This window comes from Lolium rigidum, chromosome 6, assembly GCF_022539505.1.
Source record: "Lolium rigidum isolate FL_2022 chromosome 6, APGP_CSIRO_Lrig_0.1, whole genome shotgun sequence".
Taxonomy (NCBI): Eukaryota; Viridiplantae; Streptophyta; class Magnoliopsida; order Poales; family Poaceae; genus Lolium; species Lolium rigidum.
Window position 1 is genome coordinate 138,010,544 of NC_061513.1, and position 72,089 is coordinate 138,082,632.

Below are 72,089 nucleotides of genomic sequence, written 5' to 3' on the forward strand. Positions count from 1 at the left end.
GTGCAACACTTTACAGCGATTTGTTTGTCATTACCCATATAAAATATATATATATATCCTTGGTTCTTCTAAAGCACTCGGGGATATTCTTACCGTTGTCCAATGATCATTACATGAATCATTCTGGTATATGCTCGTAACACTTTAGAGCACAGGACATCTGAGTTTGTACATATTATTCGTGATCTAAAATCACTCATGTGTTTTTACTCATCGAGTGTCAAATACACTCAAGTCTTGTTAAACCTTCACATGGAAAAGAACACCTTCTTAATATTTTTATATTGAACTACTTCAATATTCATTCTATGTACTTCGACTTAAACTTATTATGTGTTTCAATCTATCTTCATAGATCTTGACACTAAATATGTTTCAGTCCATATCCTTTCATTGAAATTAATTCTCAATGAAACCTTTTAATCAAGTATATAATTACATCATTTATAACCAACTATATGTCATCTACATAAAGTATTATAAATATGTCTCAGCGCTCCCACTTAATTTCTTGCAAATGCAAGCATCTTCATCGTTTCTGATGAAATCAAAAACTCTTTGACTATTTCATCCGGTGAAGATTCCAACTCCGTGATACTCACTTCATCCAATTGAAGTTTGTATACCTATCTAGTATTTCACGGACCAGCAAAACTCTTGGTTGTATCTAGTATACATCCTTCATACACACTTACGGTAAGGAATGTATTTCTGCCATCCTACTATCATATCTCATAAAAGAAATATGTAGCGATTACTAGAATAATCCACATAGACTATAAGCATTGCCACGGAAGATCTAATCTTATCGTAGTCAACTCTTTGAACTTTGTCGTAAACAACTTTTCGATAAGTCAAGTTTCTTTAAGGATATTCCATCCAAGTCCATGTATTTTATAGATCCATTTACTTTCAAAAAGTATTCATCTATCTTGGATTTCATGGCGCATAGCCATTTTAACGGAGTCAGGGCCCATCATAACTTCTTTGTTTGCAGTTGGTTTATCATTGTTCAAAATCAATCCTTTGTCCACAAATCATTTATTTGATCACAAAGTAAACCATACCTACAAGGTTCAATAAGTACTTCGATCTCCATGACTATAACTCTTTGTAGACATGGGAGCTATGATCTTCGTGGCCGCTCCGGAACCATTTCCGATGCTTGCGCTACTCTAATCATCATGCTCAGGTTCATAAACCTTATCAAGTTCCATTGTCCTCCCACTCAAATACTTCGCTAGAAAACAATTTCTTGGAAATAAGCAAGTAACATTAACAAACACTTTTGTCTTTTACTTCATAGTGGGAAGAATTCCCAATCCATTCTCTTGGGATAACCAACAAAGACATTCATCCGGTTTTTGTTGTAAACTTATTTACTTATACCAAAATTTTAAGAAAGGACTATTAGGGTTTATACCCTTGCCATAACTTGTATGGTGTCATTTCAACGGATCATGATGATGCTCTATTCGAGTGTAAAAGCGGAAGTCTCTAAAGCATAATCCACAAAAATATAATGGCATCAATATTTTATCTCATCTTTGATCCAACAAGGTTTGGATACGTATCTCGGATACTTCATCATCACTATGATACTCCAAGAAACGTGAGTTGTAGAACAACTTCATAACTCTCTTAGATGTTTGCTAAAACTCGTAATACAAATATTTTCACTATGATCCAATCATAGATATTTGACTTTTCTATTACGATGATTTCCACTTCATGCTGAAATTTATTTGAATCCATTCAAATGTTTCAAACTTCTTCCTTATCGAATATATCCACATATATATACTCAAGTCATTGTTGGAAGTTTTCATGAAGTAGAAGAATCTCCCGCACACAACTATTCCCGAGTGAACCACATATATCATCATGTATGTTTCCACTAAGTTAGTTGCCCGTTCAACTCTTGGCCTATGAACGGTATTTAGTCATTCTCTTTAGAAAAGATTTGCAAGCGCCAAATGATTCAAAAATCAAATGACTCCAAAAATCCATTTGCATGGAGTTCCTTCATGCGTTCCTTTCTAACATGACCTAAATGGCGGTTCCACTAATGAGTGGAATTCAAATCATTTGCCTTATGGCATTTTAGCGTCAGTGTTATGTATGTGTGTTTCACCATTAAGATTTATAATAACTTATCCATCGTACATGGAGCAATGTCATAATTTGAACAACTCATTGTTTTCATTTGACCAGAGCAAAATAACAATTTATTAAGTTCTTTATTATAAATTCTAAGGGCTAGGTAGAATGCCAACGACAAACATAATAACACTTTATTATGTTCCGGACGTGCATTATTACCATATTCCTTATCGATCACTTAGGCCATCGTATTCTTGTATTGCGTTGTATTGTATGACATCTCATACCAACCAATCTGGTACAAATACCCAAGAATTTTATTATGTGACCAAACAAGGAATACATCCATAACATGTATATCATCTATATACACCCGAGCTAGACTTTCTAGTCTTTTTTCTTTCTTTCTGCCAAAATATCTTTTGTGGTTTCTCTTTTAGCTTTCCCCATTCTCAGAAAACACTTCACCTTCAATAACTTTTAGGTCCATTGGTCAAATACCAATAACCTCGAGGTTCTTACTTTGAAGTTGGTCATCACGTGACAAGTGTTCTAGATTTCACTATTAGTAACCTTTTAATGTGATGAACAATTTCACTCATAATTTTATCCATCAAATCATGACGACTTTCCGAGACCATGTCTGTACATGCTAGGCTCGTAAAGTTTAACCTTAGTATTCGCATGTGCAAATCGGCTTGCACCCGTTGTATGCACACGTAGAATCTATAACACCCGATCATCACGTGATGCTTCGAAACGACGAGTCTTAGCAACGGTGCATACTAAGGACGATCACTTCATGGATATGCGAATATCGTTAGTGCCCAACTAGTTGGAGGATCGGGACGCCTAGCGTCTTCAACCTTCGTACATTCCCATAAAACTTATGATTTTATGTAGTCTCACTAGATTATACTCTATCATCTTGCAATAGGGTCTTAGATATCACACATATCTCATACCTTGCTTGTTTCGAAAACAAAATTTCCAGCTCCTTACTTTTCAAACGGATTTGAACTTCAAGTTTCACGGAGACAAGATGATTTGGTACTAATTGAAACCATTGCTCTTTGAATCCTCAATGTGAGGTTTACTAAAAGTTTGCATTAGGACTTAATCATATCTTGATTCTTTAACAATACGGTACCGATCCGTAAAGTTACTTGTCGGACTTAACATTATTTCTATCTCAATTACAAGACTAGCGCATGGTAGAAAACGGATGCCAATTCTACAAACTTTTAATTCAAAATACTATTCGGACTATGTTCATGATAATTAGTTCATGTTTTAATCTAATTACTAATGAACTCCCACTTAATACAACATCCCTCATGGTTGTTAAGTGGTACACGATCCAAATCCACTACACCAAAACCGATCATCACGTGAGATGATGTAGCTTCAATGGTGAACATCAACATGTTGATCATATCATCCATATGACTCATGTTCAACCTTTCGGTTTCCTGTGTCCCAAGGCCATGTCTGTACATGCTAGGCTCGTCAAGCAAACCCAAGTATTCCACGTGTGCAAACATGGCTTACACCCGTTGTATGTGAACGTAGAATCTATCACATCCGATCATCACGAGATGCTTCAAAACGACGAACTGTAGCAACGGTGCATACGAGGGTAGAACACTTTATTATCTTGATATTAATGTGAGGGATCATCTTATAATGCTACCGTCGCGATCTAAGCAAGATAAGATGCATAAAGGATTAACATCACATGCAATTCTCAATATGTGATATGATATGGCCTTTCTTCTTGTGCTTTTGATCTCCATCTCCAAAGCACACGAACATGATCTCCATCATCACCAGCATTGCACCAAGGTCCATGGCGCCGCTTCATGGTTGTCCATCACTTATAGCTACTATAACAACTACTTGAAATAAAGCTATTACATGATGAATAGACACGCAGGTCTTAACAAATTTAAAGACAACCATTAGGCTCCTGCCGATTGCCATAATACAATAATGAACATCTCATACATCAAATATAATCATCATCACATCATGGCCATATCACATCACCAAACCCTGCAAAAACAAGTTAGACGCCTCTAATTGGTTTGCATATTTTACGTGGTTTAGGGTTTTCGAGTAAGATCCAATCTACCTACGAACATGAACCACAACGGTGATACTAGTGTTGTCAATAGAAAGAGTAAATTGGATCTTCACTATGGTGGGAGAGACAGACACCCGCAAAGCCACTTATGCAATACAAGTTGCATGTCAAGCGTGGAGCAAGTCTCATGAGACGCGGTCATGTAAAGTTAGCCCGGGCCGCTTCATCCCACCATCCCGCAAGATGCAAAATACACAAACTAAAGCAACAAAAGCATCAACGCCCACAAAACCATTGTGTTCTACTCGTGCAACAGATCTATGCATAGACACGGCTCTGATACCACTGATGGGGTTCGTAGCATAGAAAACAAAAAAAAATCCTACCGCAAGACAAATAAATCCAAGATCTAATCTATGGAACACCCAAGATCTAATCTACAAGATCGAAGCAACGAGATTGATATGAGACTAACCCTCGAAGATTTCCAAAGCCTACGAGATTAGATCTCGTTGTTGGTGTAGACGATCGTCCCCGGTGCTGCAATCCGGCAGCACTTCCGTACTCGGTCGCGCGTACAGTGTCGATGAAGCTCATCATCTCCCCGTTCCAGCGGGCAGCGGAGGTGTGGTAGATCCCCTCGTAATCCCAGCAGCACGACGGCGTGGTGGTGGAGGTGGAGGAGAAATTCCTGCAGGGCTTCGCCAAGCCTGCGCAGGAAGAAGGAGGAGGGAGAGAGGGGTGGCTAGGGCTTGGGGAATGATGTGTTGTGCCCCAGCCCTCCCCTCCCTCTTATATAGGCGTGGGGGGCTGCCTTGGCCCCTCCTCCAAGCCTTTGGGTCGGCCAAAACAAGGGGGGGAACTTCCCCCCCAAGTTAAGTCCCTATTTTCATGGGATTTGATCTTATCCACTTGGTACAGCCACATGGGCCTTGGGGGCTGGTGTGCATGGCCCATGTGGGCCTATGCGACCCCTCCGGTCCATGTTGGTCGTCCGGGATAGGTGGGCCCCACTATGGTACCCTCTGGAACCTTCTAGAACCTCCGGTACAATACCGAAAAATCCTGAACTTTTCCGGTAACCCTGAAAATGACTTCCCATATATGAATCTTATTCTCCGGACCATTCCGGACCTCCTCGTGATGCCCCGGATCCCATCCGAGACTCCGAACAAACTTCGGTCTCCATCTCACATTCCGAATCTACTTATGCGACATCGAACCTTAAGCGCGTCACCTACGGTTCGCGAACTATGCAGACATGGTCGAGACTCCTCTCCGAGCCAATAACCAATAGCGGGATCTGGAGATCCATAATGGCTCCCACATATTCAACGATGACTTAGTGATCGATTGAACCATTTACATACGATGCTGATTCCCTTTGTCACGCGATATTTTACTTGTCCGAGGTTCGATCATCGGTATCTCCATACCTTTTTCAACCTCGTTACCGACAAGTACTCTTTACTCGTACCGTGGTATGTCATCTCTTATGATCCAATCATATGCTTGCAAGCTAATCAGACGACATTCCACCGAGAGGGCCCGGAGTATATCTATCCGTCATCAGGATGGACAAATCCCACTATTGATCCATATGCCTCAACTCATACTTTCCGAATACTTAATCCCATCTTTATAACCACCCATTTACGCAATGGCGTTTGATGTAATCAAAGTACCCTTCCGGTGTTAGTGATTTACATGATCTCATGGTCGAAGGACTAGGTAACTATGTATCGAAAGCTTATAGCAAGTTGAACTTAATGACTTGATCACATGCTACGCTTATTTGGGTGTATGTCCATTATATCATTCACCCAATGACATAACCTTGTTATTAACAACATCCAATGTTCATGATCACGAAACTATGATCATCTGTTAATCAACAAGCTAGTTATACAAGAGGCTTACTAGGGACTCCTTGTTGTTTACATAACACACATGTATCAATGTTTCGGTTAATACAATTATAGCATGGGATTTAAACATTTATCATGAACACCAAGATATAATAATAACTAATTTATTATTGCCTCTTGGGCATATCTCCAACAACTTCGTCTTCTCCTCTCGCGCATGCCTCCCGCTCCTCCCTCGCGCGTCCATGAGATATCTTCATGTCCAGCTCCTTGTCCAGCTCCACGTCCATCTTCTCGTCCAGCTGCTCCTCTCCTCCTCGTGCGATGCTTGTCTCCTCTTCATACCTGATGATACATAAGTAATAGGATTTAGGTAGTATAAAGTTATGATCAATCAAAGTATCGTTTAGAAACAAGTTCACCTGTTGTTTAAGTAACTTCGCACGAGCTCTTGTAATCGGTCCAATCCGAACTTCATTGGACTTAAGCTTCACAGCAGGTTCATCTTCAGTTGGTAATGACGGAGGTGGTAGTGAGGTAGGGATGTCCTCATCATCTCCCCCCCCCCGCTTCATAAGGCGTCGACCTCGACGCTCCAAGGTATTCTCCATCATATGGTGTTAAATAAGCAACATTGAAAGAATTAGTGACACCAAACTCATCAAGTGGAAGATCTATCGAGTATGCATTATCATTGATCTTGGCAAGCACTTTGTAAGGACCAGCACCACGAGGAAGCAACTTGGACTTCCGTAGCTTCGGGAACCTATCCTTGCGAAAATGTACCCAGACCATATCACCAGGCTTGAACAACATATCTTTGCGCTTATTGTTCATCCTTGCAGCATTGCTCTTGCCTTTCTTCTCTATCAACTCTTTAGTCTTCATATGGATCTTGCGCACAAAATCTGCCCTCTTGGATGCCTCCATATTAACTCTCTCATGTATGGGCAAAGGCAACAAGTCAAGTGGAGTAATAGGTTTGAAACCATACACCACCTCAAAAGGACACAGCTCCGTGGTAGAATGTACCGTCCTGTTGTAAGCAAACTCCACATGCGGCAAACACTCTTCCCACTCCTTCAGGTTCTTCTTGATCATGGATCTCAACAGTTGTGACAATGTTCTATTCACCACTTCAGTTTGTCCATCAGTTTGGGGATGACAAGTAGTACTGAACAGTAGCTTCATCCCCAGATTTCTCCACAGCGTCTTCTAGAAGTAGCTCATAAACTTCACGTCACGATCAGAAACAATAGTCTTCGGGACTCCATGTAGTCGTACAACCTCCCTGAAAAACAGGTTAGCAATATGCAACGCATCGTCGCTTTTGTGGCAGGCAATAAAGTAAATTAGTGTTGCTTACCACTTGTAGTAACAACTAGTACACGGATGTAGCAAAGCGAATATCAAGGGTATAAGAACAAATCACACGGCAAAGCAGGATATATGTGGGGCTGTAGGTAGGCTACCTATTTGCACCAATAACAAGCTCTAGCGCTGACCGTAGTCAACCAATGATACTCACACAAGGCGGTAAATGGAGCAATGCAACTATATGGATGAATGGTTGCAATGCACTAGAGAGACGCTAGCAAAGCTCAACGAGACAGGCACAAGATTGCTCAACTACGGGTGCAGTAAAGTAAACTTAGGCCTTCACTTGATTCTTCTAGCACTTCACTTTTCTTTTTGGATTTTTCTATTTTGTATAACACGCAGCTATGTAGCTCTTTTTGCTTCTTTTCAATTTTTCTGTTTTTTTTATGACTCAACTCCTTGATAACACGGCCAACAAGATATGCAAAGCACCAAACCCTAATGAGCAGCCTGTCGAGCGGTAAAACTAGTCTCTTCTGGGAAAGTTCCTAGTCACTTTATATCGAAAGGCTGTGGCTATGGTTGGGACAACACGTTGTATGCTATGTGGACTCGGAGTAACAATAATTGAAACTAGATGATTATAGAGACTCAAACCCTAACAATACTAGATGCAAGAAAAAGATACGCAAAAACACTACGAAAAGCAACTAAAACTTGAAATTAGTGCAATCTAAGGCTATGGCAAACCCTAACCCTAATTTTTTTGGCTTTTTCTGGATAGGAAACACTCACAACTCAACTATGGGGTGGATTGTGGATGGCTTACCGAGGAAAACTGGAAATCTGATACCAAGATGATAAGGGGTGGCCCGATCTTCTCAGTAAGCAACGGTGGTGATGATGATCACGGGTTGATGCAGCGGAGGTAACTTGATGAAGTGGATGATAACTTGTATGACGCAACGAGATCTCTCGATTGGTTCTTGTCGCCAGTGCAACAGCTCTCAACCCTGCAAGATATTCGCAACTCCACACACTTGCTCACGTAGCCGCCGACCACGAAGCGGTAAGTTGCAACCGTCTAATTCCCAATGGAACAGCAGATCACACAAGACTTTTCAGATCTACACAATATCAAGCAATATGGTGTAGGGGATTCAATAGTTTTGCAGAGCAAACAACTAAGAACTAGGGTTTATCTTAAACATGGTCTAAAGCAGCTAGGGGGCGTCCTGGGCACTTATATAGGCGTCCGGGACGACTTCTGGTCGAAAAGATACAAGAATAACCGACCCACAATAGATCTGGTCGAGACGGACTCGGACACGGCCGGTCTGGGGGCCGGTCGACCGGGCATGGGACCGGGCTGGCCGATTCAAACCGGGCCAGGGACCGGGTTGCAACCGGGTGGGCGAAGTGTCGCGCAGTAACCCTCCCGGTTGGCATCAGCGTGGCGCCCGGTCGGAGCCGAGGTGGATCCGGCCTGCCGCCCGGTCGAACCGGGCCAGGGACCGGGCGCGCCGGCGTGGCGGCCGGTCTGACCGGGTGCTGGGCCGGCCTGGACTTCATCTTATCCTCTCGCGCATGCCTCCCGCTCCTCCCTCGCGCGTCCATGAGATATCTTCATGTCCAGCTCCTTGTCCAGCTCCACGTCCATCTTCACGTCCAGCTTCTCCTCTCCTCCTCGTGCGATGCTTGTCTCCTCTTCATACCTGATAAATACATAAGTAATAGGATTTAGGTAGTATAAAGTTCTGATCAATCAAAGTATCGTTTAGGAACAAGTTCACCTGTTGTTTAAGTAGCTTCGCACGAGCTCTTGTAATCGGTCCAATCCGAACTTCATTGGACGTGAGCTTCACATCAGGTTCATCTTCAGTTGGTAATGACGGAGGTGGTAGTGAGGTAGGGATGTCCTCATCATATCTTTACTCAATCTCGCTTATTACATGCATATTTTGCTCTATCCCTACGATTTATTTTCATGTAGCCATTGTTATGGTTGACGGTAGCTATTTCATCTCTTGTTTCAGTACTTTCTATGTAGATGTGGATGAAATCAACCTCATGTGTGTCAAATTAGTAAGCCTTTGTGCTATATCTACTCGTAATATTGGTAATGTACATGCTTGTGTGCTACATTAACATAAAATCTTGCAACTTTGTACTGCAATAACGTCCTACGTCGATCGATTCATGTTGGCTTTGTAACTGATCCCTACCTAGGTGTACACCCTCAATGACTTTGGTTAGTGTGGTGACCCAGCATACCACTGCATGGTGTAGTACACAAGTCGTTGACATAACGCAAGTGAAACACCGTTCCACTAGTATTACATCTCTCAGAGTGGTACAACAGAAACATATGCGAGTCCAGGGCATATCTATAGAAGGATACAGGAACTGTTTACAGAAGAATAACATAGCCTTCTACTTTAAAGTGAGGTAAAACTACAAATAAAGCTTCAAAAGAACAAGTGTAGTCCAACTTATTGTTACCTCTAGCTCTTAGAGCTACTTGGATTGCTATAGAAATCTAGCTACTTAGGTACTAGGATTCGGGAAATGGTTCCCTTCTATTACTAGTCTAAGTTTTCACTCTAGCTGATGCAGAAGTTGACTCCATTGACTTCATTGATTGGGTTCCTCATCTTGTTGTACTTGACTCCTTTGTCTTCGAGTTCCACAGTAGTTTCTCCTTCGGTGACTTTAAATCTAAGAAGGAGGTTCAAGAGGGAGGAAATGAGTACGAGCGTACTCAGCAAGTTAATTATAGGAAATAGGTGTATCATGCACTAGCTACAGCCACCGACCAGAAAGTCATAGGCGAATGCAAGTTTTTGTAATCATTTCTTCAAAAGGTTGATTTTATTCTGAAAACTATGTCTGTCAGTCTTCACAGGTTAACCAGAACTTCATGAAGTTCCTTTCCTGCCGTGTTCGTAGTTCCCTTTCCAGAACAGGGAGTGATAAGCCACAATTTGATACACTCTGCAGAAAGCAAGGCGATTGTGAGTGGAGCAAGGGGATGGGCCTATGAGGAGTTATATGACAGACTAGGTACAAAGGAAGGCGAGAAGGATATCTACAAGATGGCGAAAATTCAGGAGAGGAAGACAAGGGACCTCAACCAAGTTAAATGTATCAAGGACTAGGCTAATCGACTTCTAGTGAAAGATGAAGAGATCAAAAACAGATGGAGGGACTACTTTGATGGGTTATTCAATGATGGGAACGAGGGCACTATGCCTAAGCTAGATGACTCCTTTGATGACACCAGTAGGCGTTTTGTACGGAGGATCTAAGATCTTGAGGTTAAAGAGGCCCTCAAAAGGATGAAAGGAGGAAAGATCCTCGGCCCTGATGGTATCCCAATTGTGGTGTGGAGAAGCCTCGGAGACGTGACAATAGTATGGCTAACTAAACTTTTCAACCACATTTTTCGATCAAACAAGATACCCGAGGAGTGGATGAAAAGCATATTAGTACCTATCTTCAAGAGTAAAGGAATATCCGAAGTTTAACTAACTATCGAGGGATTAAGCTTATGAGCCATACTATGAAATTTTGGGAGAGAATCATTGAGCATTGCTTGAGGAGAGTGACGAAAGTCACTAAAAACCAATTCGGTTTTATGCCCGGGAGATCGACTACTGAGGCGATTTTCTTACTTCGCCAACTTATGGACAGGTATAGGGAGCAGAAGAAGGACCTACATATGGTCTTCATCGACTTGAAGAAGACGTATGACAAGATACCAAGGATGGTCATGTGGTGGGCGTTGGAGAATCACAAAGTTCCAACAAAGTACATTACCCTCATCAGAGATATGTACGATCATGTTGTGACAAGTGTTCGCGCAGGTGATAGTGAGACCGATACCTTCCCAATCACGATAGGACTACATCAAAGATCGGCCTTGAGCCCGTACATGTTTTTCTTGGTGATGGATGAGGTGACCGAGGATATACAAGGAGACATTCCTTGGTGTATGCTCTTTGCTGATGATGTGGTGCAAGTAGATAAAACTAGGACCGATGTAAATAGGAAGTTAGAGCTATGGAGGCAAATTTCGGAGTCAAAGGGGTTTAGACTTAGCAGGACCAAAACTGAGTACATGGGATGCGAGACTTTAGTGGTGTTGGTGACGAAGACGAAGATGTCAGTTTAGAAGGAAAGATAGTTCCCAAGAGGGACACCTTCAACCTCCTTATCAACACTATCAAGTACATTTTGAATTAAAATACAGCATTCCTCCCAACCAGATGCTTTACTAGCCTGTTCAGATTTTAACGATCTGTTCAGATTTCCCTGTGATTGTTGGGTGTATCTATATATTAAGACACGCAATGAAATAAACTTGTCATTGTTTCTCAGAAAACCTACTCTGCTATAGACGAGGACCAAACAAGGGCGCCTAGTAATTTCTCCATGGATCATCGCTTTCATACACCAATCATCCTCTCGATGCTTCTTCTCGCGAGCTTTGCTTCCCATCTGCAGTGTAAGTTAACTCCCGATCTACCTATTTTGATACTTCAGTTGACTTGTACTAATCTTACATGTGGTAGCAGTTAACGTGCATGCCTTGCATTCATAGTTGATACACCGATTCTAATTTGAATATTGGTTGTTTTTATGTTCCATAGGCAGAGCAATGGAAGACATAGAAGACGTTAAGATCAATCTACAGGGAATGTGTGTCCGTGATGCAGCGTGTTCGGCCGCTTCTTGCCTCTTCTGCTGCAAACTAACGGCAGAATGCTATAGGACATCCGAATTGTGCATGAAGGAATGTCCCAAAACTTCTCCCTTAGACCACGCGGCGACGATAGCACCATTGCCTGCGATCTAATATGATCATGTAGATTTACAAGGATTGTGCGCCGATGAATAATCTATACCTAATAATAAAGGAGCTAACATTTCCTTGGTTCGGTCCGTCCAATAAGTTTTCGTCCGTCGTGTAGGTCATCTTCGTCTGTTAAATTTGGTTCGTCCTCGCAGCACACATTGATAGCCAACAATGAGAGTCCCTTCCGAACGAGCCTAGCTAACTATCCTCGCAGCACACGTTGGTAGCCAACAAGCAGAGTCCTATCTAAACGAGGCTAGCTAGCAGCGCACGTTGGCAGCCAACGAGCAGAGTCTCATCCGAACGAACCTAGCTAACTGGCCAATATATATGTGCTCGGTTGACCTTGATTAGCTCGTGGCAGCGTATTGAGAAAAAGATCGATTAATTAGGTCTTCGGTCGACACACACGATGAGACACAGCGGAGAAACAGTTGACGGAGGCGCCGATGGCTGCCTCCTGCAGGGCAGCGCCCAAGACGGGCGTCCGTCTCGAGCTCGCGTAAGTGCCAGAACATGGCAGAGCACGACGGCCGCGGCAGCGCGATTGCTTTGTCTCCACGAAGCGACAGAGAAAACAAATGAGAACACTCCATCCACATGAAAAAAGACGAGATGAAGAAATTTCATGTCTGCGCCATGGTCGTCGTCCCGGGCGTGGTCTATGGATGCCTTCGTGCCGCCCTAACACGCCGGGGACATGGCCTCGGTGTGGTGGCCGCAGCCGCCATAGCACACCGCACGCCGGATCACGGAGACATGCGCCTGACGCCGGTGCACGGTCGCAGCCTCGCTCCTCCTTAGCCGGCAACCTCCGTCCCGATCCGTCCCTCATTGGCCTGCTCCGGCCCGCCCCGCCCCGTCCCTTGGCGTTTTGTACGGAGGAGCGACAGCAATAGGGTAACGTCGCCCTGCTTGCCGAATGACGATATGGGACTACGTCCTCAGGACGAGCGGAGCGGCTGACGCAGCATGTAAGATCGACGAGGACTAACGCTCCCGTTTGTAGACGTCTGGGTTGCCACGGGGCTGAGCGGCAGACGCACAAGGCGAGCTTGACGAGGCTGCCGCACAAGCACGTGCACGAGCATGGTTCACCCTTGGAGGAGAACGTACTGGAGTTCTGGTCTTGCACGTAGAGATGACCCAGGTTGCAGTAATGTGCTCTCTGCAGAGGGGCTGTCAAGTTGCTACGGGCGTTCAGGGTTACAGCACATCCGCATGTCGCACGGAGACTGATATCTCGACCGTCGGCCTAGCAGGAGGGATCCGCAGACCATGTCGTCGCGTCGGACAGCCGGGCACCGATGTGGAAAGTCATGTAACGATGCATCTACTTGAGTCCTGGGCGGCAACCTGGGACGAGGATGACCGGATCAAATTCACGGGCAAGTACGATCACATCTTTCCCTATGTGGTTTTAGCATTGTTATATTGTTTGTTGCAAATCTTTCAGTTAGCTTTGTTTATTTTTGCTATGTTTTTGCTAAATGAATTCAGATATAAGCGTGAAGATTGTTCAATGAATTATGATAGAATTGTGATGGCGTCCGTAGTTCCTCTTGTGCCGCACCAATTTTCTGAACTCTCGATTTCTTCTTGTATTTATTTTTTGTTGGTTTGAGATAGCTTATCTACCACGTGATTCTTCCTGTATTTATTAATCGGTGCAACACAACGGCTGCAATGCAAATATCAGCATATTTTTTTACTTCCCCCGCCTTTAAATACTTGTCATAGATTTAATGAATCTAGACAAAATTTAATATATATTTGCTGAAAGTTGCGGCAATTATTTAGGGCCGGAGGAAGTACACTTTTGTTACTAATTCCGTACATAATTTATTTGGTTGCAAAGAAATAGCTAGCCTTTCGACCAACCACTAGGTGGGGTTGTGCTTGGCATGTGCTTTGTATAAATTGTCTTTGTATATCTTATTTGTATCCCGTTTCAGAACAACTTGTGCCTCGTAAATCAAAATTTCATTTCCGTTGCAACGCACGGGCATCTTTCCTAGTATAGATAATAGTAATAAAAATAAGTGTCATAATTCTTGTGTTTCATGATTTTAGAATCTTTTATAATCCCTTGTCTGAGATTTATCAAAATTTTGATGTGTCTAAGACAACGGAGAGAGTACTATACTATCATAACATACACTAGGTGAGTGCCGGTTTGTTGCTACGGCCTCTTCAAAAATTTCTAGCACACCAGCGCCCTGCCACTTCTCTCCAACGTGGTGTTCCCCTCGGATTTCGTAACTAACATCTCCATCGATTTGTGCCGCAGCACCTTGCCAACACACCACGGAGCACGACTACAGGATGTGTCGCCCTTAACAAGGTGCAGGTTGAATATCCTCTTGTTAGCCATCCCCAACACGAACTTGAGGATTGCATTCACTGTCCGTTGTGTGGCATGATCTTCTTGGAAAGGATGCTAGAGGGCCGACCGAGTGAACGGTCATGGCGGTTGTGAGCATGTCGAGCATGCAGTCCAAAGCCACCTCCTTGCAAAAGACTTTGCTGCATCGTAAATGACTCAAAACTTATATATCAAAACAGTGATCACCGGGCAATAGAAGACGGTTGAAGACACCAGCGATTTCTTTCTCAGTTAGTAGGCTTTTCCTTATCAATTTTCATAGTTACGGGATATGATTTTTTTTCCAATCGCTAGCCGTCGCATCTATGTGAATGTACGCGCGTGCGACGTAAAGACTTTCATGCATCCGTCGGTTGCCTCATGGACATTGAAATACATCAATTTTGCACTGATCTATTCTCCTTGGTAGTTAGCTTTGCATCGAGCCCTTTGCCAGGAGCATATAAACGATATAGTGGCTGATACGTGGGAGTGGTGTTTTGGAACATGGGTGCATATGCTCTCTCTATTTTGAAATGCATCCTACACATATTTTGAATTTTAGAAAAATTGAAATGAAAAATTCGCATGTACATCTTCATGTGCTAGGCGCCCACAAGGTCATTTCATAAAAAATCGACTTATCATGTGACGTGTGTAAAAAAGACAATTCAGGGCAAAAAATAATGCTTTTTCACAAGACAAATTATCTCTTTTTTACATAGACCACTAAAAAATGTTGGTTTTTTGTGAAACTTGACGAACACACCTATATTATGTTGATGTACATGTAGATATTTTTTATCAAAAATTTTCAACATTTCGAAATAAGATTTTTTGGTAGAGGGAGCATACGCACCCGGGAGCCGAATTGAATTTCCGCTGATATGCTTGTTGTTTTGATTGAACGTGCAAAGTCAGAGGGCCAGATTGAAGGAGTCATTTCTCATCTTGTTGATGGAGGATTTTCCATTCTTCAATATGCCGACGATAAAAAAATTTAAGGATCATGACATCATAAAGGCTCGAAATCTAAAGTTAATTTTTTCAGCATTTGAGCACATATCGGGTCTAAAAATTAATTTTCATAAAAACGAGTTGTTTTGTTTTGGTGAGGCACAAGACCATGTTGCAAGGCCAATTTCCGATTAGGTACTTGGTATTCTGATTGATTATCGGAGACTAACCAATACCAAATGGAAAATGTTTGAGGAAAGACTACAGATTAGATTAAGCAGTTAGAAAGGCAAATTATTATCCTTGAGAGGAAGGTTAGTTCTCATAAATGTGGTACTAAGTAACATGGTACTATATATGATATCTTTCTTCGAACTTTCTAGAGGAGTCTTAAAAAGATTGGATTATTTCCGATCAAGATTCATTTTTCAAGGAGATAGTGAGAAGCGTAAATATCGACTGGCTAAGTGGAGTGTGCTTTGTCGACCCAAAGACCATAGAGGACTTGGCATCCAAGACCTCTAGGTCAAGAATAGGGCCCTACTCGGTAAATGGCTATCCAAGCTACTTACCGAGGAGGGAGCATGGCAAACACTCCTCAAGAGAAAGTATATTGGCTCAAAGGCTCTATCTCAGGTTCTTTAGAAACCAGGAGATTTGCATTTTTTTGCAGGTCTTATGGATACAAAGAAGTATTTATTTCCCTATTCTCTATTAAGGATGGGGCGGAAATTCGTTTCTGGGAGGATAAATGGCTAGGTAATACCACGTTCCGAGAATAATATCCGTCATTATACAGTATAGTGCGCCACAAAAGCGATAATATCGCTAAGGTCGCTAAGGTGTTGAAAACTTCCCCACCGAATGTAGCAGAAGAAGTCTCATCGAACCTAGACAAACCTCTTGGCATGAATTGTTACAACGTCTTGAGTTAGTTCAATTGACGCATGGGTTTGATGTGTTTCGTTGAAATCTCACCGGACATGGATCATTCTTAGGGGCTTCCGTGTACAATGCTCTAATTCAGCCTGATATTCCAGTCGATAATAATTCAAAATTTTGGAAGATGAAGATACCGTTTAAACGAAAGTGTTTGCATGGTATCTTCGTCGTGGGATTATTTTTACTAAAGATAACCTTGCCAAACGCAACTGGCATGGAATTAAAAAGTGTGTCTTCTGTCATCATGATGAGACCATTGAACACTTATTCTTTGAGTGTAAGTTTGCTAGGTCTATATGGTCGGCCGTCCAAATAAGGTCTACTTTATACCCACCACGTAGTATTGTTAATATATTTGACAACTGGCTCAATGGTGTGGATGTTAGATTCAAGTGTCTTATTAGGATGGGAGCGATTGCAGTTATTTAGTCGTTGTGGCTATGTAAAAAGGACAAAAAAATTAATAATATTTCTTCCTCTTTTATGCAGGTCATATACCGGTACACAGCTAAGCTCTGCTTATGGGTGCCACTGCAGCGAGTGGAGCATCGAGACCTCTTTACAGAGGTGTCTTCACGGTTGGAGGATAAAATGAGGGATATTTTTTCCAACACGGATGTCAGCGTGATCTATGACTGAATCTACCTAGTTAGTCCATTTTATCTTTCAAGAACTTTGTTTTTTTTTCCTTCCAATATCAGTGATGTTTTATAAAAGATGTTTGTGTGGCTGTTTATATCCTAAGTATACAGATGTCGAGCATATTGCTTAAAGTAATAAAGAACCTATTATCGAAAAAAAATAAACGATCAAATTAACTAGCTAGTCAGTTTAATTATTATGTTTCCGTATCACCCTGCTGATCGATCGGGAAAAAGAACTCCGTTTCGAAACATCTTAACAGATTCTCGTACATTATCTGAACGAAGTAACCATCAGCTTTTGCATGCATCTTACTTATATTTTCCTTGTATATTCAACAACGGGCTGAGTTGCGGCTCCTGCTACGAACTCCGGTGCTCTGGCGAACGCCCGGTGGTGCCTCCTATGCAACTTGGACTTGTATTTGCACGCCACGATTGGACGGTGCTGATGTGATACCATTATTGAAAGAGCATCTCTAACAGAGCTTGTAAATGCTGCTGAAACTAAATTTTTCTAATGGATTTATAGGCTCGAGCCGAAAACGTAGTAGATCAGCTCTTGAATCGGAGGCCGGCTTCTAAAACTTTCTCGGGGGCTCGAGAAAGTTTGCACGCGGCCTCTATTTATACAGATCGTGGAGTGGAGTAGGGTTCCAAAACCATACTCCTAGCCGCTGCGTCCGTTTCCTCCGCCGCGCGCACTTCCACTTCCAGCGAGAAATCGCGTCGTTGACGTCGCCGCATCTCCGATTCCGCGACCTCCACCGCGATGAGGCCGAACGGCGGAAATGGAACCGCTCGGAGGGCGCGCGGAAGTGGAGCGCACACCGGTGGACAAACTGGGGGCTGACGCCGTCGGGGAAGCTCGCTCGCTACGCCAATAGCAGCGAGGGTCTTCCTCCAGCGTGTCGGGCAGTGCCCTTGCGGCGTCCGTCGCCGATAGCAGCGACGAGGAGGAGGAGGCGGTGCCGGCACGCACCGTCCTCAACTCGGCGGACTACGTCCTCAACGACGAGTAGGAGGCGATGGCGACCCAACAAGTCGTCGTCATCTCGGAGGCCGAGGCGCGCGCACGCTTCCGCCGCGAGGAGGCGGAAGCCGTCCTTCAGACGCGCGTATGAGGCGGCGTAGAAGGAAGCCACCGTCTGCCGCGTGAAGCAGGAGGTCATCGACCTCGACTCTGAGTAGATCGCCGACGGCGACGTCCTCCGCCGCGCGTAGAGTAGGTCGCCGACTACCGAAAATTAGCTAAGTTTAGGTCGCGCGGCAGAGGCCAATCTATATGTAATGTATTTTGCGATCGCAACTATGCAATTCGAAATTCACTTTTCTGAACTTGTTTGCGATGATCAGTTACCGCCATGTTTGAATTTCTTTTCTCCGGTTCCAAATACGGATGTTGTTCTGCACCATCTCCGAATCCGCTCAAAAATGATTTTCAAGAGACTAAACTTCAGTTTTTCAGTTCGTCCGTTTAAGGGAGCTGTTAGAGATGCTTAAGGCTGTGATGTCGAACACATATTAGCCACACGTTTTCCATTTTCTCACAGATATTTCTGGAACTTACAAAGAATTATATACTTTTTTCCTTTCCTACGCAGGCGCATCTATCAACGTGTTCTTGTGGTGGAAAATCCTCTGTGCAGACGGTACAAGATCCATAAACACGTCGGCGACATATCTTGTGCACATGCCCTATTGTTACAACCATGTGCCCGGCCAACACGTATCCACTACAATAACTACAACGATCACCCACACTGGACAGAAATATAGCGGTTAAACTTCGCAACGGTGTTGATCTGTCAATCATACAGACCCAAAGACGGTTCAATGCCAATAAACACCTATACAAGCTAAACAGTTTACAGTACTGAAACGGAAGGTAGTGTAAACCTCCTTTGCTAAAGTATCGAAGGAATGAAAATATGACAGGGAATCGGAACAGCGCTGGGCGACTGTCGTCGACCAACAATAGGAACTAAGCTAGTCTCTGACATGTAACTGCTGTCAACTCTCACCTACTCACAGAGCCGACACCTTGACATGCCCCAACGCCTAGGCAATCTCTCTGGACAGATAGAGGGCGAGACGCCTCTCCTCGAAGGAATACTCGATCTCTTCCGGCAATGTTGGCTCTGGTTTCTCGTAAACAAGGGACACTGGAGCAGCTGTAACCTGGTTAGCCACAGCGGGGGTCATCGCCAGCTGCATCGGAGCCGCAACGGTCATTGGCGTCTTAGGGTTCAGTGCTCCGAACGTCTTGGGGTTGGGGGTCCGGTTCTCAGTGTCTGTAACATTGGTGTCCGGCCGTACAGGTGTTGACGAGACGCTGCTCGGTGGTGGCATGATCTGAGCAAAAGGCTTGCGGGGTGTCTCCATTTCACGCAGAGTACTGGCATTGAAAGATAACTTCTTGATGGGAAGATCGCCAATGTCTAAGCCTCTACTGCCTGAAATTGTTCGCATGCATCAGGGGTTTAAAAAGAAGAAAAACTGGGGAGATCTGTAGCATATGAGACCTGACAAGTGCTTACCAGGGGACAAATGGGCAATGTCTTCAGTTCTCTTGGCAGCACGAACATTCTTCGAAGGCAATATGTCTGTTTTGGGCACTTGCATCGTGGCTCCTCCACCCATCGACATCCTACGGTTAGTGGCTCCTCCACCCATCGACATCCTACGGTTCCCGCCGCCCATCTTTGTGCTCTGAGGCTTCGATGGACTTGGTTTTGAACCGTAGAGAGCTTCCTGCTCAGCTTTCAGTTGATCCTGGAGCTTCTTTTGATCCTACAGTTATGTACAGTTAGGTTATTTGAACAATAATACAGACTAAAATGCAAAAAGGAGGGCACAGGAGTTTAGATAATTATGCAATTGCATTGTACCCTTTGTCTCTTCTTCTCATGTTCTTTTTCCTGGCGAACGATCATGTATTCATCAAGCATTGAGAGAAGGCGTACCTGCAAATATTTCATGTAACAAACTCTGTCAAGGAAAAAAACACACAAAGTTTAGAAACAAAGTGGGAGAATAAATAGACGTACACCATCATATGTGAACTCTTTTCCTCTTTCATTCTCCCAAGCAATGATTTTTGTGGTCAAAAGATCAACCATTCCTGCCCAAGGTGAAGCATCGGTAAATCAGATGCAGTGATCAGAGAAACAACACTTAGAATACATGATCTGAATATAGTTGGTCAAGAAGTTATAACATCTCATTTGGTAACAGTACCTGGTATCTTGTTAACCAAAATGCGAGCTTTCTCAGCCCTCTTGAGCGTAAGATGTGCCCCCCTCCCGGCATTGTAACGATTGTCATCCTAAACATTCCATTGTAAAGGAACAATCATTATCCGGAAAACAAATATGTGAAGGGTAATTGCACATAAAATTGACCAGCATTTGTACTTTGTTGTAATCTTCCAGCCAGGCTTCCTCCTCGCAAGCATTCAGAAACCTTTCGACCTTCTCAAGAATGTCCTTTCGGCTGAAAGCTTCATCTTTCACTGTTGCAATGTGAGCCTCAATTTGTTCCAGCACCAATGCAGGATCAATAGCTCCTGTAGAGGAAAAGGCAAAGACGGATGAGCTAGTTTGACAGAAGATTTGCACTTTTGAAGGGCTGGAGCACATCATACTAACGCAAGGTGCCAGGAAGGCGGGAGATGATATTACCTGACTCAATGGCCTCAATGTTAAATTCATCTGAATATCCTTCCTCGCCAACTAAATGTGCACGTCTTCGGTGCTCCTCCAATTCTGATTTCTTTTTCAAAACCAGGTCCTTCATTTTGGTTCCTTTCAGCTGTTCAAGCCTTAAAACCTCGGCTTCCACCTACATGTATGAGTACAAGTTATGAATATTCCTGGCTCAGTACAAAAAGATAACGATAGCAACTGTAAAATGAAAGCAATGTCTGCTGCAATAGGACTCACGTAGCTGAGGAAGTCAATCGACAGGGTGTTGGGTTCTGTTATTTCGTGCTCCGAAGCTGCAATATTGCATGTTACATTCTGGAACACCTGCTGTTCTTCAATGGGTGTATCCATAAGATTCCATAGTTCTAGCATTGTGGAAGCAAAATCTTGAAGCTGCAAGGATCATGTAACCAGGGTTACAGGTTGAATTAAAGGATGCAGCACATATTACACATTTCTAAGATGATGCACAAAATACTGACCTTTTGCATCCTCTGAATTTTCATTTCACGCAGTCTATTTACAGCCGACGCTAGTCTGTCGATTGTAGTGTTGCTCAGGTTCTTTGATCCTTCAGCCTCATCCAGGCTAGGGTGCACCTCATGTACTGTTTGCTTGAAGTCTATACCAAGAACCTCACATAAGGAATGCAATGTATTCAAATGGTCCATTACTTGCTTAATCCTATCAGCCTGTCAGGAACACAAAGACACGAGACAGTAAGATTTATTGAACAAAAAAATGTACTGCTGTAGATGGTGAGATTATGAGTGGTGAAAGAATTAGATTTGCAGGAATGATGGTGACCTTCTCTTTCTGAAGGGATTCTAGCTCCTTTGTTAACTCCTCAAGCTTTCTTAATGACAGATCGGACTGATCCACAGGAGTTTTAAATGGCACAAAGTCTGAAGGCCTGATTTCAGATGAAACCTTCTTAATCTCCTCCAGGACATGAACAAACTGGTTCCATCTTTCAACCTTTCTAGTCCGCATATCCTCCAAGTATGGGATAATAGCATTCAGCTCCTCTCTTAAACCATGCAACTTCTGGTTTGGCTGCCAAAATTAACAGAATGAAAAACACTAGTTACAGCCGGAAAGGCAGCACAAAGTTGGAAGTCTCCTATTAAGTAGATCTCGAGTATGTTGCGTGTACAATGAATTGAACAGTTATAAAATATCCACCCAGCAGAGTACTCATTCCGTCCCGAAATATAAGGCGCCCTTAAATTTAGCTTGTCAACAACTTACAACTTTGACTATGATTTGTACTCATACTAATATGCTCACAAAAATTGTATAAATATATATGAAATGAAAGAGATTTGCAAGACAAATGCAATGATACCATTCATACATACTGAATCTATATAATTTGGTATCTATTAGTGGTCAAACTTGTGCATTAGAGAGTGTGTGAAAAAATCCGTGCCTTGTATTTTGGGATGGAGGGAGTAGTAGTTTATCAACCTTTCAATACAGCAGATTATGAGTGTCTTGCATACACGGTGAATTCAACAGTGGATACATTACACAAGCAGCAGTAGCGTAGTAACATTGGTTATAAAATAGAACAGTTGTATGGTGGTTGGCTCAACGAAAAGTGAAGGAAACAAATGAAGTTGTATCTACAGATCTCCTGATATAATGTATACTGATACATTAGTAAAAAAGTAGTGAAGAGATTAGTTGGTAATGGTCTGTTACCGTCGAGTTTTCTACATCAAATTGAGTAATGGGCAGGCAGTGTCGCAAAAGTACTTTTGAGATTCATTTCATCTTAGTAGCTAATACAAGACACAACACAATGTGCAGTTTCTAGTTTACACTAGTAGTACATTTTCTCCCGGATCAATAATTAGCACTACTGTCCTTTCCATTGTGAGGAATTATTCGAGACGGCTATAGTTGTGGAGCGGTGAGGAACGAACCTGCCTGACATGAACGGGTGGCTCGCCTATGGCGGAGCAGATGCCAGCGAGCTCGGCCTCGGCCTCGGCGATGGACTGGCGCAGCTGGGCCCTGCAGCGGTTGGCCTGGTCGACCTTCCTCCGGTAGACGTCGAGGCACTCCTGCTCGAGCTCCAGCAGCGTCTTGTCCCGCACCGTGTCGGGCTCGCCCACCTCGTCCCAGATCACCTGAAACCCGGAAACACGCATCTCTTCAGTTCAGCCCCTCCTCGAGGAGGCAAACAGCAGAAAAAAAACGGGGGGATCGGGACGTACGTTGAGCTCGAGGAGCAGCGAGTCGCACGGGTGGAGCTGCTGCGGGTCCTTGGCCACGCTGCCCATCGCGTGCGAGGAGCGGCAATCTGCAAAGGGGCACGAAGGTCAAATCCAGCGCCCGTGGCCGCGCGGCGGAAGGGGGCGACGAAATCGGCGGTGAACCTAGGGTTCTCGCCTCACGGCGGCGCGCGCGAGCAGCCAGATCCGGCCCGAGGAAACCGCGCGCGGGCGAGCGAGACTCTAAAAACGGCCCGGGTGGGGAATCGGGGGTTACCTCTTGGCCGCTCGGTGCGGTGTCGGCGAACCGGCGAGACGTCGCGGCGGGCGGTGGTGGCCGCCGGTAGGGTTGCGGTCGCGGGTGGTGCGGGCGAGAGGACGGATGGGGAGGAGGAGAGCGTGGGAGGGAGAGTGGTTCGAAATGTTTTGAAATAGGGAAGGGGGCTAGAAGAGTGGAGACGGATGCGGAGGTGATAGGAAAATGGGAAGGAATCAAAGGAAGGAAGGGGACAGCGGAAGAGAGACGTTAGCGGAGTAGTAATCTTTATTGCGCATCCGTGGACCTTTTGAATTCGACGATCTGGATGGGAGGTTCATCCGGCCGTTAGGTTACGAGCTGACTGGTAGAGCCCACTGTTCCGTAACCATGTGTGGAAGAGCCACCTGAGTTTGATGAGCTCGTGACAGGAGTTCTCCCTCCAATTCATATTAATTTTATCTACACATAGATATGTCTAGTTATTTGTTGATACAACTGGCCAAATCAGCTACTCCTTCCCATTCATATTAATTGACTAATTTTATCTAGATATAGATATATCTAATCAATAAATATGTATAGATGCATTCGTATCTAAATAAATTAAATTTATTAATTTGGATCGAAGAGAGTAATACTAGAGTTGTACTACCTCCACCTCAAGGCTTAAGGCTTTTTTTTAAAGTCAAACGAAGTAAAGTTTGACCAAACTTTTAGAAGAATCTATGAATGAATTTGATATTTGTAGATACCATATGAAAATATATTTCATTATCTATCTAATGATATTGATTTTGTACTTTTCATGTTAACATTTTTTTATAAAAACTTGGTCAAACTTGACATAGTTTAACTTTCTGAAGAAGAAAAAAATAGGTCTTAAGATTTGGGATGGAGGTACTACTAGATATAGATATATATATATATATAATCAATAATTTTTATTTAGATAGTAGATTTGTTTGATTTGCTACCAAACTACCGAGGCGGAATTTGGTAACGCACAAACGTGGAAAACTACCAATAGTTGGAGGGAAATGAACCGAATTTAAAAATAGCTAACCGCAATAAAAAGTTACTACTCAAAGTATCGTAGCCCAAAATTATCGACATGATGAATTTTAGCAGCAAACGAGACGAAAAATAGATTTCAACGGCCCAAAATTGCCATAAATGTATGGAAGGTTCTCGCATCCATCTGGTCTGGGCAGCCGCCCAAATTTGTCAAGCCCGTGGCGTATACCATTTGAAATTCTCTACTCCATCCGGTTTAAAATACTTGCCACAAATAGATGTACTTAGACATGATGAAATAGATACATCCATTTTTGGATACTTATTTTGAAACAAAGGGACTAGAACAATTTGTCTAGCAAAATAGCATCTAGGTGTGTTTTATTCGGGTTTCAAACAAATTCTAGGTCTTCCCTATAATAAATTGCTCACTCTTCCATATGATAGTACAACGGGTGCCACGACTTGATCATGCATGTTTGTTGTACATTTGTTTAGGAAAGATGTGGCGACCTTGTTTAAATTTAGATGTATCTAGTGTGTCTAGATACATTTAAATTTAGACAATTTGGCATCCTTTTACGGGTGGCGGGGGAAAAAGACGTGAAAACATATTTTATGATGAATCTATTGATTAATTTGGTATTATAGTTGGTGTAGATAGTTAGCTCCAGCTCTAGTTGGTGCTATGTCGGGAAGTGGATGCTAGGACTCTTCACCGAGATCTGGAGCTGGTTGGTGGTTCTCTTCCTCAATGTGGCGCTCCGATGGCCGAAGCGGGATGCATTGAGGAGGCATGCAACTATATCATCTACAAATAAAGGACCTATGTCTCCTGCTGAGCGAAATTTTCTGAGGTAACTTCTTGAAAGTGCATGGAGCCCTGATTGATGACAATTTCTATGGACTAATATTTGTATTGAGTTATATTTGTAGGAATTGTCCATAGGCAATGTTTCAACCATTTGTTGGCTTCAAGGTTGCAATAAGAAGAAATTAATGAAGAATATCAAGTGACAAATATGTCTTGAAGAAGAAGACTAAGTGACCTCTCAGGTGTATCTTCAAGACATCAACATAATGAACAAAGAAGAAATAAGGTGCAACTTCAAAATGAGCCAACTCGAAGAGATCATATGCTTGAAGCTTGCCATTCATTCGGTGATCATGGATATTGTGGTGACCCGGCATACCACTGCATGGTGTAGTATGCAAGTCTGATATAACACCAATGAAACACCGTTCCACTAGTATTATATCAAGTGACAAATATGTCTTGAAGAAGAAGACTAAGTGACCTCTCATGTGTATCTTCAAGACATCAACATAATGAACAAAGAAGAAATAAGGTGCAACTTCAAAATGAGCCAACTCGAAGAGATCGTATGCTTGAAGCTTGCCATTCATTTGGTGATCATGGATATGTGAAGATGCGCCGAAGAATCTCTCCCATAGTGGATTATGGGGGAGCAATCCGCAAAATTTCATCATGCAAGAACAGTCAAGAAAGACATTCCATCTTGTTGCGGTAAAGATCGTCATCATCAAGCTCAAATGGAATGCGCAAGGTTAAGGTTTGCTCTTGATAGTGTTTCTTTCTTACCGGTCTTGTGGTTTAGTTGGGAGACCATTTTATAGGTTAGTTGTCATTCTATCAAGAGGGCTGTCGAGTGAGTAACTCGACCGTACCGTTCGGAGAGAGCTCAAGCATTTGCATCCTTGCATCATCGCTATTGGGCTTTATTTGGATCTTATCCATGTAGTGTTTTAGAGCTTGTAGTTATTTCCATTACAGTCTCTAGTTCATCGGGAACGGATTTTGCACGGAAGACTTGTTGCATTTTGAAGGTTGGAGGTATTACCGATTTGTCTTTTGTAGGTAGGTCAAACCTCTTATCGTTTGTTTCTATCCTCCCTTGCTAGACTATGATGGTTCGTTGCCTGATCTTGTAAAGCTTGTTACTAGCTTCGAAACGGCTCCAAGATCATCAAAATAGGAGTCCAGATGCTCTACTTATGGTCATTCCCGTTTTGTTGTCTCTGCCAGTTTTCAGAGGGGCTAGATTATCCGGCCCAGATAATCCGGCCTGCGGAAAACGGCCAAGGACTTTTGGGCGCGAGCCCCTGTATAGCCCCCGGATTTTTGGCCAGATATTTCATGTCTGGGAGCTACAAATAAGCTCCTTCTTCCCCAACGGCCATATTTCGTGGGAGCTATAAATAGGATCCTTCTCCAAAATCTGGTTGTTTCTCTTACTCTCTCTCTCCTCCATTGTTGACCTTGAGAAGCTTGCTCTATCTCTCAATCCATCCATGATTCTTGCCCCCATTTGAGGGAAAAGAGAGAGGAGATCTAGATCTATATTTTCGCCAATCAATATCCTCTCTAAGTGAGGGGAACATACTAGATCTAGATCTTGCAGTTCTTTATGTTCTCTTCTTTGTTCTTCCTCTATTATTCCCCCAATATTTTGTAGCTTTGTTGGAATTTGAGAGTGAAGGATTTGAGCATCTTTGTGGTCTTCTTGCCATTGCATTTGATGCATCGGTTTGAGTTTTCCACGGTGATACGTGAAAGTGAAAGTTCGTGAGATATTCACTTCGGGAGCTTGTTCCCGGAGCTTGTTCCTCTTGGGTCTTTGGACCCTAGACGGTTTAGTGGTCTTTGTGGTGTTCTTGGGGCTTCCAATTAAGTTGTGGAGATTCCTCAAGTGGAAGGACTTTGTGGCGGTATATTGGGAGTCTCCAATTAAGTTGTGGAGATTGCCCCAAGCTTTGTGCGGGTTCGGTGACCACCCTTAAGGTTCCATATTGGATCGAGGACTTCCCTTTTTGTGGGAAGGCTCGAGGAGAATACGGTGAGACCTTCGTGACGTTTGGGGAGTCTTGTACCTTCTCACCGCTCCAACTGAGAGTATCACTCGCAAGAGTGTGAATTTCAGAATAAATCATCGTCTCCGTGTCACCTCGGTTATTCCTATACCCGAGCTCTTTATTTATGCACTTTACTTTGTGATAGTCTTCATGCTTGAAGTTATATATATCTTGCTATCACTTAGTTGTTTGTCTTGCCTAGCATAAGTTGTTGGTGCACATAGGTGAACCCTAGTTAAATAGGTTTTGTACTTGCAAATTAAACGCTAGTTTTATTTCGCATTTGTTAAGCCATATTCATAAAAGTTTTAAACCACATATTCACACACCCCTAGGCGGCATCCGTGTCCTTTCACTTCTTTCACCTTCTCCAGCCGACCGTGATGGTGGTGAAAAAGTGGAGGTTCGGCTGAAGCTTGGCGGCAACAGAGAAGTGTTTGCGCCTGAGAGTTATGCTATTCTCTTTCTTAGAGTTCAACGGCATAGGATAGGTGACGAAGGCACGATTCGTCTTGCCTCTTCTTCTAATGGTCGAAAGGCGACCCTCGACCTCTCTTCGATGGTCATTTCTCCTCCAGGCTACATGCCAATGCGGACGATCTCTAGCTCGTGCTGCTGGACACCAAACAGTGGTGCTGACCCAAGTGGTGCATCCCCGGTGCCGACGTCTCTAGACTGGTGAAGGAGCTCATTAGCTAGGTGTGGTGGAGAAAGCTCTCGAGGATCTGATTGATTTTCTAATTTTCTTCCAGGGATGCTAGGTGTAATAGCTGAGGTCTTGTTTGTAATGTTTTTCTTTTTCTTTGGACCACTTTGTAATTTGTAAAGCCACCGCTGACCAATTAAGCAAACTCCGGGTCCTTCTAGATCCGTACCGTTCATAAAAAAGTTGTAAAGTTTGATTTAGGAGAAAAAATCATTTGACGTGGAGGCCAAAAGAGGCATAAAATGCCGTATCAGTGGCCATCATAATTTCCTTTAGTACCATCGTGACCTGTGGCTAATTCTTCTCACTTTCTTTTTTGCCGAGGAGGGTATGGCTTTTTATTAAGTACACGAGTGACCGTGCTGATTCATCCGCAATCCTTCACTTCTTTCAAAATAATTTTCCAACAATAGATGTATCCTAGAAACAGCTTAACAGAACTATGGCTCTTCCAGATCTGTGAAGGCATCTTAGATCCTGCAAAAAACTTGCCTAAAAAATAGTGCTGCAAAAAGGGAATATATAGAATTGGGGAATGACTGATTGGTTGCATTTTTCATGCTTACAGGTCGTATCGTTGACAAAGCCCAGATAGAAACTTATAAATTTAATTTTAATTTCGCTGGGGCTCTTGTGCCGAAAGAACTTTTCATGTTATCTCCGAAATAACTTTGGGCCATTAACTTTTCGTAATCCATGAGCATGGAGTGTAAATAGGAGTCAGAACAGTTAACATAGCTAGATGGCATGTTTGCGATAGGAACCCTCCAAACATATAGGACGCATAGAGAAGAGATCCAGTATGATAGACAAACATTTCAGTTTCTTTTTCAGCGACAAGCAACAAGACGCCGTTCATGGGTCACACAAAAAGAGAACTAAATTCTTCCTTGAAGGGCAGACAGCCAAACAAATAGGCCACTGCAAATCCTTATTCGGAAAAGTGTGTAGACGAAAAAAGATATCCATCAGCAGGGCCTCCTGCCTGTAAATACATATCCTGGCTAACGGATAATTAAAGGCACAACAGGTTGACCACAAAAAAGGTTAAAACTGTGAGTTGCTCATTATGAAGCATTCTCCTTCGCAATCTTCTCTGCTTTGGCAATGACCTCCTCTATTCCTCCAACCATATAGAAGGCCTGCTCTGAAAGGTCATCGTATTTCCCATCCAGCACACCCTGTGACATGTCAAGAAGATTCATATTGGGTCAACGATAGTAATAGGCATACATGGATGTTGCAAGATGCAGACCAAAAAAGAGGGAATTGACAAAATATTGCTGCATATTGCAAGATGCGCCACAAGAAGCGAACAGAGCAAAGCATACACTGTTTCAAAACGATGTATTGGATACTGCTAAACATCCACCAGCAAACAGAGCAAAGCATACATTGTTCAAACCAATGTATTGGATACTGCTAAACATCCACCAGTGCGGTAGTAGTAGGTGCATAATCAAATTGATGAAAATATTTTTAAGTAGAAGGTGGTCAAAAGAGGGAAACAAAAACCACTTCTATAAACATAGCACTTCTGAAGTTTAATAAACATACAAACATAGTTATTTCTGATGGCTATCTTAAACTAGAACCAGTAAATGAACCGGACAGAAAACCTATCAACTACATTTGCAGCCACATTTCCAACAAAAAATCCACAAATCAAACTTTCCACAAAGCAACATTCTTAGCTATAAATGCACTTTGGGGTATAAGAAAATAATGAAACACAGATATGAGGCATCATGTGCAGTGTGTGTGTGCCCGTTTTGTCACAAGCGAACAATCATGACAACAAACACAAATAGCATAAGCACATATCTAGAGAAACTAGAATATCTTAAGAATTCATGTCACTGCTACCTAACCCCAAGTCCACAACAGTGGAAAAACTACTTAAACTGATGTGGAACTTGACCGTATATAAGTACTTGGAGCAAACAACTACTCAACCATAAAAAGATGCCAGAGTTTTGTCTAAATTCGGATGTATCTATGCACTAAAGTGTCTAGATACATCTAAATTTAGACAAACTTGCGACATCCTTTTATGGACAGAGGTACTATAATTTTGGAAGAAACACAAATGCAGTAAACCAACTGGAAAAGAGGGGGAAAGAAGGGAGGGGGGGGGGGGTAATTACCTGGAAACTTTGAACACCCTCCTTCAGCTCAACATACTTTCCAGGTGCACCTGTGAAAACTTCAGCAACATGGAAAGGCTGGCTAAGGAACCGCTGAATTTTCCTAGCGCGAGCGACTGTTAACTTGTCATCCTCACTGAGCTCATCCATTCCCAAAATGGCAATAATATCTTGAAGATTCTTGTAATTCTGAAGAACCTTCTGAACACCACGGGCAGTGTTGTAGTGCTCCACACCAAGAACATGGGGAGACAACATTCTGGATGTGGAGTCCAAAGGATCAACAGCAGGATAAATACCGAGCTCAGAGATCTGCCCATACAGCACAAACCAAGTCAAATCCATAACAACCAAATTTCAATCGATTCAAATTATACCTAGATATTAGGTGTGCATACCTGTCGTGAGAGCACAGTAGTTGCATCAAGATGGGCAAAAGTAGTTGCAGGGGCAGGATCTGTCAAGTCATCAGCGGGTACATAAATAGCTTGCACGGATGTAATAGAACCCTTCTTTGTGGTGGTAATCCGCTCCTGTAGTCCTCCCAGATCAGTAGCAAGGGTTGGTTGGTATCCCACAGCAGATGGAATACGCCCAAGCAGAGCAGACACCTCAGAGTTTGCCTGAAATAGAAGAATCAGACGTACAGGTTTTTAGGCATATATTATACAATATCAAATGTTTCTGCTGATTAGAATACAATTAGAGCAGAAAGCTCAACATATATTTGGCCAGTGTCAATTGTGCAACAGCTACCAAAGCTATCATTGCTGGTAAATGCCAGACATGAAATCGCATAAGGGTGTGAACTTTTGAGCTTACCTGAGTGAAACGGAAAATGTTATCAATGAAGAGAAGCACATCCTGTCCTTCGGCATCACGGAAATGCTCAGCAACAGTCAAACCAGTGAGTCCAACACGAGCACGGGCACCAGGGGGCTCATTCATTTGCCCGTAGACAAGAGCACACTTGCTCTCACTCTGCAGCAAAAACTGCCATGTAAGGGAAATTCACCAAAACATAGGAATTGCAATTAAATATTGGAAATGCATGTATCACTTACCTGCTTGTCATCAAGCTTAATAACACCACTCTCAATCATTTCCCTGTACAAGTCATTACCCTCACGAGTACGTTCTCCGACACCAGCAAAGACGGAGAAACCACCTTGAATAAACAATAGAAAAAAAATAAGCCAAATAAAGCACACCAAACACCTTTGCATGACCATCAAGCTCTGTAACGATACTAACCATGAGCCTTGGCAACGTTGTTGATCAATTCCATAATAAGGACAGTTTTGCCCACACCTGCACCACCGAAGAGACCAATTTTACCACCTCTTTGATAGGGTGCAAGTAGATCGACAACCTAGTGAGAGTAAAATAATTGCATCATTAGACAAAATATTTGCAAAGATAGGAAGGACACTAGCCAAATTTAAAGATTCCTAACTAATCAAATGTCTTGAGTGTTAGGAAAAACACTTAAGAAGGGCACCTTAATTCCAGTAACAAGGATTTGTTGCTCAGTAGCTTGCTCGACGAAAGCGGGGGCTTCACGATGGATAGGTAGGTAATGGTTTGTCTCTGCAGTAGAGTAATGAGTAAGTTAAATCCATAAACGAGTATCGATTCGAGTTTTGTAATATTTATGTTCAACAGCCTTACTTATATCTCCCTTATGATCGATCGGCTCACCAATAACATTGATAATACGCCCAAGAGTCGCCCTACCAACAGGGACCTACAAAAGTGCACATGAAAAATGCATCAGTAAAAGCGAAAAATTATTCTCAGGGATAGTGATACTCCTTCCAGTTTACAATATAAGTATAGTTAGGAGATTGACATGGTCCTTAATGTAACACTTTGAACAAGAAAAATTCTGGCAAAATGTGATTTGAAACTAAAATAATAAAATATTATGAAAATCCATTTCCATGTTTTACTGATGTCATTTTCATAAGGTCTCTCTGCAGCACAATATTATAATTTTGGGAAATGTTTGGTTCTCTGGACCTGCCGATTTGTACTTAGTGGGAACCAGTAACATAACTATCTAATAATAAATATTTTCCTCTTCAGGTGATAAGAATAGACTAAAATACGAGTTTACAAAAAATAATGTCAAAGATGGCAATATCATGACAGGCATGATGTGCAGAGTCAACATTTTGCATTTGTCTCCTTACTAATGATGATCAGCGACGAATCAGTATGTTGTGGCCATCCTTAAACTACAACCATGGATTTACTTAGCATTTGTCCCCTTACCGATGATCAGCACTAAATTGGTATGGTGTCAATTTATTCACAAACTACAGCAATGGATTTACCAAGTAAAGATTCCCCTGTCAATACACAGATCCCAACATACAAACGAAATCCAACACCCAGCGATTGGCCATTTCATCAGATAAGAATTAGATCCAAATGAAACATCCTAAACACACGATCGAGGTAAAGGAACAGGAGTGGCGGCATTACAGTGATGGGAGAGCCGGTGTTGAGAACGCGCTGGCCGCGGACAAGGCCTTCGGTTCCGTCCATGGCGATGGTGCGAACCACGTTCTCCCCGAGATGCTGCGCCACCTCGAGCACGAGGCGGATGCTGTTGTCGAGCACCTCGAGCGCCGTGAGGATCGGGGGCAGGCCCTCGTCGAACCGCACGTCCACCACGGCGCCAATCACCTGGCAGACCTGGCCCACCGCGCCGGCGCCGGTGAACTCGTCGGTGATCTTGCTGCCGGTGGTCTTACCGGAGGTGGGGGGCGGCGTGGCGGGAGCGGCTTGCGCCGCGGCGGAGGACGCGTAGGCGGCGGCGCGGTTGAGGAGGAAGCCGGCGGGGGACGGGCGATGGAGCGGGAGCGGCGCGCGGGGGCACGGCGACGGGGAGGCGGCGCGGATGCGGTGGGCGGTGCGGAGGGCGGACGAGATGGCCCGGCGAGACGCCATGGCCATGACGGGCAGGCCGCCGGCGGCGGGGATTTGGATCTAGGTTTTGCGAAATGGAGCGCGGGCGGGGTGGGGGGGAGTGGCGGCTCCGCAGTACGGGAAAGGGTGGTAGGGGTTTGGGGATCGGGGGGGTGCAGAATTAGGAGAGGCGGGGGAGGGTGGAGCAGGAGGGATTCGCGGATGGACTTGGTCCTGTGTAGACCCAGATTAGTGGAGCCTGCTTGCTCATGTGTCCCACTTTTAGTACTACCCTCCGTCCCACTAAAAATGTCTCATTTTTTCAAAATTTATATTTATCTATACACTGTCTAGAAGGTTAATACATCCAAATTTTAATAAATTTGTGACACTTTTAGTGGGACGGAGGGAGTACAACGGTTTGTTGATGTATCATCAATTCATCTCGACGCATGCCAAATAGAATTTATCTTATTCAACCGTTTCATCTCGTGTTTTCCCCTACCAGAATATATTAGGCATTGCCACGTTCATATAATTTCTTGTGAGAAATAGTACCTTTTGTCAAAATCCGCTATTGTCGATCCATGTAAAAGTCGAAAAGATTGTCGCCGCGCGTCTACTCTCACATGTGTGTGTATTATCCCTTTCACGGTTACATCCCACGCGCCCACCACGTGTTCTACCTTATCCCCCAGGTGAGAAATAATCTTAGGGTTTGCGAGTGCGGGTTGTTGTGACTTAGGGGGTGGATGGGTGTGCAGGTCACTAGCGTTGGAGAAGAGGTGGGGAGGCTTAGAGTAATGGTCGGAATCAATAATGGACCGATGGAGGAGGAGCTCCAGGTGAGGGGTGCGGCAGCGCATCGACTGTGGGAGATGCTAGGCGGTGGTTCAACTGGTAGTGGTTGTAGGTCGGAGCGGCTCGTTGGATGTAGGGAAGAAGGGGATGGTGGGGCGGGGTATGGTAGAGGAGGTCGTTATATATGAGAGGGGTTGGAAGGCGCATTGTAATGATCCAAACCCTAATCTTAGTTTTTTTTTGTCAACTTTACCGTATGGGAATCCCCTACGGTGTAGATTTTATATATTAAAAGAGGTAACAAACTGATGTGGGCATTACCCTTCGGGTAACTAGTATTGCGCTACCTCCTACGGCCCAACCAGGGGCCCATGAAGATCTCATCCACCGACCAAGGTGGGCCGTTATGTCGGTTCCCATGAAGGATTCTTGAAGGACAAGGCAAGAAGACGAAGAAACAAGGAAAGTTTAGATGCAACACTCTTTATAATCTAGTCGTACCCGGACAGACCTCTCGAGACCTTGCTCCCAATATAAGGGCCAGGAGAGGGGCTGCCGAGGGACACACAATCAATCTAGCCATAACCACCGTAAGTCGAGAGTTAGGTCATACACAATCTTAGCTTTTCGTCGAGTCCTTAGTCTAAGCCTTCGGCTACCCCATTGTAACCCGATATTCTCAATAATCAAGATCAGACAAGCATGAAGTAAGGGTTTTACCTCGACGAGGGCCCCGAACCTGGGTAAATCTCTCTCCCCGTTTGTTTGGTATCCGTTGTCTCGTGTTACCCTGCAGGATTCCGTCAACCCTAAGCCCCTCAAGGTGGGAATTGCCGAGGAGTACCCTTGACAATTGGCGCCGTCTGTGGGAAACTTGTCGGTACAAGGCACATCATCGGCAGCTCCGGTCACATCAGCAGCGTTTGTGCTGACTTCACCAACACCTTCAAGTCCAACAAACTCGGTTCATTGTGGTTCCTTTGAATATGCACCGTGTGTTGAGGCCTCGCATCCGATCTCTTCAGAATTACGCGGAGATATGGATACAACCTTCGGAGGAGTTCACTTCATCATCGACTCCAAAGGATTTCTCTGGCTTCCCAGTTCAAACGCGTCAAGCCTAAGGACTTCGGCTCCAGAAACCATCGGTCCACTGACAGCTTCAGTAGGTTCACACAGAAACAGTGGTGAAAGCAGAAGTCGCTTCGGTAGCAGAGAGGAGCAACGGAAGAGGCGAAGGAATCTGCACCGTGAGGAAGAAGAACGAGCCGCAAGCCGCCCTCGGCAGTGCGAGAAAGGATGCTACAATACGCAATACAGCAAGAACCATCTTCGAACGCTTTATCTATCGGCTACAGAACAGCTTGACGCGCCATGTTATATGCACTCTTATATCGACCCGAAAGATGGCGTCGAGAAGGTCACTCATTTACTCAGAGATTGTTGGCCATTTATCGACATTCAACAATTCTGTGATGAGTTAAGAGCCAAATCAGAGGCAAGAGCTCGTTCGGCAGAAAAAAGAATGGTAGCTTACAGCTACCCGCAACAGTATACACCAGGCGAAGATATCTACATACCAACTGAAGTTTGCCCTGCATCTCGAGGTCAAGTGAACATGATTCATAAGACCAGCTTTTTGAAGAGAGAAGCCAAGAAGTTTTCATGAGAGATAAAAATTGCGGAGGTAGCTATGGCTGAGGTACCCGATTACATCCATTGGTCCGATCAGAACATCATGTTTAGCAAAGCAGACCACCCGACAACCGTTCCTAGGCCCGGTCACGCTGCCCTAGTTCTTGAAGCGCAGATTGGAGGATACAACATGAGCAAGGTGTTCATGGATGGAGGAAGCGGCCTAAATCTTTTATTCGCAAGCACGATGAAGGCAATGGGATTATCAGTCGACATGCTGAAAGAATCATACTCAGCCACCTGCTGATAATTGAAATACTAGACCCGACGAGTTCGACGTCACGAAGGAAGCAAAGAAGCATCAAGTGCACCCCTCTGACCCGAAGAAGACGGTCAACATATCGGCAAACCTTATTACCGCATAGGAAAGTGCAATCATCGAGTTCCTCCGTGAGCGCTGGAAAATATTTGCATGGGAACCATCTGACATGCCAGGTATCCCCAGGGAACTCGTTGAGAACGCCCTTAATGTTGACCCCAAGGCCAAACCGGTACAATAAACATTGCGTCGTTTTTCAGAACCAAAAAGAAAAGCCATCGGGGAAGAAGTCAATCGGCTCCGAAAAGCTGGTTTTATTCGAGAGCTCAAGGAAGCCGAGTGGGTAGCCAATCCATTCATGGTGCCAAAAAAGGATACAATGGCTCTTCGCATGTGTATGGACTACACAAGTCTCAACAAACATTGCCCGAAGGACCACTTCATGTTTCCTCGCATTGATCAAATAGGCGATTCTACGGCAGGCTGCAATCGCCTCTCTTTCCTCGACGCTTATTCAGGGTACAATCAGATCAAGCTCAAGAAGGAAGATCAGGAATTAACTGCATTCATAACCCCACATGGTGTTTACTGCTACAACGTCATGATCTTTGGATTAAAGAACGCAGGTGTAACCTATCAGCAGTGCACGCAAGCTTGCCTCGGAGAGCAGATTGGTCGTAATATCGAGGTTTACATTGATGACATCGTCGTCAAAACCAGAAACGCGACCACACTTATTGATGATTTAAGGGAAACTTTCAACAATCTTGACAGATAGAAAATCAAGCTGAATCCGAAGAAGTGTTTTTTCGGGGTGCTAGGAGGCCAAGTATTTGGGTACTTTATTTCAGCAAGAGGAATAGAAGCAAACCCCTTAAAGATTAGAGTTGTTCTTGATATGGAGCCACCCAGAAGTCTACAACAAGTGCAGCAGTTGGCAGGACGATTGGCTGCTTTTAGTAGGTTCATTGCAAAACTAGGAGAAAAGGCCTTGCCATTCTACCAACTGATTAAAAAATCTGAAAAATTCGAGTGGACGGCATAAGCGCAAGATGCATTCAACCATTGAAAAAGGTCTTGTCGACCTCTCCATTTCTTGTAACACCAAGGGATAAGGAGCCAATGCTACTTTATATAGATGCAACTGTTCAAGTCGTCAGCTCCGTCCTCGTTGTCGAACGAGAAGAAGAAGGAAGAGTACATGGCGTGCAACGCCCCATTTATTACCACAGTGAGGTGCTCACACCTGCGAAGAAGCGATATCCTCACATCAGAAGCTGGCATATGCAGTATGGAGGGCAGCACGGAAATTACGGTATTACTTTGCAGAACATCCAATTGTCGTCGTCTCAGAAGCCCTATTGAAAAACATACTCACCAATCCAGAAGCGACAGGCAGGGTATCTCAATGGGCTATCGAGTTAGCACCGCACGATATTACTTACGTTAATCGAACAGCAATCAAATCCCAGATCCTTCCTGATTTCTTGGTTGATTGGATCCAGTCGCAAATCCCAGCAGCACCCGATATGTCGGGCTGGACAATGTACATTGACGGGTCTAAGCGCAGTTCAGGTGCAGGAGCGGGAGTAGTGCTAATCTCTCCACAAAGAGACAAAATGAGATATGTTCTAAGGATGACTTTTTCGTTACCAACAAATAATGAAGCAGAGTACGAAGCATTATTACACGGTATGCGTATGGCCAAGGCATGCGGAGCTAATCGTTTGGATATTTACGGACATTCGAACCTCGTAGTACAACAATCGATGAATCTGTGTGATGCTATTAGCGACAACACGATAGCCTATCGACAGATGTACCAGTCAATGGAAGCTAAATTCGAAGGTTGTGAGTTAAAACATATCGGCAAGGCCAGCAACGAGGAAGTCAATGCTCTTGCTAATATCGGTTCCACATGCTCTCCTATACCAGATGGAGTCTTCTATGAAGTTATCACTCAAAGGTGTATCAAAGTAAAAAACCTCGGCAGCTCCGAAAGTATCGGCTACTGACACGGGGGCTACGCCCCAAGAAACTGCCGAAGACATCATTATTGGAGCCAATCAGCAAGTCCTTCTCCTTGAGCCTTTGTGGACTGAACCTTTCTTGGCATACTTGATGGAACAAAGGTTACCGGATGATCCAGTAGAAGCAAAACTCATCGTGCGATGATCTAAAGCATATACTGTGGTCGATGGCGACCTCTACAAACGAAGTATCTCTGGCATCTTTCAGTGATGCATCGCCATCGATGACGGAAAAGCTCTATTGCGTGAAATACACGAATGGAGGCCATCATGCTAGTAGCAGGGCACTTGTAGCCAAAGCTTTCAGAGCAGGGTTTTATTGGCCAACAGCGGCAGCCGATGCAAGGGACTTAGTTAAGAAGTGCGATTCCTGTCAACGTTTTGTACCAAAACCTCATGCACCCGCCACTGATTTGATGACAATACCTTTGGCCTGGCCTTTTGCACAATGGGGGCTTGATCAAGTTGGTTTGTTGCCAAGATCATCACATGGTGGTCATACTTATCTATTGGTGGCAGTCGACAAATTCACCAAATGGATCAAGGCTATACCAGTCACCAATCAGATAGCCAAAACCTCTCTCAAATTCTTCAAAGGAATAACTTGTCATTTTGGTGTACCTCATAACATCATTACAGACAACGGAACTAATTTTGATTCTAAGAAATTCCACCAATTCTGTGATAGAAATGGTATCAAGCTCAAATTTTCTTCGGTTGCACATCCTTAGACCAATAGACAAGTGGAAAGGATTAATGGCCTAATATGCGACGGTATCAAAAAGCGCCTCACGGGTGCAGCTGAAGCCTGGGTCGAAGAACTGCCGTCGGTACTCTGGAGTTTGCGGACTACGCCAAATAGGTCTACGCAATATACGCCGTTCTTCCTCGTCTACGGATCCGAAACAGTTTTGCCAGCCGACGTTTGCTTTGAAGCACCACGGGTGGCTGCGTATACAGAGATAGCTTCTGTTCATGCATTACAAAATGTTGTAGATCTTCTTGATGAGGCTCGAGACATCGCCCTAGCCAGAACAACAGTATATCAGCAAGCAATACGGAACTATCATAGTCGAAGAGTCCGCACTCGAGGATTTAGCGTTGGTGATTTAGTACTACGGCTGAAGCAAGAAAGATCCTTGAAACTGGAATCCCCATGGGAAGGACCGTTCATCATCACCGAAGTAATACCAGGTGGAGCTTATCTCCTTAAGAACCCTGCTTCGGGCAAACGTGTTGAGAATCCTTGGAACGTTGCACACTTGCGACGATTTTATGCATAGAATTCAATCGTTGTCTTCACTACATGGAGGCTTATTAGCGTGATACATATTATGAATAAAACTTCTGGTTCAGTCTACATTATCCTTCATTTGAACAAATGCTTGGATTTCTCATTGACTACTAATCCCTTCGGGAACTTCGGCTAAACTACGCGTCCAAAGCCTATCCGATAATACTCGGGGGCTGCAAGGAATCATTATAATATCGATAATTAATTAATACTCCCATCGGGAGCTATGGTTATCGATACAAATTATTGATAATTAATTAATACTCCCTTCGGGAGCTATGGTTATCAATATATTAAAAACCCCGTCCAAGCCTCAGATAAATTATCGAGTGCTGCAGTTGATGGAAACAATACAACTTACAAAAAGGCTCATATCGGTGCACTGTGTTACGAAGCCAAACAAAAAAGCGCATAAATCCTTCATTTACTCGAAGGGTGCCGCTCTTACAAAACTTACAAAATGACTCTACACGAAGTTGCAATTACGACAGGGTCATCGGGTGAGCAAACTGACTTGATCACTCAGTTGCCCCCGACAAAACATTTCAGCTGGATTTACAAATCCAAAAAATCATTGGATACATACCGTATTACTCCTTGCAACGCAAGGTTACTATAAAGAAAAAGTTTTTTTTTTCAAAACTTCATTATTACAGCAAGGTCCTTTGATCTTCTTGATTCTTCAAATCCCCTTCAGAACTTGCTTCCATCCTAGAAACAATAATATAAGCAGGATGCCTAGCTGTGGATAGTATTGATCTAATCTTGCATTAGTATTTGCTACGGATTCCAAATCTATGGCTTCATGACAAGCTAAAACTGAAGCAAGTGCAAGCTCGGCTCCAACAAGAAGTTCTTTACGCACCAAAGATCGAATTCTGGTTGGAGTATTGAATTGATTAAACAAAGCAGACAAAGTTTCGGGTGCTGGATCTAACGAAAACATAGTCTCCCATACCATGGATAGATGAGCATGATATTTATCAAAATAATAGTGGACCTTCTCGGCTCGGTACTCGAATTTTGTCACTATTACAGCTGTCGTTGCCTAATCGACGGTACCTCGGAGGAGGGATCCTCACGAGGGGGAGAAGAAGTAGGGGCCATAGGGCGGAGTGCACACGGGACGGTGGTACGCGAGTTACCCAGCTTCGGAACACCCGCACGATGACAGGGCCTACTGTCGCTTGTCCGGAATTATCCGGGCGCTTTCGCGTTGTTACAATGAGTTGTTGTTGTGCCTCTAGGGCTCCCGGGATCCGGCTTATAAAGGCGCACGGATCTAGGGTTTACATGGAGAGTCCTAGCCGGATTACGGATAGCCTAACTACGGTACAATGTCTTGCCGTGTACGCCACGGATCCGCCTTCCATATACGTCGTATCGGATCCGGGTTCCTCATGGGCCTCCATGGATCCGGGTTCATCCTAATGTCGGTACGGATCCGGCTTATCGATCCCGGGCCGGACTTCTTCCTTCATGATCAACAACAATCGGGCCGCCCGATGGGCCACATGCCTCATCACCGTCTGTGGGCCACCCGGGCTTGCCGGATCTAGGCACTGTCGATGGTACACCCATGAAGTATACCCACAACAGTAGCCCCCAGAGTTCTCCGAGTTTCACCTGCTGCTTCCGCCTTGCTAGTCCATCATGGTCTCCGACAATATCAGTAACGCGGAGAAACTTGAAGAACTCCAACTTCACATTTTCTTCTTTTCCCGACCTTTAGTCGGAAAATGCTCCCATTCTGCGGGACTTCATCCATCGACGATTTGAATACGTTTCCGGGTTCCCCCTGCTTCGAATGAGAATTTCTTATCTTCGCGCTGCTTACCCGGAATCTTAAGAGACTCAAACGGTTCCGCCAATTCTGGCGCCATTTTCGCGCGATTTGCGCGGTAACTTATCTCTAGCCATTTTTACCGTTTAGGGTTTGGGACACGTGTCACACATCCAACGGCGCGACGCTTGCGTTCCGACCACAGGATGCGGAGCACGAATCTCGTCCCTCCGGCCTATAAATATCCGCCGTCGACGCCTTAATCCTCATTCACCCCCCTCTTCACCTCTCTGCCAAGCGCCGCCTCGAGCTCCTTCTCCGCCGTGCCGGAATTTCGCCGGAGCTTCGCCGGAGCCGCTTCGCCGCCGCGTCGAGTTCATCCTGTTCTTAACATCAGCGAGCCACCGCGCGGAAACCTCGTCGCCGGCGACTCCGACCACCGCAGAAGCCATTACGGTGAGTTCTCGAACCTTACTCTCGCGCCGTAGTTGGTAGGGATGAATTTGGGGAAGACGATGCTGGATCCGACTAAAGAACATTTTTCCGCGATCTTTTTTACGTCTTCAGATGTCTTCCACGACTCCGCCTCCTACCAGTGAGCCGATCATGGCGACGCCCATCTCCTCCGCTCCGCCTCCCTTCGTCCCAGTCCAGCTGGATCCCACTAAGGATTCCGGCAAGGACACCGAGGGCACCTCAGCTGTCCCGGAGAAAACCTCCGAGGCGGAGAAGAAGGCGGAAGAGATTGCTGCCAAGAAATCCAAAGCCCGCCAGCGGGATTCGGAAGCCAAAGGGAAATGGTGGCCCTGCACCACCACAGAGACTGAGTTGCAGAACTTGGAGGGGGAAGGCTTCTTGCAACCCGGAAGCTGGAGGACAACTCCGAATGCCTTAGCTCCAGTCCCCCAAGACAACGAGATGGTGCTGACGAAAGCGCTAGTGGAGCGGGGCTTCTCATTTCCGCCTTCGGACTTCTTCCTAGAAATCCTGAAGTCTTATGGGCTCCAGCCCCACAACATCTCGCCGAACAGCGTGCTTGCGATCAGCAATCACGTCACCCTCTGCGAGGGCCATCTCCGGGTAACTCCCGAGCTTTCCCTGTTTCAATACTATTTCACTGTCAAGAAGGAGAGGATCCGGCAGTCCACCGAGCTGGCGACATGCGGATCCATCACCTTCATGATCCGCCCGGGCCGCGTCTATCCCCACACCGACCGCCACGAATCCGCGCGGTACTGGTCCGGGGGTTTCTTCTACTTGAAGGACGTCTCCGACCCCGCGAGCGCAAGAAAGCTGCCACCGTTCAAGAACTGCCCCGCCACCGAGCTTCCGGCATGGTCGCATTGCCCCCACCTCTCCGAGTCACTCCAGCTCACGCGCGCCGTCAGGCGGATCTGTAAGCTGACGGAGGAGGGGCTGACAGGGAAGGACCTGACCCTTTCCTGGTTAACCAAGCGGATCCAGCCGCTCCAACACAGGGACCGCTTGATGTTCCAGTACACAGGGCGTGACGACCCGATGCGCGCCACAAAAGACAATCTCTCCGCCGACGCCATCGACAAAAGGATCCGGCTCCTCATCAAGATCCCACGTGAACTTCACGTTCACGTGTGCAACAAAGACATCCATATGAACGGTTCCGGAACCGCGGTACGTCGGCTTGACTGTAGTCTGTTGTTTCTCTTCGCATTCAAACTTTTGTCTAAGTGTTTAACTCTGTATTAGCTCGAGGCGCTCGAAGAAAGCGAACTCGGAACTATCCTCCGGGTTCCTTCCACCGGCAACACGGATCCGGAAGCCGCATCGGAGGCGGAAGCTCCCGAGGCTTCCCGCCCCGCTAAGAGGAAGAGGCCTGCTCCTTCCAGCCCCTATGCGAAACGCGCCCGCGAAGTGCTTAGCACTGCGGCTACCCGGAAGCTGGAGGCGGAGAAGAAGCGCCTCAAACTGATCAACACCAGCAACAAGGGGCAGCCTGCCATCCAGCACTTTTTCAAGCCTTCCGGGTAAGCGTCTATTTCCGAGATCCAAGTTCTGGTTTCACGCTCAAACTCTTATTATACTCTTTTGTTTTTTCTGAAGCTCCGGAAGCCAACCCCCCAAAGCTCCAAAGACCTTGAAGAAGAGAACCAAACCGTCTCCGGCTTCAATTCCAGTTACTCCCGAAGTTGAAGTTCCACCCAAGGCCTCATCCGCCTCCAAGCCGGATCCTAAAGATGTCATCAACCTTGATGACCTTCCGGAAGATCCCGCTGACAAGGGATTAACTTATCAATGCCTATGGATTGTAGGCTAGGGTTTAGTTAGAAGTAGAGGGCAAGTAGATCTCGAAGGTTTCAGCCGAAAAGTACTCGACGAATATGAAAACTAGGGTTTGCGGACAATGATTCGATGATCTCCTCGTCCCTCGACTCCCCTTTATATAAGAGATGGAGCCGAGGATTTCGTTTTGTACAAGTTACGGAGATCGGGACGGTTTCTAACTCATCCCGCCGCATTACAAATAACACTTCCTATTACAACTCTATCTTTTCCTTAAATACATCTTGGGCTTCCGAATCTTCTTATTCTTCGGGTAGTGGGCCTTCAATAAACCCCGGGTACTATATTCGGCAGGCCCATTTGGGATGCCTATGTCGGTAGCCCCGAGATTTTGCTTGAATCATAGAGTCGTGGAAAATCTCCACTCGTTTATTTTTACTCGAAAGCTCTAACTTTTATATTTGTTCTCATAAAATTCTATATTGTACAGGGATATTGGTAGTTGGGGCTAGTTCATCCGACGGATCGGGTACTAGTTAACTCGCTCTAGTGGCAATCCGCAAAAACCTACTTCAAAATCACGTCCCCGGACATGATCTCGGGATACTCGGTGTAAACTTCGACGGTGCCGCTTAAGGTCTTACCATTCCGTCGAGTCCAGGTCAAATTTATCGAGTACCTAACGCGTCCGTTAGGATTTTTCTTCGTATCCGTTGATACGGATAAAAGTAGCAGAGCGCAGTCTTTGGTGATGCCACGCCCGGCGAGAATGGATCCGGGGTCTTACCTTCGCAAATTTGCGGCATTCGGAAATTGATCGCAACTTTGGCGTTCCGAGAATATATTGTCGAGTGCTTTTCCGGCTGTTGGAATGGCACATTTTATCGAGTCAAATATGACTTATATTGCTCTCCCGATGGGAGTATATGTAGAGTTAATTATAACTCGAAATATACTCTCTTTGCTGTTCTATTTTTCCTTTGTTAATTTCATCGGGCACGCGAACAGCGTTCCCGATGGGAGTAGCCCCCGAGGCTACGGCCAAGAACTTGTGCTTGGTTGTAGGCTCAACATTTTAATCCACCTTGTCACTATATTGTCATTACTTCTCAATATGAACTCTTTTCTCTTCTTCTTCTTCTCTCTCTGTTCTCTTTTTTTTTTATCTCTCGGGTGCGCGAACAGCGCTCCCGATGGGAGTAGCCCCCGAGGCTACAGCCAAGAACTTGTGCTTGACTGTAGGCTCAACATTTTCTATATTGTCATACTCGAAATTTTACTTTCTGTCAAAGTAGCCCCCGAGCATTTGGGCAAAAACTTGTTTCTGACCAAAGGCTCCCGATGTATTCAAATAACTTATCCTGTCGCCATTCTCCTTTTATTTTTCTTGTCGACATATTTTCCCTTGTCAAATTTTCTTCAACTCTATCAATGGTCGAGTTTTTCCTACCTTGTGGGTCCATCTTTCCCACCACGTTGACACGTCGTGCAAGTGGGGGACACACGTCCTCCGCTTTTTCTGGCGCACGTACGGTAACGCTTATCTCAATAAAAATACTTTTTTGCCCTTGTATCTAGAAGATCTATTCTCACCACACGATTTTCTCATCCAACGGCACACTGCTTCACCCAATTCTTATATAAACCTGTCTTCAACCTCCGTTCATCCCCTCACTTGCGCCGCTCACCTGTTCCTCTTCGCAAAACTTCCCCTGCGCCCAACTCTCTCTGATTTTCCGCACTCACATACATTGCTCTCCAGTGCCTTTGATGCCACCACGCACGCGCCTTACTCGTCATAGCACTCCAGAATCCGCGATGGCTGCTGAAGATCTTGAGTGGGAGAGATCTAAAATCTCCAATCAGGACGTCAACCTGATGAAAAGGCTTGGCCTTATGAAGAAGGAAGACGCCATCCGCTTTCCCAGCGAAGAAAGCTACCCCAACCCTCCAATGGAGTATCGGGTTAGTTTCGTTGATCATCTCATCCGTGGCCTCTCTCCCCCAATCCATGATTTCCTCCGTGGTCTTCTCTTTGTTTACGGGATTCAGTTGCACCGGTCGACTCCCAATTCGATCCTTCATATTTCTATTTTTATCACTCTTTGTGAATGCTTCCTTGGAGTCGCTCCCAATTGGGCTCTTTGGAAGCGCATTTTCTGCCTTCGCCGCAATGGCGCGCACAACGCCACCTACAACATAGGTGGCGTAGTTATCCGTGTCCGAACCGATGTCGATTATTTCGACGTCAAATTTCCCGACTCTGTCCAAGGATGGCGCAAGAGGTGGCTCTATATACACGAAGAAAGCGCCAATTCCGTGGAACACAACATAGTTCCCTTCGACGGAAACGCGAAGATTCAACGCCGCTACTCCTGGGACGCCGAAGCTTCCGAAGAAGAGAAAAAGGCGACATAAGCTCTTATGTCTCGTATTCATCAACTTCAAAATACTCGAGGCAAGGAGTTATCTGGTGTCCAAATCACTGCCTATTTTCTTAGGATTAGAGTGCGACCTCTTCGGAGCTCGCAAAAATCCCCTTTGGACGTACTCTGGTGCCAATGACGCCAACAGGCTCTCCAATGATCTTTCTGTGAAGGACTTGGAAAAGCTTATTCGAAGAATTACCTCGCTGAGTAAGAAGGATCCTATTCCTTCCTCCTGTCGCGTGGCACCCTACAACTCCACCAATCCTCTCCCCGAGGTATTTTGTCTTCTCGAATTTTATATTGTTATGAATTTTCCCTGCATCTCATTGCATTGATATCTCTCTATTTTTCCCTTTGTCGCTATTTTCTTGTAGGATCACCCTACTATGGCTTCCCTTCCTCCTCTTCCTGAGGATGGAGAAGTCGAAGAAATGGGCATTGTTATCGACGAGAATCAAGAAGCTCCGTCCTTTGTGAATGATCCCGTGGATTCTCGAAAGTCCGCGGGATCTTCCGAGGACACCACGTCAGTCCAATCTCCTCCTCCCGCTGTTTCCCCACAAAGGAAAAGGAAAAGGAACGATGTCGAAGATTCCGGCACTTCCAAAGCCGAAGAAGTTGTTCCTTCTCCTCCGAAGGAAACTTATGATCCTTATGTTGCATCCCTCGTCAGCTCGTAAGTTCCTCGGCTTCCTCTTTATTTCGTAATCGAAGTTTTTCCTTGTCTTGCTTTTTATGCTATTGCTCCTTACCCGCAAGTGATGACGAGGAAGAAGTACCAACTCGTGACGTAGCTCCTCGGACGAGCACGTCACACACTTTAGTTATTTCAGAGAAGCCTGTTGAAGGAGAAGAATCGTCGCCTCCTCAACAGGATGTTGATACATCTACTCTTCCTTCAAGCCCCCTTGTCCCTTCGCCAAAAAGGGCAAGGGTTGAAATGATCGTTGAGCCTCCTCCTCAATTGAGCAGCTCTTCGTCGCAGCTCTTGGATGATGTAAGTTTATCGAGATCTATATTTCTTCTATTTTGTTTGTGGACCCTTACTTTTTGTAATGCCGAAGTTTTCCCCTTCTTTTCTTCTTCTTTGACAGCCTATGATCAAGGATCTTATCCGCATCGGGTCCCAATTTATTGGGTACCGCGAATATGCCAGTAAAGCCGAAGGTAACAACTTTTATACTTGCTGTTTTTTCCTTGCTTTTTTACTCCCGTCGCTTGTCGCTATTTTTGATCTTTCTTCTCTCTCTTTTCCACATCTCAACGTAAAAACTTGCAGAGGCTAACAAACGTGCCGAGACACTTGCTCGAAAACTTGAGCAAAGTGAGACGGCTCGCAAGAAAGCTGAGCTTGCCGCTAGCGAAGCTAGAGCTGAAGCTGATGATGCCAAAGCAAAGGCCGCTAGTGTCGAGGAATTGCAGCAAAGGCTCAAAGATGCTGAATCTGCCTTACACGAGCAAAAATCTGCACAAGCTGCACGTGAGCAAGGGATCATCAAGCGTTTGAAGTCGCAAAGTCGACGTACGCTGAGTAATATCCTTAATTTCTTCTATTTTATTGCACTTCCTGTATCTTTGTTTTCAACTAATGGTTTGTCTCATGTGGCAGCCCAAACAGACCAAGATTTTGATCTGGAGAATCCCGTCAATGACCCTCTCCTTGACGCACTTTCTCTTTTGGAGCTCCATGGGCGCGAAATTCGTGAAGGCGTGGCCAATGCCAATGCGGCTTTGTCGGCGTTGTTCCCCTACTTCTTCCCGAAGAAAGAGGAACCTTCGACTTTCCTTGACCTTGCCAAGCTTTTCAATTCATCGGAAGATCTTGGACTGAAAATGCGCCATGAAAATATGAAGGTGGTTGTTGAAAATACTCGTTGCTTCGGTTGCTGACAGCCAACAGACTCTCGACTGGATGAAGGTTGGCGACACCGATCAGATAGAACAGTCGAGATGGAAGTCACTGATTAAGGCGGCCAAGCCCAATACGAAGAAAATCTTGGCGTATCTCGGGATCAAGCCAACTTCGACTCCTAGCTCCTCGAGGCCGGAGGTCTAGTTGCATGCCTCCTTGTTTCTTTTTCTGTTTCTTTTGCTCTTGTCGCCATTTTAGCCTTGGCGACAATTACTCCCTTAGTCCTCCTGGAGAACTTTCTTTTGTAATACCCATGTAAATTTTCTAGCAAGTAATGAAATTTCCCTTCGTGCTTTTCATTAATCCTGGGCCTTTCTTTTCCAGTTAATATTTGATAATTACTCAACTCCTCCTTGTTCTGCCGCTGCTTCACCTGCATCTTCCTTCTCGAAGAAAATACTAGTCGACCATAACCTCCTCGAGAGTTCATCAAGCGGACATTTGTCGGAAGATTTGCAAGAGCTTCGACAACAACTTCAATCTATGAAGAAACAAACTTTGGCCATGATGGAACAATCTCGAAAAGCCTCTGAAGGAGAAAAACTTGCTCTTCATCAAGCCGAAGAAGGCCGTGGCTGCTAGGGATGCCGTCATGCTGGAAGCAAAGGGAGCCACAACCCGAGAAAATAGTATGCTTGAGCTAATGCTAGAAGCTAGCACGGATATGCTAGGTACGTTTTTGCTTTCTTTTGATGCCTCTTCTTTATCTTGTCGTGCCTTTCTTCCAATTTCTTGCCCTGTCGCTTTTAACGGGCTCGGTTCTTGATTCTGCTCGTCGAAGATCGAGAGTGAATGAGAGGACAAATCTTCTTGTTAATCTCTCCCTTAATCATGGGTGTTTGTTCTGGGCCACTCCTGAACGAACCCAACAAATTGTTAGGTTCCAAGATCGTGCTTGCCAGGTGCGCGATTTTCTCGGCTTTTGCACGTCGACATTAACCCTTGTCTATAGGAATCTGTTTCCGCGAAACGAGGTTCCAAAAACTCTTCCCGAATTGTTGGAGGTATTCAGAGATGCTCCTCGCATCCATAACTTTGTGCGGGCTCAACTCACTGCTGGAGCGAGATTTGCCATGATTATGATAAACATTTGTTATCCAAAGTTGGACCCGACGAAGATTGTTGCCTGGTTGCCCGGCCAAGAAAACGCGTCGGAAAAATGATATTGACTCAATCGATGCAATGGTAGCTCCTCGTGGCCGAGTCGATGATAGATGAACTTCTTCGGATGGACTCAGAGTTCTTTACCAAGGGTTCTTATGCTGAACATAAAACGACCAGGGGTTTGTCGGTAGATACTATCTTGGGATTTAATTGACTTGTATCATGTTAGAAAACCTTGTATCTCACTCTTTTTGTTTTCTCTCCTTTCTCTTTTTTTTTGTATTTCCGAAGGAACTCATTGTATGTTGCTGAGGTCCTCTAAGTTGTTGAAGCCCCCGAGCCTAACTAGGCGAAGATTGCACTATTTTTCCTTCCTTGAAATCTATTTTTTCTGCTGGAATAAAACATCCTTGTTTATCCCTTGAGTATCTTTGATGTCGAAGTTCTATATTTGCATGGCGAGGTTTTTAAACCAAGGCACTTATGTTTTTTGATGTGTACACTATATTTATGATTGCTGTCTCCCGATTTTTTTTATATTTGGCGAGGTATTAATGTACCAAGGCGAAATATTTCAATGAATCTATATTGCGTGTATTTTGAGACTTGGGCGTTTGAGCCCCGAGCGTGTCGAAAAATAAGAAGTATATCTCCACTATCTTTATTATATTGTAGCACCACGAGCCCGCCTCATTAAAAACCTTTCCCGGCCCCACTCGGTGCCCCGAAAAAGGAAAAGAGTGCGTCTGAAAACTCGTGGGCGTTTCAGTACATTGAAGTTTTTACAAGGACTATATTTTAGCTTTAGGCGTAGAACCGCCTGAGTTGCGCCACATTCCAGGGGTTTTGCTCCTCCACCCCTGTCTTCTTGTCCTTTATTCTGTATGCTCCTCCTCCAATTACTTCCGTGACGATATAGGGACCAAGCCATGGTGACTCGAGTTTTTCATGACTTTTTTGCGTGAGCCGAAGAACTAAGTCCCCCACTTGAAAAGATCTTGGCCGCAAACGTCGACTGTGATAATTTTTCAAGTCCTGTTGATATTTGGTGACCCTTGATAATACTTCGTTTCGAGCTTCGTCGAGTGCATCTACATCGTCTTCCAATGCTGTCTTTGACGCTTCTTCATCATATGCTGTGACTCTAGGGGAGTCGTGTTCTATTTCTATTGGAAGTACTGCTTCCGCACCATGGACTAGAAAAAACGGGGTTTCTTGTGTCGCCGTATTTGGTGTTGTTCGGATGCTCCACAAGACACTTGGTAATTCTTCGGTGCCGGGTATGTCGAGCTTTTTCTAAAGGTCCCAACGGACGTTTCTTGATGCCATTGCAGATGATGCCATTGGCTTTCTCGACTTGCCCATTGGTTTGAGGATGTGCAACTGACGCAAAGTTCAGCTTGATACCCACCTCTTTGCAATAGTCTTTGAATTCATTGGATGTGAAGTTGCTGCCGTTGTACCGTGACGATGCTTGTGGGGCACTCCAAATCGAAGACGAGGCCTTTTATGAATTTTACTGCGATGCTCCGTCCGGTGAATTTATCGGCTTCGCTTCTATCCACTTTGTAAATTTGTCGACAGCTACTAGCATGTATTCCTTTCCTCCCGGCCACGATTTGTGTAACTTGCCCACCATATCGAGTCCCCATTGTGCAAAGGGCCACGACAAAGGTATTGGTGCTAGCTCTGGCTGCTCGGAGAGTGAGGTTTTGCGGCAAACCTTTGACACGCGTCGCAAGTTCGTACTATGTCCTTAGCATCCTCAATTGCTCGTTAACCAGTAGAATCCTGCCCGAAAAACTTTGGCTGCGATAGCTCGACTACTTGCGTGGTGGCCACATATTCCTTCGTGTACATCCTTCAGAATTATTCTTCCTTCTTCAGGTGTGACGCACCTTTGCAAGACGCCTGAAATACTTCTCTTATATAATTCCCCCTTAACCACTGTGAAAGCTTTGGAGCGTCGAATTACTCGCCTTGCCTCGACTGGATCGTCGGGTATTTCTTTCCTGAGTATATATGATATGTATGGCTGCATCCACGGTATCTGTATTACCATGACCAGGTCTTCTTCTTCTTCTTCTTGCTTCTCCTTGGTAGCCCCCGAGGGTTTCTTCTCCTTCTTTTTTGATTTTATCGACTCAGTGGATCTCTCTGTTATCTCTTCCCAAAATACACCTGGTGGTACTGCAAGGCACTGCGACCCGATGTTTGCAAGAACGTCGGCTTCGTCGTTGCTCAATCTACTAATGTGATTTACTTCGCATCCATCGAATAACTTCTCGAGCTCATTGTACACCTCCTTGTATGCCATCATGCTATCATTGACTGCGTCACATTGGTTCATAACTTGCTGAGCTACCAACTGTGAATCGCCAAAGATTTTTAGCCGAGTTGCTCCACAGGCTTTCGCCATCTTCATCCCGTGTATGAGAGCCTCATATTCTGCTTCATTGTTAGATGCGTTAGGGAACGTCATCCGAAGGATGTACTTCAACTTGTCGCCTTCAGGTGATATGAGTATTACTCCTGCGCCGACTCCCTTCTAGTCTCTTGGACCCATCAAAGTTCATAGTCCAGGTTCTCGACAAATCTGGAGGTCCTGTATTTTGCAACTCCATCCATTCTGCGATGAAGTCCGGCAGTATTTGCGACTTTATTGCTTTTCTTTTTTCGTACGTGATGTCCCGAGGGGAAAGTTCTATTCCCCAAAGGGAGACACGACCTGTAGCTTCTGGATTGTTCAATATATTTGACAAGGGAGCTTCGTTGACCACTATGATCGGGTGTGCCGAAAAATAGTGGCGCAATTTTCGTGCTGTTGTGAACACTCCATATGCTAGTTTTTGGTACTGAGGGTACCTTTGTTTTGAGGGCGACAAGACTTCGCTCACGAAGTATACTGGCCGCTGCACTCCATGGATTTTCCCTTCTTCTTCTCTTTCGACAACTAACACCGTGCTAACCACTTGGGGTGTGGCTGCAATATACAACGGGAGAGGTTCCTTTTCCTTTGGAGCCACCAGGGATTGGTGGTGTCGAGATTTTTCGCTTCAGATCCTCGAAAGCTCTATCGGCCTCTTCGTTCCACCGGAATTTATCTCCTTGTTTTATCGGCGCATAAAATGGTAACGCTTTTCTCCTAACCTCGGCGACGAATCTGCTCGTGAGCTGCGACTCGCCCGGTTAGGCTGCTGTATTTCTTTCAACTTTGTTGGCTTTCTCATTGTTACTATGGCTTGTATTTTGTCGGGATTTGCTTCAATCCCTCTTGCTGAAACTAGAAACCCCGTGAAGTTCTCCTCGCGGGACGCCAAAAGAACACTTCGTCGGGTTCAGCTTGAGGCAGAATTTGTCGAGGTTGTCGAAAGTTTCTTTGAGATCCTCGATCAGCGTTGCCCCCTTTTTTGACGTTATGACGACATCATCAATGTATACTTGCACATTTTTCCCGATCTGTGTTGCTAAACACTTCTGCATCATCCTCTGATATGTTGCTCCCGCATTTTTTAGACCGAAGGGCATTGTCTTGTAGCAAAACACGCCGTAAGGTGTAATAAACGCTGTTTTGGCTTCATCATCTTCTTTTAATCTGATTTGGTTATAACCAGAGTATGCATCCAAAAAGGAAAGACGTTCACAGCCTTCCGTGGAGTCGATGATTTGATCGATCCTTGGGAGGGGAAAGTGATCCTTAGGGCAATGTTTGTTGAGACACGTGAAGTCGACGCACATGCGAAGGACTCGTCGTGTTTTTCTTCGGCACCATCATCGGGTTAGCTACCCATGTGGCTTCTGTAGATATCTCTCTCGATAAAACCAGCTTCCTCTAGTCGATTTATTTCGATAGCATGGATTTGCGGTTTGGTTCCGAAAAACGCCGCAAAGGTTGTCCGATTGGTTTCACTGTTGGATCCAAATTTAGGTGGTGCTCGGCAAGTTCCTCGGGTACTCCTGGCATGTCAGCTGGACACCATGCGAAGATTTTCCATTTCTCACGGAGGAACTCGACGAGCGCGCTTTCTATGCGATATCCATGTTGTTTGCAATGGATGTCGTCTTTTTGGATCTGCTTCGGGTGAATCCGCACCTCCTTAGAATTTTTCTCCGTGTTGAAAGTTGATTCTTTGTTTGGCCTTCCAACGTCCGGCGTGACGTCGTAATCGGTCATGCTTTTCGATGCCAAGTATTCAGCTTGCATCCCGAAGGTTTCGATAGCCGATGGAAATCCTTGTCGCACTTATCGGCTAAGGCAAAACTCCCTTTGACCGTGATTGGTCCCTTGGGTCCAGTGCAATCTCCATAACAGGTATGTATAGTGTGGTACTGCCATAAATCTAGCATATGCTCGGTCGTCCCAACAAAGCGTGGTATTGCGATGGAAAATCCACGACTTCAAACTCCGGTTCTCGATTCTATAATTTTCTCGGGTTCCAAACCGAACGTCGAGGTTGATCTTTCCCAATGGGTAACTTGGTTTTTCCGGTGTGATGCCGTGGAACCTTGTGTCCGTTGGCTTCGAGTTTGCTAAGGATATGTTCATCTTCCTCAATGTATCTCGCATACATAAGGTTTAAGCTGCTGCCACCATCTATGAATACTCGAGAAACATCAAAGCCCGCAATAACTCGCCGGCGGAATAAGTGCTTGATCGCCTGGTCGAGGGACTTGCTGCGGGTGATCCGCTATGGTGAAGTCGATGTCTTGCCCTGACCAATTGAGGTATTCAACTGTTGGTGGAGGCATTTTCTCTGCCATGAACACCTGTCGTGAGATTACTTTTTGAGCTCTATTGGACGGCCTTCCCTTCTGAATCATCGACAATTGCTCCGTTGGAGTTAGGATCAACATAGGGTGGTGGTGCGAGTGCTGCCGCTATTCCGAGCTCGGTGTCGATTGTCCTCTCGTAATCGCGGGAGGTGGCGGTAGATGAACTTCGCTCCTAGGCTCCCGAGGGTTTCTCTCGTGCTCGCTCGAGCGTGAGCATTTTCTCGCACATCCGAACATTGCTTGAAAATTTCGACAATCTTTCCGCGAGTGCCCCGACTGTCTTTTCCCATTGTCCGTCGAGGAAGAAGTGCATCCGGCACGGTCCGTTCAGCATTTCTTCGGGGACACGAAAGGTCTTGGAAACCTCGGCCCGCTATTTTGTCTATTGCGGGAGTCGTCTCTCGTTGTCGCTTCTCTGCTCATTACTTCTCCGATAATCATCTCTATTATTTCCTCCTGCGCCGGCTCGGAATCCGGCCGAAATTTACCCTGGAGCGTCGTAGTTCCGATACGCCGAGGAAATCGTCGCCTCGATTGATAATTTCGACCACGGTCCTCCTCGAGCGACTGTGTCGTTTATTGTGGACAGCGTCTTCTCCGTCCGCCCATCTATTTGCTATCTCCATCAACGCGGATACTCGTTTTTGGATTGGTCCTTCCCAAATCCTCGACAAAATCTCCACGCCTAATTCCCGCGACAAACGCATCTATTGCTCTCTCGTCGGATATATTTTCTCAGCCGAGTTTTTTATGATGTTCCACCTTTGGATATATTTTCTCATTGACTCATCCGGCTTTTGTCGACATGCCCTCGGCCTCTTCTAACGACGCAGGTTTTTGCACGTGGACCTCGAAGTTCTTGACGAATACGTCCTCGAAACTTTCCCAACCTGTCGATGGATCCTGGCGGAAGTTTTTTGATCCAAGATCGTGCGGCTCCACTTAAGTGCACCTGAATACTTTGCATGGCTGTTGCTCTAGTTCCTCCGAGTTAGCTTTACCGTCTCGAGGTAATCAATTAGCCGATCCTCCGGATCTTGGCAGCCGTCGAACTTTTTGAAGTGATCGGGTAACTTGAATCCCGAGGGGACTCGAGTTTTTCGGACTCTTCTCGTGAAGCACGGTAGACCGCACATATCCTCGTCATTAAGCTCGGGACCGCCGATGATCTCTTCGCTTTGCCTCGCTCTATCGACCCTTGCTTGTGCTCCTGTATCTCTTGCTCCACTTGGTCCTTCCGGAGCTGCCGCCGTCGCTGCCGCAGGTCGTGGACTATTTTGCCTTGCCGCTCCTTCGGGAGGCGTTGCTACAAACGCTGTCCCCATAACTCCAACCCCTGCCAATGCCATGTTGTATAATGTTTCCCTTGGATCTCCTGGGGGTGGCTTGGATGCAAGGATGTAAGCTTGTGTCGCCATATACCCAGCTTGTGGTGTCTTAGGGATAATATTTCCTCTTGTATCTATCGACATAAAAGACATGTCGAGGTTTTGAACCAAGTATTCTCTTTCTGCTTCGGGTATGTGTTGTAACCTTGATCTTCCTCTGTTCCGAGCCTCCCTATGGCTATCACCCGAAACTCTAGATTGTCCACTTAGATCTGCCCTTCTCCTCGCCTGGATGCGAAGTCGCCTCCTTTCTCCTGTTCAACTCAGGCTGTCTCTGTTTTTCTATTTCTCGGGCGGCTTCGTGCGAGCATATATTGATAAGCTTGGCAGCTTCTTGAGGCTGTAGCCGTTGTCGTCATTGGTTCCGAACCATCTAGGGCTTTTGCCGCTCTATCCCAGTGCTGCTCGTGGAAGTTGAACTCCGACGCGTGGTGTGGGCCCGTCATATTTAGTGCCCATACCTCTCCTTAGATCCGAGGGATCGACAAAGGGATTTCCCAACTCGTCGAAAGCCTCCGATGTTTCCTCTTGATTTTCGATAGCATAAATCGATGATATTTTGTACTCAGATCTATGTTGGGTTTGGTGACATCATTGTTGAGGTTGATGAAGACCTTGCCCACTGTGAGAGATTTGTCGATGAAGTCGTAACTGTCGACATCGCTTGAGCCATCGCTTATATATGAGTCCGCAGCTGACTCAAACGATGCGTTGCTGAAGATCTTGGCGAGTTTCTCTCTTGCTCGATGCCGACGTAACGTGTTGCCGAAGTTTCTTCTTCGACTCGCTTGACGATGCATAGCTTGAAAAATCAGAATCGACCGCCGACGATCCCGACGAAATCGGAATTTCGACACGATACGATCCTTCCTTCTCGACGCGAAAGTGGAACCTTCCGAACGTCATCTCCAAGGGCTCCGCCATATACGCATATGCATCCAAACGGGAGGGTGGGTGAGGAACAAAATCAACAAGACCAGCGACGATCACGTTTTACCTCGATCCATAGTGTTGCTTCCGGTTGACGATGTCGAAGATCTTGAACGTGCCATCGAGATCAGATCCTTACGCCTCTAATTCCCGCAGACGGCGCCAATTGACAAGGGATTAACTTATCAATGCCTATGGATTGTAGGCTAGGGTTTAGTTAGAAGTAGAGGGCAAGTAGATCTCGAAGGTTTCAGCCGAAAAGTACTCGACGAATATGAAAACTAGGGTTTGCAGACAATGATTCGATGATCTCCTCGTCCCTCGACTCCCCCTTTATATAAGAGATGGAGCCGAGGATTTCGTTTTGTACAAGTTACAGAGATCGGGACGGTTTCTAACTCATCCCGCCAGATTACAAATAACACTTCCTATTACAACTCTATCTTTTCCTTAAATACATCTTGGGCTTCCGAATCTTCTTATTCTTCGGGTAGTGGGCCTTCAATAAACCCCGGGTACTATATTCGGCAGGCCCATTTGGGATGCCTATGTCACCCGCTGACCATGGGGACTCCGCCAAGGGGGCCTCCTCGTCCGCTCCTCAGCCAGACCAACCAAGCGGCGCTTTCGTGGAGCCCACAGAGGAAGAACAGGAGCAAAAGGCAAAGCTCCTTCAAGTCACCAACACGATTCGGGTCGACCCTCGACCGACTCCGTCCCTTCAAAAACTTACCCTCGCACAGCGCCAAGCGGAAGTTTCCGCCATGCTGAACAAAGTGTGGGGAAAGCCGGACGAGGAGATCCGAGAGCTCGCCGACCTGGAGGACGGCCTGAAGGTGTTTTTCGCCAAGCACAAGGAAGTGCGGCAGGTAATACTAGCCCCCAAGCATTGGGTGATATATTTCCGTGTAACATGTATTAGCCGATGCTTTCCCAAAAATGTACCTTAGGCGGAGATTTAAAAAAAAATTATACCTCAAAGACTTTGAATTCCTCGCTAGCCCCCAAGATTTTAAATATCCGGCTAACTCCTTGCTGCTTCGCAGACCACGCGGAAATTGCACGAGGATCTGCGCGTGCACGTGCTGGAGCAAATCTCGGAGATCGAGGGGCTGCGCCAGAATGCGGAAAACAGCCAAAAGGCTATCCAGCTGCTTGAGACCCGCCTTCAGGGTACGAGATCCGGGTCTTACTTTTTGTGCTGATATAATTGTCCAAAATACATAATATGTGCAACTTTCCGCCTACGAAGAAACTCGCCAAGCACTCCAAGTTTGACGAGCTATCCGCCAAAGTCCAGTCGTCGGAGGCGGAGAACGAGTCCCTCAAGACCTTCATGAAAGAGTCCTCTCGACAAGGAGAATCAAGGCGAGGAAGGATCTCTCCGAAAAACACGCCGCGACTCGGCGGAACCGAACGACAAACTCAAGAAGAACCAGAAGTCGTGTGACGTCCTTGGTATCGAAGAACAAAAGTTCTGGAGACGGAGGCGGAGACCATCGACAAACTCATCTTCCGTAAGTATTTTTCCGCCTTGTCGTTCCCGACTACCCTCGTATGCTTTATTCTCCGAAACGGAACCGAGCTTCCTTTTCCCACGAGCGAGCCTTGGCTTTGAATGGTCAAAAGAGTCTAACCTGAAGAGGACGGAGGCATACGAAGAGGTGCGAACTTCCATTGGCGCGCTGTTTGAAGCCTGTCGCGGAATTGCCAAGACTCTGTCTTTGAAGAAGGCCAAAACTTCCGTGATCGACACGATGACCCAGCTCATGGAACAAGTGCCAGACTTCATCAAAGATTGGCAAAAATCTCTCGCGCGCGGATTCGCCTCTCCGGTCTTGGCCACCTGCAAGGCTCATTTCCCCCGCTCAACTTTGCGGATGTTGCGCGCGGAGCTCCAAAAGGTTCCGACATGGGCGCCATCCTCGCGGAAACCCAAGGGTACGAGCAAGCAGTTCGTCGGAGCGAGTGAATCACTCGTTCCGGTACCGGCAAGCACGCTTTGCCCAAGGGGTTTTCCGATGCAGAGGAGGAAGAAGGCGAGCCGGAGTTTTACGGGGAAGGCTCCGGGTCGAGCATCGAAGGGGGCTCTGACGATGGTTCCGAGGCCGGCTCCGGCGACAGTGACGGCGACGGCTCCGCCTACCAGGATGAAGAGGAGAGCTCCGAGTAGAGTTCCTGTTTGAACAATGAAATACAGTTGCATCATTTTGGCCCCGAAGTGGGTTTGTAATAAGACTTTAAATTCTTAAGTAGCTAGGGACGAAACGACTATGCATGGGGCGGAAACACTTATCCTCGCTATCCGTTAATATTATGTGCATGTTTCGTTTTGTGTCGGAAAGCAAGTGCCGATTTCGTTGTTTTCCGGCTTGCTCGCTTGATCTTCCGCGAGCCGAATACCTTAGCCGGAAACGCTCGCCAGGCGACTGAAACCCAATGGTAATCCGTCAATAACCCGGAAACAAGCCCCCAAGCATAGGTGCCGGAAATCGCTACTAGGAATCCACGAGTTCGCAACAGATAGCAATTTAATCAGAAAACTTAAGCTTACGTCCTAAGGGACGATTTTTGAAAATCACAACTTTTTATACACGCCTAGGCGGAAATATCCAGCTCGCGGTTTTAGTCGGAAAACACACATGATCTAAAAATGAACAAGTAAAGGAGGTAAAAGACTCGAAGAGTGAACCATAAGCTTTATTTCATTGATCATGTATAACTATTACAGGAGTTTATAACTCGGAAAGAATACGCTAAGTGTGGAAAGGACGTAGTCGTGCGATGTTCCAGGGCGATCCGTCTCGTCGTAGATGTCATCCGGATCCTCACGCTTGCGTTTCCGGTGCCAATTAGCAGTGTCTGTCCCTCAGCTCTCGGAAATCAACAAGGTAGTACGATCCGTTATGAAGCACTTTTGCTAACGACGAAGGGTCCTTCCCATGGGGACCGCAACTTATGGTCTTTCACTCGACGAAGGCGGAGGACCAGTGTCTCCCGTCATGAAAGAGCGATTCCGAACTCGACGACCGTGATAGCGTCGAGCTTCGCCGATAGATGGCGGAGCGCCGTCAGCCAAATTCCGAGCTTCCTCGATCAGGTCCACGGCATAGCTGTCCGGCCTCGTCAGCCGTCTCTTCATTGTAGGCGGAAACCGCGGTGAATCGTGGATGATGTCTAAGGAATCACGGCCGGATCCGTATACCAGTAAAAAATGGGGTAAACCCTGTTGACCCGTTAGGGTAGTTCGCAAACTCCACAAGACAGCGTCCAATTCGTCGGCCCAAGCTCCAGCCTGCTCGTCGCAGCGGTTCTTCAAGGCGTGGCTTGATTCCCGATAATATTAGACCGTTAGCCCTTTCAACTTGACCATTGGATTGTGGGTGAGCCACGGATGCAAGGTCCAATCGAATCCCCATTGTCTCACAATAATCCTTCAATTCTCCCCGAGCGAAGTTTGTGCCATTATCTCGTGATTATGTTGTGTGGGATGCCGAATCTCATCACGAGGCTGCAGTACAAATTTTAGTGCCGTAGCACCGTCGGCTTTTCTCACTGGCTTTGCCTCGATCCATTTGCTGAATTTGTCAACAGCGACCAAGAGGTATTCAAAACCGCCAGGAGATGATCTTTTTAACTTACCCACCATATCGAGCCCCCGAACCGCAAATGGCTGATGGCGTGTATTTCACACGTTCGTTGGGGAACCCCAAGAGGAAGGTATGATGCGCACAGCAGCAAGTTTTCCCTCAGAAAGAAACCAAGGTTTATCGAACCAGGAGGAGCCAAGAAGCACGTTGAAGGTTGATGGCGGCGGGATGTAGTGCGGCGCAACACCAGGGATTCCGGCGCCAACGTGGAACCCGCACAACACAACCAAAGTACTTTGCCCCAACGAAACAGCTGAGGTTGTCAATCTCACCGGCTTGCCGTAACAAAGGATTAACCGTATTGTGTGGAAGATGATTGTTTGCAGAGAAAATAGTAAAACAAGTATTGCAAGAGATTTGTATTTCAAGTATTAAAGAATGGACCGGGGTCCACAGCTCACTAGAGGTGTCTCTCCCATAAGATAAAAGCATGTTGGGTGAACAAATTACAGTCGGGCAATTGACAAATAGAGAGGGCATAACAATGCACATACATGACATGATAAGTATAGTGAGATTTAATTGGGCATTACGACAAAGTACATAGACCGCCATCCAACCGCATCTATGCCTAAAAAGTCCACCTTCAGAGTTATCATCCGAACCCCTCCAGCATTAAGTTGCTAAGCAACAGACAATTGCATTAAGTATGGTGCGTAATGTAATCAATAACTACATCCTCGGACATAGCACCAATGTTTTATCCCTAGTGGCAACAACGACAACACAACCTTAGAACTTTCTCGTCACTCGTCCTGGTGTCAATGCGGCATGAACCCACTATCGAGCATAAATACTCCCTCTTGGAGTTAAGAGCAAAAACTTGGCCAGAGCCTCTACTAATAACGGAGAGCATGCAAGATCATAAACAACACATATGTAATAACTTGATAATTAACATAACATGGTATTCTCTATCCATCGGATCCCGACAAACACAACATAGAGTATTACAGATAGATGATCTTGATCATGTTAGGCAGCTCACAAGATCCAACAATGAAGCACAATGAGGAGAAGACAACCATCTAGCTACCGCTATGGACCCATAGTCCAGGGGTGAACTACTCACTCATCACTCCGGAGGCGACCATGGCGGTGTAGAGTCCTCCGGGAGATGAATCCCCTCTCCGGCAGGGTGCCGGAGGAGATCTCCGGAATCCCCCGAGATGGGATTGGCGGCGGCGGCGTCTCCGGAAGGTTTTCCGTATCGTGGTTTTTCGCATCGGGGTTTCGCGACGGAGGCTTTAAGTAGGCGGAAGGGCAGAGTCGGAGGGCCGACGAGGGGCCCACACCACAGGCGGCGCGGGCCCTCCTTGGCCGCGCCGCCTTGTGGTGTCGGCCACCTCGTGGCCCCACTTCGTATGCTCTTCGGTCTTCTGGAAGGTTCGTGGCAAAATAGGACCCTGGGTCTTTGTTTCGTCCAATTCCGAGAATATTTCGTTACTAGGATTTCTGAAACCAAAAACAGCAGAAAACAGAACCGGCACTTCGGCATCTTGTTAATAGGTTAGTTCCGGAAAATGCACGAATATGACATAAAGTGTGCATAAAACATGTAGGTATCATCAATAATATGGCATAGAACATAAGAAATTATCGATACGTCGGAGACGTATCAACGCGTGCCTCGTCGACTACGAGGACCGTCGCCGGCACCGCCAGGTGCAGCGCAGGATCGCCATCGCCGAGCGCGACGAGCAGTTGATGCGCCAGTGGAGGGCGCAGTTCCCCAACGATGTCGACAACACCGACGCGTTCTTTGCTAACCTTAGGGCACAACGCAGGTCCGACAGGCGCCACCGTCGGGCCGTCGCCGCCTTCGAGCTCGAGAACCCGAATACAACTTGGACCGAAAACGACCCTCGATGGGATGACATTTGGACGGAGACAACCTCCGACGACGAGTAGAGACTAGACTAGTAATTTATCTATTTTATTGTAATTTCAATAAAGTCGTTGTCGGTTCTATTAGTTTAAATTTAGTTTATAAAGTCGTTGTCGGTTGTTTTTGTTCAATAAAGTGGTTGACACGAAATTTATTACGATTGAACTGAAATTAAAGTACGAGCTCAAGCTGAAAAATAAGATACATGGCCGATTCGAATGTTGGAGCCATTCAATCATAGTCGTGCCTAGCCCTATAATAGTCGCCACTGTAGTCATCATAGTCGCCGACGTCATCGTCGCTACCATCGGGGTCGCGGTTGTCGAACCTCGGCGGATGACCACGCGTGGGCTGGGATTGAGGGTAGCGCAGGCGGGGGCCACGATAGGCCATGACGCTCCGGGAGAGTCCGGCCGCGCCACCACATCCGACGGCCGGCCTCGTTGAAGTTCGAAGGAGGCGGGCCGTCCTCCTCGTACCCGGCAACCGCCCTCTCACGCCGATTGATGAAGAAGCTGTCCCAAGTCGGGCTGTAGTCGGGATGCCACTGGGGATTCCTCCGCTGCTCAGGCGTGAGCTCGAAATAGTAGTGGTTCGTGATGGCCATCTCGCGTGGCACACCTAGAGGGATAGGAGGGACCGGTACGCCTCCGACGCTCAGCAACCAGCCCGGTCGGGACGCGGTAGCCGGGCGGGCAGGGGTAGTTCGAGGCGCAAAGCGCCTCCGCCTCCCGGGTGTTAGACATACGATGGAAGCCATGGGAGAGAGTGATGAGGTTTGCAGATATGAGTCCAAGCCTACATATATATAGTGGAAAAATGGCGGGAATGCGGGAAGAAAATAGGCGGGAACGAAGTGGCGCGCGAAACTTTCATCCCGGGTGGAGGCTCAAACCGGGACAAAAGGCGGGGAGGCTTATCTAGGAGGGCCTTATGCGGGGGGATGATGTGCGGGTAACCTTTCGTCACGGTCGGTGGTACCGGGACTAAAGCTGCGGGATAAGGATGTGCGGTAACCTTTTGTCACGGTTGAGGGTGCAACGGGACTAAGGTGTCGGCGGATAAGGATGATGTGCGGGTAACCTTTTGTCACGGTTGGTGGCGCAGTGCAACCGGGACTAAAGCCGTCGGCAGGGATAAGGATGTGTCGGTAACCTTTTGTCACGGTTGGTGGCTGCAACCGGGACTAAAGCTGTCGGCAGGATAAGGACGCGTGGGTGGACGCACTGCTCGATGAGATAAAGCATGTAGCGCACGACGCCCTGTCGAAGGAACAAGACAAAGTAGAAGCGGTGCCGTGCCTATAAAAGGAGCATCGATACGCCTTGCCAAGCGGATCAACAAGCCAAGCACGGTTTCATTCCCATGGATGAAGGAAAGGGTTGGGAAATCTCCCGTGGCGCAGCTTCTCGAAGATGTCGTTGGTGCACACGCCCTACGGCATCTTCGGAAGCTGCTCCTCGGAAAAATTTCCCTGCAAGCCCGTGAAAGACTTCGTCTCCTCTAACGGTGTTGGGGAAAGGGTTCTCATTATTACATAAATGTAGAGATTGTCTTGGGAACTATATATGAAGAATACATTATTACATCGCCATCTAGTGTTGTGATCTTCTACGCCGTAGCCATGGAGAATCTTCATCATTTAGTAAGATGCTTGGGTCAATTTTCACCGTGAAGGGCGGAATTTCTTTAAACTTATTATAATCTTCCGACATGTCTGTCTTGTCATCCACTCCCACGATGTTTCTTTTCCCCGAAAGAACTATGTGGCGCTTTGGCTCCTCGGTTGATGTATTCTTTTGTTGATTTCTTTTTCTTGATTTGCTAGACATGTCCTTCACGTAGAAAACTTGAGCCACCTCGCTGGCTAGGACAAATGGCTCGTCCGTGTACGCAAGATTGTTGGGATCCACTCGTTATCATACCGTACTTATCGTCAATATGTATACCGCTGAGCTTCACCCATTTGCACCGAAACAAAGGGACCTTAAAAGTGGGACCATAGTCAAGTTCCCATATCTCCTCTATGTATCCATAATATGTGGTGGTCTGCCCATTCTCGTCTTTTGCATCGAAGCGGACACCGCTGTTTTGGTTGGTGCTCTTTTTATCTTGGTCGATCGTGTAAAATGTATTCCCATTTATCTCGTACCCTTGGAATGTACATATGTTTGAAGATGGTAACCTGGCCAACAAGTACAGCTGCTCCACAACAGATGGGTCATTAATGAGATGTCTTTGCAACCAACTGCCGAAGGTATTCATGTGTTGACGTGTAATCAAGGACTCGGGCTGGCCCGGGTTTATTTCTCGTAAAGCATTCTTATGTTTCTCGATGTACGGAGCCACCAAGATGGAATTGTATAGAACTCTGTAGTGTGCTTGATTGAAAGAAATCTTGTCCCTGCACACCGTTGCTTTCCTTCCTAGTGTGCCTTTTCCAGTCAGCCTCCCCTCATACCGAGATTCGGGAACACCAATCGGCTTAAGGTCAGGAAGAAAGTCAACACAAAACTCAATGACCTCCTCAGTTCCGTAGCCCTTTGAGATACTTCCTTCCGGCCTAGCTCGGTTATGAACATATTTCTTTAAGACTCCCATGAACCTCTCGAAGGGGAACATATTGTGTAGAAATACAGGACCGAGAATTCTAATCTCTTCAACTAGGTGAACGAGGAGGTGCGTCATAATATTGAAGAAGGATGGTGGGAACAACAACTCGAAGCCGACAAGACATTCGACCACATCTTCCTATAATCCCGACAAAGTTTCGGATCCATTACCTTCGAGAAATTGCGTTGAGGAATGCACATATCTTCACAATGGCTAGTCGAACATTTTCTGGTAGAAGTCCCCTCAATGCAACCGGAAGCAATTGTGTCATAAGCACGTGAGAGTCATGGGACTTCAGGTTCTGGAATTTTTTCTCCTTCATATTTACTATCCCCTTTATATTCGACGAGAAACCGGATGGAACCTTGATACTGAATAGGGCTTCAAAAAAGATCTCCTTCTCTTGTTTGGTAAGAGCGTAGCTGGCAGGCCCTACAAACTACCCTGGATGATTGCCGTTTCGTCCTCTATGACGTTCCTGGTCCTCCCGTGCTCTGGTGTATCTTTTGTCTTTCCATACACGCCCAGAAAACCTAGAATATTCACACAAAGATTCTTGGTCAGGTGCATCACGTCGATTGCAGAGCGGACTTCCAGGACTTTCCAATATTCTAGCTCCCAAAAAATAGATTTTTTCTTCCACATGGGCGCGTGTCCGTCGGCGTCTTTCGGAACAGGTCGATCGCTCGGACCCTTTCCAAAGATAACATTTAAATCCTTGACCATGTCAAATATATCAGCACCACTACGGGGGATAGGCTTCGGACGGCGGTCTGCCTCGCCATCGAAATGCTTGCCTTTTTTCCTTAAGGGATGCTTGCGCGGAAGGAAACGACGATTGAACGGGTACACAACTTTTCTGCTTTTTTCCAAATATTTACTTTCAGTCTCATCTAAACAGTGTGTGCATGCATTGTATCCTTTGTTCGTCTGTCCTGAAATGTTACTGAGAGCAGGCCAATCATTGATGGTTACGAATAGCAACGCTCGTAGGTCAAATTCTTGCTCGGTGTGCTCATCCCACACACGTACACCTGGTTTGGCCCACAACTCCAAAAGTTCATCGACTAATGGCCTTAGGTACACATCAATGTCGTTGCCCGGTTGCTTTGGGCCTTGGATAAGCACCGGCATCATAATGAACTTCCGCTTCATGCACAACCAAGGAGGAAGGTTGTAGATACATAGAGTCACGGGCCAGTGTCTGTGACTGCAGCTCTGCTCCCCAAAAGGATTCATGCCATCCGTACTTAGACCAAAGTATAAGTTCCTTGCCTCACCCGCAAAATCCGGGAACTCTCTCCCGATGTTTCTCCACTGCCGACCATCGGCGGGGTGCCTCAACATCGCGTCTTTCTTACGTTCTTCCATGTGCCATCGCAACAACTTGGCATGCTCTTTGTTTCCGAACAAACGTTTCAACCGTGGTATTATGGGAGCATACCACATCACCTTCGCAGGAACCCTCTTCCCGGGTGGCTCGCCCTCAACATCACCAGGGTCATCTTTTCCGATCTTATACCGCAATGCACCGCATATCGGGCATTTATTCAAATTCTCGTACTTCTCACCGCGGTAGAGGATACGGTCATTAATGCATGCATGTATCTTCTGCACATCTAATCCTAGAGGGCAGACAAGCTTCTTTGCTTCATATGTACTGACGGGCAATTCGTTATTTCTTGGAAACAACTTCTTTAATATTATCATCAATTTCTCAAATCCCGAGTCAGTCACACCGACCTCTGCCTTCCATTTCAGCAATTCCAATATGCTACCCAGCTTTCTATGTCCATCTTCACAACCTGGGTACAACAATTTGTGGTGGTCCTCTAACATCTTGTCGAACCGCAACCTCTCCTTATCCGTGGCACAGTCTCTTCTTGCATCGAAATGGCCCGACGAAGATCATCATCAACAGGATCATCCGATGCCTGTTCTTCACCTCCTTCTTCTTCATTGTCGTCCATTGCGGTATCATCGCATTCGGAGAACATAGATCGGTACCGGTCATCGTTATCTTCTTCTTCATCGCCGTCTTCCATCATAACCCCTTCTTCTCCGTGCTTGGTCCAAACATTATAGCTGGACATGAATCCAAACCGAAGCAGGTGGCTCTTAATGTCTCTTGAGCAAGAGTAATCCTTCTCATTCTTACATTTCAGACATGGACAACACATAAAACCTTGCTTCGACTTGTTGGCCTCGGCCACAAGCAGGAAAGAATTCACGCCCTCTCTCGAAAGCGGGAGCACATCGGTTACCGTACATCCATGGATGACTCATCCGCATCATAAGTGTATCGGATGCAATCACCTTGCTAAAATTAGTATTGTACGGACTATGTATATACGAGAAAATAGTTGCTAACCTTTTAGGATCAAAAAGAGGAGAAATCTTATCAAATAAAATCAAGTGGCATCCCTCACAAGCATTCCATCAAACACCTCTTGTGCACATCAAGAAAAAATGAGCTAGCATACACCTCCACCTTTCACCACCAAGGAAAAAAATGTAGGGGGAGGTGGGGGGGAGGGGCTGGCTGCGTGTATATATAGGCATGGACCTTTTGTCGCGGGCCGTATTACGACCCGCGACAAAAGGGGTGCTGGCAGGAGGCGCCAGAGCACAGACCCCTTTTGTCGCGGGTTGTGATACGGCCCGCGACAAAAGGGCGCGATAAAAGGCCCGGCTCGCTCCAAATGGTTTCGGGGCGACGTGGCCAGGCCATTTGTCGCGGGTGCAGGCACGCCCGCGACAAAAGGCTCCCACGAAAGCCCTGTTTTCCACTAGTGTTAGGAGCACATCATGGAAAATCTTGCCAAGAAAATCTCTGGCAAACAAGATCCAAAAAACAACAATAATAGAAATTAGGAAAATTGAAACTTGTTTGAGAAAACTTGTCACATATGAGAAAGATAATTTCAAAATATTCATTTTATGTGACACAACCTCGAATTTTCATATTTCTAGGCTTGTGGTATGCAAAACGTGTATTACTCCCAGACAATGTGATAAAACATTTATTCTCACAAGATGCAAATAAGATCCAACGAAAGATGATTAGTGGGCATTATATAAATTTATTTCTCATGGGCATCATACCATATAGAGACTAGACAATGTTGCAATATCAATTCTAAGTGTTATTTTTCAACTACAAGTATTTTTAGGATTGTGCCACGCACAAAGGCATATAACTCCCCCAAAATGGAGTAGTATATTAATCTCTCGTAAGATCCAACTAAGATACAAACAACATGCAATATAAGCTCAAACACAAACACACACTTGGTGTACAACCCAACATACATAGGCTTGATTTCTCTAGATAATGCAAGTAGGAAGCACAACATATACAAACACATGCTAGGAACAAAATTAACATATGTAAAGAGGAAATTTGGGGGGTGGACACGAAGTTCAAAAATCTTGTGCTGGGAAAATTTTAAGTTTCCGCTAAGATATATCGAAGTTGATACATCTAAAAGCATCAGTTCACACATATTACTCAGAAAAGTCTAAACCAATGCTTGGGGTCTGGTATTACATGGCGGACATGCTTGTGCTTGGCGAAGAAGACCCGGAGTTCACCTTGGCGTGGGCAACAACTGAATCAAATGTTGAAGGAGCGATTGGCTGCCCTTCACAAGTTGGAGGGAGCAATCCGTCGTTCGTGCCGCATAAGGGTCCTAATAAGTCACGGATTTGAAGATTGTGACAATCGTACAACCACATGCTATATGGGCACTGGTCTGGTTAAGTAAGTTAGTCAATCTTAGGTGTTGATGTCGCTGTACCGCAGATGAGGTGGCTGCCTACGGGAGAACCTTCGACATAGATGGGAGGACCGGTTTGAGGACATACTCTCAGTACCGTGCGCCAGACCCGGTGGGCATGTCACATCTTTGGGGGATCTAGCTAAAAGATCTTGTCACAATCCCTCTGCCGGTACACCAATTGGTGTGTACTAAATCAGGGACGGCTGGTGGGAAACAAGACGGGGTTGTGTCGTGTGGGCAAAGTGTACAACCTCTGCAGAGATAAAACTATTCGAATAGCCATGTCCACGGTCATGGACGACACATGAATCCTTCATGACATACAGGAACCTTTCTTGCTATTTCTCTCTTTGCCTTTCTCTCCTTTCTTTCTTTCCCTGGAATCTGAATCCTATGGAATATGTGAGCTGTCGAGGACAACCACATTGATGAGAAATATTACACTCATTATAAAACATGTTTTCGTCTACAACTGCTTTTACCAAATATATTGCAAATAAAGTTGGCTTTATGCAAATGAGCCTACAACCTTCCTTTGAAGCCTCATGTAGATATATTAGGTCTTGCATCGAGGGGGCATGTTGAGTACGAAATGTACTCATGGCAAAACTTTTGTTGATATTCATAGTACTATGAAGATGGTGAAGACTATGACGACTACGACGGCGCTGAGGAGTGAGGCCTCGTGGACTACATCGATCGCTCGTGGCTGAGATGGAGTTACTTCGCATTTTATTATCCGCTGTGCTTTCTGGTTGTAATAAATGTCACAAGACATTTCACTATGTGTCTCAAACTTTGTAATAATTATTACTCTTTGCATGTTCTGCAATGATATTTATTTCGTTGTGTCGTCAACTTGATCTTGGGATTGACGAGTAACATAGGGGGGTCGGAATGTTAAGTTCTGGTTCTCACAGAAGTGGTACCAGAGCCGATGTTGACCTAGTCACGTGGCCTTAGTTAGAATGGAAAACCTTTAGGACAAATTTTTTTTAAAAATATTTATTTATGAAAATCCTCGTAGTCTAATTCTTGACTATTGCTATTCCTTGGCTCACCTTGTTCACCATTGTTTTTGATTTTTCTTTCCTAACTACTTCTTTAGTATACCATGTCCTATCTAGGAGAAGTCATCTCAAGAATGCATGGATACAAGAGTATTATATCAAGCACTTCATTCTTCAACGCTTAAGATGCCAAAGAGAAGCCAAGCATGTAGGATGAGTTTTTATAGAACCCTTTAGATAGGTACTACGTATGTTAGAGCAATTTTTTTAGTATCGACTTCATTTGCCTATTGTTTTATGTAGTCATACTAAAACTTTTTTTTGCAAAATAATTTGCTTGGCATTTTATTTGGATTTTGCATGTATACTTTCTTATATGGTGGTTATGGGTTAGTTTATTTCCCTCTCGTCTATCCTAACTTTGAGAGAAAACAGGATGAACGGAAACCGAGGTCGTGGCCGTGGAGGACGTGGCGGTCGCGGTCGTGGACGTGGTCATGGACCCACTTTTGAGGAGAACTTCTTTGAGGGTGAAGTCCATGACACTAACACGGACACCGAGGATGAGGGACATAAACCACCACCACCGCCGCCACCACCACCACCGCCGCCGCCACCACCACCACCGCCGCCACCACCACCGGACATGGCGCGAGTGATGCTGATGCAAACACAGTTACTGCAGCAGATGGCCGCGAACCTAGCAAACCAGAACCAAAACCAAAACCAGAATCGGAATCATCCTCCACAACAGTCCAAACTAGCAGAGTTCATGAGGACAAAGCCACCCACTTTTGCGGGATCAGCAGACCCTATAGAGGCAGATGATTGGCTGAAGGACATGCGCCGAAACCTCAATTTGGTTAATGTCAATGCTCAAGACCGTGTGAAGTTTGCTGCACACCAACTCAAGGGTGTGTCTGCAGATTGGTGGGAGAACTATTGCGAAGCGCATGATGATGCTGAGGGGATCACATGGAATGAGTTCTCTGAAGCATTCCGGACTGCACACATTCCTGCTGGTCTCATGGAGCATAAGAGGGATGAATTTTGAGCTCTAGTTCAAGGGAAGATGACAGTCTCTGAATACTGGGATTGTTTTACCCAATTATCTCGGTACGGAAGAGCGGATATTCCCACTGAGGCAGACATGATTTCTAAATTTCTGATCGGTTTGAACCTAGGTCTGAAGGACAGATTGGTGTCGCATGAGTTCGCCAATTTCCAAAGCTTGGTCAACAAGGCTATTCAGCAATAGAACTCTAAGAGGGAGTTAGACGAACATCGCAAGCGCAGAGCACCACAAGGTCAACATGGAGTAGGAAGCTCACGTCAGAAGAACAATAAGCACCTAGGTTATCGTGGAGCAAGTACCAAAACTGCAAAACCTAATAACTTCCAGCACAATGCCTACCGTACCCCAAGAGCTGAAGTTGGAGGAAATCATGCCAACACTGCAGGAAGGGCATGCTATCACTGTGGCACAGAGGGTCACGTTGCTGCTGGGTGCCCGAGCAAGAACACGGGGGTGACGCCAGTAAAGTTCAATTTAGGGTCGGCAGCTAAGATACCAGCAGTGGGACGTGGACGAGGCATACTGCCTACACCAGGAGGTGCACATCAAGCCTCAGGACAGCCTGGACGTGGTCAAGTCAACCACATCACAGCAGAACAAGCTCATCAAGCCTCAGATGTTGTTCTTGGTATGTTTCCGATCAACTCATGTTATGGTTCATTACTATTTGATTCTGGAGCTTCCCATTCATTCATTTCCAAGAAATTTGTTGAAATACATCATTTGAAAACTGAGGGTATGAGTTGGGAAATGGCAGTACAATCACCTGGGGGAATTCTTACTACGGGTATAAAATGCCCCAAACGTGATCATAACGATCGAAGGAGTAGAGTTTCTAGCAAACCTCATAGTGTTAGACTCAAAAGGGTTAGATGTCATTCTGGGCAAGAACCGGTTAGGAAAACACAAGGCTATGATAGATTGTGGCCTTAGGGCGGTCTCGTTAACCAGTAATAAATGAATTGTTGTGGACTACAAACCCGAGTCAACAACCCATACTGCAGTTGACAGCTTGTTGAACAACTTGAAGGAGATGGTTGTGTCAGATGTTAGAGTTGTTAAGGAATACCCAGATGTCTTTCCGGATGAGTTACGAGGTCTACCACCAGACCGTGAGATAGAGTTTGCCATCGAGTTAGTCCTAGGCACCGCTCTTATAGCAAAGAGACCGTATAGAATGCCAGCAAATGAGCTAGCTGAGATGAAGAAGCAAATTCAGGAGCTTATAGAGAAGGGATATATTAGACCGAGCACCTCACCTTGGGGAGCACCTGTGTTGTTTGTGAAGAAGAAGGACTGTACCATGCGAATGTGTGTGGATTATCGTGCCCTAAATGAAGTAACCATCAAGAACAAATATCCTTTGCCAAGGATCGATGATTTGTTTGATCAGTTGAAAGGAGCTTCTGTCTTCTCAAAGATAGATCTCAGGTCAGGATACCATCAGTTGAAGATCCGACCAGAAGACATACCCAAGACTGCCTTTGTTACTCACTATGGTCTGTATGAATTTCTGGTGATGTCATTTGGACTCACGAATGCACCAGCTTACTTCATGAATCTCATGAACAAAGTGTTCATGGATTGCTTGGATAAATTCGTCGTTGTGTTTATTGATGATGTATTGATCTACTCCTGTAATGAACAAGAGCATGAGAAACACCTTCGAATTGTTTTGGTAAGGCTTAGAGAACATCAACTCTATGCAAAGTTTAGTAAGTGCGAGTTTTGGTTGAAGCAAGTGGACTTTCTTGGTCATGTTATCTCAGCTGAAGGAGTAGCAGTGGATCCAGCTAAAGTGGAGTCAGTACTTAGCTGGAAACAACCAAAGAATGTGTTAGAGATACGCAGTTTTCTCGGACTTGTAGGATACTACCGCCGCTTCATAGAACATTTCTCAAGGTTTGCAAGGCCGATGACACAATTGATCAAGAAGGATAACAAGTTTGAGTGGACACCAGCTTGCGAAACGAGTTTCCAAGAACTCAAGAGAAGATTGACATCTGCTCCAGTGTTAATACTGTCGGATATTCAAAAGGACTTTGAAGTTTATTGTGATGCTTCTAAACAAGGATTGGGTTGTGTGCTCATGCAACAAGGCAAGGTTGTAGCCTATGCATCAAGACAATTACGTTCCCATGAAGTGAACTATCCTACCCATGATTTGGAATTGGCTGCCATGGTACATGCTTTGAAGATATGGAGGCACTACCTTATTGGTAACCGTTGTGAAATATATACGGATCACAAAAGTTTGAAGTACATTTTCACTCAACCAGATTTGAACCTCAGACAAAGGAGATGCCTATAATTAATTAAGGACTACAATATTGGCGTAAATTACCACCTTGGTAAAGCGAATGTCGTAGCTGATGTGTTGAGCAGAAAAGTTTATTGTAATAACTTGATGATTCAAGAAGCTCAACCAG

The 72,089-nt window shown here is 45.5% G+C and overlaps 2 protein-coding genes across 2 annotated transcripts; both read right to left on the reverse strand.

The window, feature by feature from the left end:
• Positions 1-19,201: 19,201 nt before the first annotated feature.
• LOC124663335 (65-kDa microtubule-associated protein 3) lies at positions 19,202-23,138 on the reverse strand. The gene is made up of 12 exons (XM_047201055.1): positions 23,073-23,138; positions 22,779-22,985; positions 21,655-21,903; positions 21,330-21,539; positions 21,085-21,240; positions 20,824-20,983; positions 20,557-20,708; positions 20,381-20,468; positions 20,191-20,264; positions 20,032-20,106; positions 19,681-19,933; positions 19,202-19,596 (listed from the first exon to the last, which is right to left on the reverse strand). Exons 1-12 carry the CDS (start codon positions 23,136-23,138, stop codon positions 19,202-19,204), a joined length of 2,085 nt encoding a protein of 694 aa, XP_047057011.1.
• Positions 23,139-28,725: 5,587 nt separating this feature from the next.
• On the reverse strand, positions 28,726-33,076 carry LOC124659920 (ATP synthase subunit beta, mitochondrial). Its single transcript, XM_047197728.1, has 9 exons — positions 32,560-33,076; positions 31,741-31,816; positions 31,571-31,659; positions 31,324-31,441; positions 31,134-31,237; positions 30,892-31,050; positions 30,468-30,692; positions 30,070-30,381; positions 28,726-29,103 (listed from the first exon to the last, which is right to left on the reverse strand). The coding sequence occupies exons 1-9, from the start codon at positions 33,031-33,033 to the stop codon at positions 28,990-28,992; spliced, it is 1,671 nt and encodes a 556-aa protein (XP_047053684.1). The 5' UTR covers positions 33,034-33,076; the 3' UTR covers positions 28,726-28,989.
• Positions 33,077-72,089: the final 39,013 nt, after the last annotated feature.

What these genes read in the sequence shown, in the direction of transcription:
- LOC124663335 (XM_047201055.1), bottom strand. Translation starts at nt 23,138, where the DNA reads ATGGGCAGCGTGGCCAAGGACCCGCAGCAGCTCCACCCGTGCGACTCG. An exon ending in CGCTGCTCCTCGAGCTCAAC is followed by an intron (nt 22,986 to 23,072) that starts GTACGTCCCGAT and finishes TCCGGGTTTCAG; the next exon opens with GTGATCTGGGACGAGGTGGG. An exon ending in CATTGCCCATTTGTCCCCTG is followed by an intron (nt 19,597 to 19,680) that starts GTAAGCACTTGT and finishes GAACAATTTCAG; the next exon opens with GCAGTAGAGGCTTAGACATT.
- LOC124659920 (XM_047197728.1), bottom strand. Translation starts at nt 33,033, where the DNA reads ATGGCCATGGCGTCTCGCCGGGCCATCTCGTCCGCCCTCCGCACCGCC. An exon ending in TCCTTGTTACTGGAATTAAG is followed by an intron (nt 31,442 to 31,570) that starts GTGCCCTTCTTA and finishes TACTCTCACTAG; the next exon opens with GTTGTCGATCTACTTGCACC. An exon ending in CAACGTTGCCAAGGCTCATG is followed by an intron (nt 31,238 to 31,323) that starts GTTAGTATCGTT and finishes TGTTTATTCAAG; the next exon opens with GTGGTTTCTCCGTCTTTGCT.